The sequence below is a fragment of the Pistacia vera genome, unplaced genomic scaffold, assembly GCF_008641045.1.
Source record: "Pistacia vera cultivar Batoury unplaced genomic scaffold, PisVer_v2 Contig175, whole genome shotgun sequence".
NCBI classification, from domain to species: domain Eukaryota; kingdom Viridiplantae; phylum Streptophyta; class Magnoliopsida; order Sapindales; family Anacardiaceae; genus Pistacia; species Pistacia vera.
Window position 1 is genome coordinate 181,535 of NW_022195844.1, and position 72,089 is coordinate 253,623.

Consider the following 72,089-nt stretch of genomic DNA (forward strand, 5'->3'; position numbering starts at 1 on the left):
TCTGCTGAAGAGAAGCCATGGCTGTAGTTGCTTCTTGCTTTTCTCCTCCCACTCAACAAAGGGTGGCATTCTTTTCCCATCTCTGGATTATCTTCTCCACTTCAAACTCTTATACAATAATATTATTTTGCTTCTTCACTTGAAATTAAACAAATATGGTTTGTCCGTCACCCTTTATATACATTGAATAAACGAGGGGAGTACAGTAACTGTATATACTGTTTTTGTGGAGGAATTTAATGACATATATCACGTACTATATACGCCTAAAAATATATAAATAATAAACTTTTTCATGTACTATATATATACACGTGACACAAACTTTTTTTTCTCTATCAATTTAATGCTTTACGTGACGCAAACTTTTTTTTTTTTCCCTATCAATTTAATGCTTTCCTTTTTCTCTCTCATCTCCCAATTAATTTACTTGCTCCATTGAGAACCACTCGTTATTTCTTATTCATTCTACCTTTCATTGGATGGGATAGCGCCCACTGGACCTGAAATTCTAGTTGTTTCCATAGTCCTGACCCCAATTCCATCAATGTCGAAATTAAAACCTTTCAAACCATAATTTCTCTCTCTCTCTCTCTCTCTCTCTATGTATATAAATTTTTCTATCGTTCATCCAATAGTCTCTCAGCCAGTATTTCATATATTATCTGCTCTATCTAAACCTAATAAATCAAAGGAAAAATTCCCAAACAATATTAAATGCGTTTAACTTGCTGATGCTATTATCACATGCTTGTATAGATCGAGCTAGAGAACATTTTGCGATAGAGAAATAATTGATGGGATTAATGTTTGTATAGGGTTACGTGTTTTATTTAGGTCCAGGTTTTAAGAAAAATTAAAAGTTAGGTGGAGTAAATTCGTGATTATATTTAATCATTAATTACTTAATTTCTTAAAACCTGTAATAACTTCAAAAATTCGGAAAGCCAGGTGGGTTTGCTTGTCTACTTGTACAAGTCATCTCGATCTAGATTCCGCCATGCTAGAGATGTCTCCTGAATTATCTTTTTTTGTTGGTTTTCTGGTTACTTTTTCATAGATTTGGTTAGAAATTGCTATATTTCAAATGCGTTTTAGGTAAAGTTTAGATCGTTTTGATTAGTCATAATCTGCTGCTTACCATATCAAGCCAATAAAACCATTTTGATAAATTATCATATTTATTATGCTCAATAAATTAGGGTTTATCTTTTTGGGAAAGAGATAGCTGGATTTACAAAGTAAAGAATTCATGTGATTAAAGTGAGGAGGTTGAAAATAGATTAAAAAGAAATGGTTCAAATTCAAAGTAGAAATTTTGCATCATTAATTTTTTCTACCTTTTATAGGAATAGAAAGAAAACGAATAAATCAACTTAACTATCTCTATGTGGTCGAACGGTTCGATAGAGACTTTTGAATGTATTACTGAAGAGGTCTTGCGTTTGAGTCTCTCATCAAATGCTAATAGAGGTAACCACTGAAGTTCTTACTCGACCGATAGTTTTAGAATCTCGGAAATTTAGTTGAGGTGTGCATAAGATGGTCCGAACATCTGTGGTCATCAAAGAAACAAAAAATGATTCAACCTAATTTTATGTAGAAGTTTCCATTATTTTCCATAATTCTATATGATTAAGTTAATTATATTATATGCCTTATATCGAAGGGAATTTGAAAGAAAAAATGGGTCATACTCATGCCCCTCAAATTAAATGTGCATAATTTAAAGAAAACTTTTACGGGTATAAGTTGACGATGTTCATTAACATGTGTGCCCTTGTATTTCTGTTCCCTTTCATTTAATCACATTGATTAGATGGTTTCCTCATGAAATCAAATCCAATCAATAAGTTCAACCATATCTCATATCTAAATCATGGCTGTCCACCATCCAACACAACATATTCAACTGGCAATATAATTCAGAACCAATACATATTAAATCTATTTTTTAATTAATAAATCTTTAATCTTTAATCTTTAATCTTTATATCTTTTATAGAGGTGGGCAGGACCAGTCGCCATGAGCAGAATGAGGGCCCAGACTGGTCCTATGGGCCTTGACAATTCCACCCCTCTCTCTCGATCTTTTTTTACATTTGGGGGGAAAACAAAATTTTATAGGGGGTTTTCAGTATTTTTCAGGGGTAGATTAGTAAGTTTCTAAAAATTTAATTTATTTTAAAAAATAATAAATTAATTAATAGTTAATTTTAATTTTTAACATAAATTCACGTTTCATACATTTACGCTTCACAAATAAGCAATTAAATAAATTTTTTTAATTAAATTATTCATTTTCATCGTCAACAATATTTACGTCATTCAAATATGTATTCCTAAAGAGTTCGAGTAGTTCGGGATCTTCAGGGTGTTGTTGTAGTCTTCTTTCTGCATGAGTCTAATCTCGTAAACACATTATCACTTCAATCATCTCATCGGTTAAAGAACATCTTCTGTCTTCAACAATCCGACCACTCGTTGAAAATGTTGACTCGGATGTAATTGTAGAAACCGGCACAGATAAAATGTCACATGCCATTTGGGCTACAATGGGGAATCGACTTTCATGTTGGTGAAATCTGTAATTTGTTTCGCGGTTGACAAAGCTTTTTCCAACATCAAGTAGGTAGAGTTCCAACGGATAGACATGTCTATACATAACTTCAAAGGTTGAACCGGTGGATCCTCTTGCTTACAATATTTGACGTACTCCTGCCATCTTTTATTGCTACCGCCGACGATAAATCCGATAGCTCTACGCACCCTCTCCATCTTCAAATGTATAACATCTAAACCTGCTTTTAACTATCAAATTGATGATGTGGCAAGCACATCTCTGGTGAAAAAAATGCCTTCACTATGCGGATCCAATCTCTTTTCAAATAAAGAGATTGTCGCGGTGTTAGCAGCTGCATTATCAAGCGTTAGTGCTACAACTCTGTCAGTTAATAAATATTCTTGCAAAACTTCAAGAATTGTAAAATAAATAGTTTCAGCACTATGTTTTTCATATAATGGTTTAAAACCTATCATTTTTTGTTGTAAACCCCAATTGTGATCTAAGAAATGTATTGTGACAGTTAAAAAATCGGTTTTTGATATACAAACCCATATGTCTGATGTAAGTGCGATAGATATATTCCTAAAATTTTGAAATTCGTTTTTAAGTTTATTATTTATTTTATTATAAAGTTTTAGTATATCTCTTCTACTTGTAGTTCTACTAACAGGGGTATATGCTGGACAAAATGCAATTTTAACCATATGAATAAAAAAAGGATTTTCAGATAAACAAATAGGAGAGTCCGTAGCAACTATATATCTTGCTATTTCCTCTCGTGCAACATGTGCATTGTATCGCCATGTTGAGAGAGTTGAGGATTGTGGATTAAAATTAAGTTGAGTTTGAATTTGTCCACCTGATCCGCTTGAAGATGCATCGGGCAACTGCATTATTTGAGGTTGCTTCTTCTCCATGTGTCATCACATCGTCAAAGTCCCCTTCTCAGCGCCAATAATGGTTCCACATAAATTACATATCCCACACGATTCTTTCCCCTCCCCATTTGTCTTTGGCCATTTTAATTTGGTGAAGTATCGCCATACATCGGACACGACCCTCTTTGACGGTCGAGGGGGTTGGGTTATGCCCTTGCCCGTTGACTCGCAGCTCGCATGTGTTTGGCTACACCTCATCCCGACCGAATGTGGTTGTGGAATTGCAGCTGCTTCCTCTGGAGGAAATGGTGAAAATGGATTGAAGCCTTCCATTTCTTTGGTGGATGGAACGTAAAACTCATTTGCGGAAGCCATTATAAATTTATGATAAAATAATAAATAATTAAAATGAAAAGAAATTAAATAATAATATGAAATTATGATAATATTGAATAATATGAATAAATTATAAATATAAATATAAATTGAATGAGAAATTGATTGGAGATTTGGAGTAGAGAGATTGAGAGAATGAGAGATTGATTAGTGTGGAAAAAATGAAAGATTTTAGGGTTTATTTTAGTTATTTTTTTTTTTTGGTGGTGGTGGTATGGGGGGGGGGGGGGGGGTAGGTTATAATTTATATTATAACCGTTGGCTGGCATGTGACCGTTGCCAGCCAACGATTAGTAAAACTTTTTTTTTTATAAATTTTATAAAATTTCATTTTAGTCCTCATAATTTATGTTTATTTTAAAATTGGTAGGGGGTATTAGTAATTATGCAGTGGACTACATTGAAAAAATCTAAAAAAATTTGGGCCCAGGCTGGGGCTTTGGAGGAGGGCCCTCCTACTTAGGCCTGGTCCCATTCCTAGGACCGGGTTTTTCCCAAATGCCCACCTCTAATCTTTTATCTTGCGATCTGGTAGCTAGCACATGGACATAATTCCCTTCATAATATATTATAGAGTAAACAACATTTTCCCACCCAAGGTTTGGCGAATCTACAAGTTCCCACCCCTGGTTTCATAAATTGTAGATTCTCATCTTTAAATTAACAATAAACTGTTTAATCTAACAGTTAAAAGGATAAAATGGTCATTTCAAAGATAAAAAATTCAAAATAACCCTTCACTTCTCAAATTCACCCCAGCAGAAAATTTATGGCGCCGTCGACGCCTCCCAACACCACAATTACAATTCCCTCAACCCCCACATCAAAACCCCTAACCTCTCCGCTTGATTGAACCCCCCAATTGCCGGCCGCCGCTCTTAGTTTCAGTAGGCGTTTCATCTACATTCTTGCAGGTGCTGACACCGAAAACCACCCCCAACATCACCAATAGCATCACCAGCTTTCCCGTACTAAAACCCCCAACATCACTGATCGCAATTGACCGCCAATCACTGCCGCCTCTCCCTTAGGTTTTCGTGTTTTGTCGCGCCTTTCCAACCAAATTCTAGCACCTCGCCAAGGTGCAATCGAATGAAAAAGTTAGGGGTTTTGGTCAGGAGGATAAGGGGATGCTGATGGTGGTGTCGGGAAGGTCAATGTTGTCAGCATCAGGCCATATTTTTGGCTTGACCGGGGTCTCCTCTGGGGGTTATTTGAGAGAAATTTGAGATATGGTGATTATTTTGAGAAAAAAGTAACGGTGTTAATTTAAGGGTGGGAATCTGTAATTTATGAAACCACTGCAGATTCGCAAAACCTTGGGTGGGAAAATGTTCGTTTACTCTGTATTATAATATATATGTATATATCATATATGAACAAAATGTAATCTCCTTTTCATGTATAGTGTATGAAATTTAATTACCTATTTCTGTTTCTCACGTAATCCTCTATTAATTCATTATTATTACGTTAATAGTAACTAATTAAGAAAGGTAATTAAATGGTTGAGGTTTTTTTTTTTTTTTTTTTCCTTTCCACCTAATTAATTTCCAGGGGTTTCCTTTCCTATTCTTCTTCCTTCTTCTTCGCTAATCACTGCTTGACAAATTCGATGACGAACAATAGCCCAAAAATTCTATATTTGCGGTACTTTAAAAAATTTAATTAATGTTGATTCGATTTATAATCTATATTTAGGTGTTGAAAAAGAAAGAAAAGAGAAAAATTAGATTTATTAAATTATTTTGTTTCAATAAACACAATTATAGAATTTATTTTTTCAACATTAATATTGTACTCTTATACTTGATTGGAACACATGTGAGTTTATCTTCTAAACCGTGCCATATAAATATGAACATGACACTAAAATTCAATGAGTTATAATTAAAATTTCTGAATTTTTTTTTTTAAATTCTTTTTTTTCTCCCTCATTTGCCCGGCGATAATGTTAACCAAGTTGACATTTTTTTTTTTTTTTTTTTATCGTGAGGACAAATTATAAGCCCCCTTGCCTTTACCCCAAAGTATAATAAACTCCCTGTAGTTTTAAAATTACAAAATGCCCACAAAAGTATAAAATTCATAGGTATACTTTATGGGTATTTTGAGCTATACACGAGATTCATTATCCAAATTTTTCAGTTGACTACTATCTTTGAAGAAAAAATGGGGAAATTTCTAATGAGAACTATTATTTTTAATTAATATTGAGTAAACGTTTTTTTCCCACCCAAGGTTTGCCTTAATGACCTTTTCCACCCAAAAAGTTTTCAAAATACCACTTTCGCACCCAAAGTTTATATTCCGCTAATACCCAAAATACAATTCACTTTCTTAGTCGGCGTTTAGCGAGTTATCAAGAGCTAAGGTAAGAGGGGTTTTGTAGAGTAGAGGCCGGTGGATTGAATAATGATGAACGATTGAATATTTATCGTGGAAATCAGCTAAGAACAAGAACATCTAACTTTGTGGTGGCCAAAAATTGACAAGAAATCAAGTGTCGGAAGGAGAGAGGTTTTGTAGAGAGAAGACCAAAGGTTAAAATGGTGGTGATGGAGAGAATTTTCGTTGTCAAAATCGGCTTTGGATAGTAACAAAATATTAACTTTAGGTAGAAAAGTTGTATTTTAAAACTTTTAGGTGGAAAAATGTCATTAAGCAAACCTTAGGTGAGAAAAAGTTCGTTTACTCTCCTAATATTAAGTACGATGTGATATTGTTAAATAGTCTTGATTTATAAATAGGGAGGATTAAGATAATTCAACACAATGAACACCAAAGGATATTACTAGACACCCTTGAGGTTTAGCACCGAAAAATAGATCCAGAGATTTCAAAATAAAACACTTACACTTTTGTAATTGAATGATGTTTATGAAAAGTATCATATATGTGACAAATATCAGATATTAGATTCTTTATATTGTATGAGAAAAGAAAAAAACAAGGGTATATTAGTAATTTTACTACGGTTTTGTGTGTCTGAATTAACATTTCAAAAAATATCTGTTAATTATAAGTATTTAAGTGTTTTATTTTGAAATCTATGTGTCTCTTTTTTCTTCTACTAAACTTTAGGGGCCTCCCAATTAAGGTGTTGCATGAATCCCGTGGTTCAGTTAAGCTTTACAACTTTACCACTGAGTATTGAACGCAGTTTGCTGCATATCGCCCTACATGAAAAGACATATGATATGACTTAACTCCTTTCTTTTTTTCCCAACGTCTTGTGTACATCAGTCTGCTGCGTCTCAGCATCAAAACAACTACCTCAGTTAAAAGAGTTATCCAGATACTGTTGGTTTACCGAAATCATGATATTTCATATTGTATTTATTTCATATTTTTACTATTAAACTAATATTGTTATTGATTATTAAAGGTGATTGAAAACCGCGAGTGAGGTCGGCAAGTAAAGGCATCAATTTTATAGAAAAGGTTGTGGAGAGTTTAATAGTAGTCTCGGAAGTAATTTTGGACTTCAGAATTGACCAAAAGAGGCCAAAAACCACTGATTTAGACACTACTAACTTGAGCCATTTTTTGCTAATATGAGCTCATTTTCTGCCAATGAAAACATCTGCACACTTTAATGTGTATTGAGTTACAATGAAAATTTGAGAATCTATTAAAATAAAGGAAACGACATTATTTTAAAGGTGATAATCTGGAATAAATGCAACCAAAGATATCAATTTGAATTTTGCTAAACCTTGGGTGAGAATATGTCGTTTGCTCCAATTAAAAATATAGGATGCGTTTGGTTTATTATTTTGGATAGAATTTTGGGGATAGTATTAGATAGTTGGATAGGGTTATGATTTTGAGAATATGATTTTCAGAATATGTGTTTGGTAGAGTATTTTGACCTTGATATTTGTGTTGAATATTTGATTAATATATATTTTTATAAATGATTTATTAATATAATATTTTATTGCATTTTGTTAAAATAAAAACCCAATTGAAACAAAAATCCAATTAAAACAATTCTGTGCCAATTGCCGAAAAAAATAAAAACCCAATTAAAACAAAAACCCATCCATGCGCATTCACAATCCATTCATGCCAAACAAAGAAAAAAACGCAAAACAGCATCCCCTTGTACACAGATCTGATTTGATCCACATCGGGGTGTGGGTTTGCGGCAGATCAGGTCACGGTGATAGTGGGTCTGTGTGTGATCGGGGTGGGTTGGTATGCGACAGATCGGGTGACGGTGACAGTGGGTTTGTGTGTGATCGAGGTGGGTTGGTTTGCGGTAGATCGAGTCACAGTCACGGTGGGGTTGTGTGTGCTCGGGGTGTGGGTTTACGATAGATCGGATAACGGTAGGTGCATTTGCGGTTGATCGGGTCACCGTGGGTGCGTTTGTGACAGATCAGGTCATGGTGAGGTTCTAAGGATCAGATCGGGTCACGGTGGGTTTGTGTGTGACAGATCGGGTCAGGGTGGTTGGGTTTGCAATAGATCGGGTCATGGTGGTGTTGTAAGGATCAGATCGAGTCACGGTGGGTTTGTGTGTGACAGATCGGGTCACGGTGGGTTCATGGTGGGTTTGTGACAGAGGGATTTGCAGGTTCACAGTGGGTTCACATTGGGTTAGGATGTGGGTTTGTGACAGAGGGCATTACGGGTTCATGGCGAGAAGTGAAGCACTGAAGCTGGTACTGGATACTAGAAAGTGAAATGGTGGTAATGCAAACTGGGAAGTGAAGCACTGAACCTGGTAATGGATTATCAGAAACTGAAATGGTGGTGATGGATACTGAGAAAGTGAAGCACTGAAAACGGTAATGCCAACTGAGAAGTGAAGCACAAAGCTGGTGATGGATATGAGAAAGTGAAATGGTGAAGCAGTGAAGATGCAGTGAAAAAAACAAACTGTAATGGTAAAAAAAAAATTTGTCAGGATAGTTGTCAGGATTGAATTATCAGGACATGATTCTGTAAATAATAAAACAAACACTATCTGTAAAATCTGGTCCAAAATATGAATAAAAATACTTAGCAAAACGCGCCCACAATTATTATAAGATAAAGATTTGTTGTCTTTCGTGGGGTCGAAGTGACGTAAATCTAGTTGTCAATGAAGTTTTAGATAAAAATAAATGATAAGATGATATTTGAGTAAATACAATAAACAAACAATAGTACATGTTTTAAGGGTTCATTAATAGTCTACTTAGTCATGTTTTGTCAAATTTCATAATGTTTGATTTCTATTTGATAAATATTTTTTCATTCAATCTTTTCATATTAATTAGTAATTAAAGTCCCAACTGCCTTCCTGCCGGTCTTCAAAAAGAACAAAATGCATTAATCAAATTTTAGGATAAGGCTGAATGACATTCATTTCCTTTCATTTTCCAACCGAAAAGTTTGGCAAATGTTCAGTTTCCTACCTTTATCTTCGAAAAAGATATTGTCCCACCCAACGTTACTCTCCGTCCATCCAAACTGGCATTTGACTTATTTTGACCTTTGAAATGTCAACCTTACCCCTATTAATAATTAATCAATTAACTCAAAACTAATATTAATATTCACGATAATAGAAAATTATGGTTGTGTTATTTTTTTTCAATGGACATGTGCGTTCATTGAGGTGAAGCTTCTTCGAGAAGCTTTGCCACGTTTATCAGAAATTATATTTTAATTATTTAATATTTAAGATTTGAGTGAATTGACCTTACTGTTCTTCTCCTGTTAAAGTTAACGGTTTACATTGGATGACGGGTAGAAAAATGTTCGTTTCAAAAATCAGGAATGAGAAAATTTATACTCTGCCAAACTATGAGTAGGAAAAATCATTAACTTTAATGGGGCGTTTGGTTTAGGAAATGTTGGATTACTGAAAAGTTAGATTACCTTGAAGATTACTGAAAATCTTTAGGAAAACGTGCTTAGTTAATTGGTGGGTATGTTGTATTAATATGTTTGATTAGGAGGAATAAATTGGTGGGTATGTTATTTAAATTATTGAATTGTCCTCTAATTAAATATTATTATTATATTATTGTTTAATATTGATTATTATTTGGATTGTTATAACTCCCTGCATTTAAAAACTTAGCAAAAACAACCCTATAATAAAAGTTTGGAAAATCAACAAAGCACCCCCACCAACCTAGCCACTATCGGCCGCCGGCTACCATCGCAGGTCGCCGATAGCCGGCAACCTAACGGCGCATGGAGGCCATATCCTGCCTTCCGTGCGCCGTTCCGACAGCGGCAGGCGACGACAAGTGGTGGGGGTGATGACTTGGGTGGGCTGCAATTTGTTTTGAATTCAAGGGTAATTTTTTCCAAAAAGTTAATTAATTGGGATGAAATAGGAAAAACCATATTCATGTAAATAAATTAAAAAATAAGGGCATTATTGTCCTAAAATTTTATTAATAAGGGGTAGAATTGTTAAAAAAAAAATTACCCTGGTAATCTTAGAATACCTAAGAAAATAGAAGTAATCAGATTACGTCCAATATTATCAATAGTAACTACTATTGGTATTTGAAGATTACCGAAATCTTATGTTACTTAACAACCAAACGTGGTAATCAAGTAATATAAGATGATATAATTCTAGTAATCCTACATTACCCCCAACCAAACGCCCCCTAAAAGTTAAAATAATAACATAACTTTTTATTTTAATTAGTAGTAACATAATTACAGTGTAGGTAGGAGTGCTTAACGAACCGAGCCGGCTCGGCTCGAGTTCGGCTCGAGTTCGGCTCGTTAATGGCTCGGTTCGTCTGATAATGAGTTGGCTCAACTTTGCTCGTTAGGCTTGCGAGTCGAGCCTGGCTAGAAAAACCAGGGGGTTTTTTGAGGTTTTCTGAAGTAATGGGATTGAATTGAAAGTTATGCAACAAAGTTTTAAAAAATAACAAAATGGCCCTCGTTATTAAAATCCCCAAATCTTCGATTTTCGTCGACAGATGAACACTTGCCGTAAAACTAATCCCAAAGTCACGATTTTCGTCATCGTCGTCATCATCACAACTTCCAATCGAATTTTCGTCATCAGATTCAAATATTGTCTTCTTCGTCGGATTTTCGCCGCATTTCTTTGTTCGCCGCTATTTCTTTGCATTTCTCTGCTCGCTGTGAAACGGATCTGTGACGCCATCGACCGTCAATTTCTCGGGGTAAGGTTGTTTGTTTTGGCTTTGTTCTTCGGTTGTTGTTGCTTGTGAAACCCATCTGTGATTGATTTTTGTGAACGATGTCAATGAAATTTTAAGTTAGTTTTTACTAAATTTTTGTGAATGATGTCAATGAAATTTTAAGTTAGTTTTTACTAAATTCTTTGTCTGTAACAGGGGACTTTTTCCGGTGAAACAATTCAGGGAAGAGCAGTCTGCCGTGTTGTGGTCGTTGACCGTCGTGGTGTTGTTGTGAAACCCATACAAGAATTGTTGAGCCCTTGATCTGGTATCTTGGATTCCTGGTTAATGTTTGTTTACTATCTGTGAAGAGTAGTCTGCCTTGTAAATTGCCAATCTGTTTCACTGTTTGTTTAAATTGCTTTACTAAAAAGGTTGTGTTGTGGACTTGTGGGACAAAATTGAAATTACAAAGGAGTTTGTTAATTTGTTTGTGGACAAAATTGAAATTGCAAAGGAGTTTGTTAATTTGTTTGTGGATTGTGGTTGTGGTTGTGGTTATAGACTTCTACTTGTGGGAATTTGTTTTACAGTAGATAGTAGAAGAGCAATTTATAAATTTGTTTGTGGTTGTGGTTTTGCATTTGGTGGTGGGGACTGGGGGCTTTGTTATATATTAAATTGCAAAAGGGTAAAGGGCAGTGTAATGTAAAATGGCAAAAGGGTAAATGGCAGTGTAATATAATGGATGATAATGTTTAGAATGAAAAAGAAAGTTTTCTGGTGCTCTTGGAAAGTGTCTGAAAGGATAGTTTGAAAAGTATAACAATAAAATATAAAATTATTTGGCATATTAGGGGGAGAAATCTTGGACTAAAAAGTTGGAAAGAGATTTATAAATTTGATGGTTTATAAATCTCTAAAGAATCTTTTCAAAGGTGGGTCTAGTAATCATGTTAGTTTTCCTTAGACTAAACAGAGTTGAGGAATTAAAATTGCTGAATGGTAAAGGGCAGTGAAAAGTAAATTGCAGAAGGGTATAGGGTAGTGAAGACTATATTGCAAAAGGGTAAAGGGGCTTTGTTATATATTAAATTGCAAAAGGGTAAAAGGTAGTGAAGACTAAATTGCGTTTGGTGGTGGGGACTAGGGGCTTTGTGCATTTTGAAGGAATCTTTAATTTGATAGAATAAATAGGCATAAGACATATAATTCTAAATTGTATTAAAGACATTATGATTTATGTAGTATAATAAATAGGCATAAGACATGTAATTCTACAAAGTCATTTAAAGAATAAATGGGTTTGAATGAATAAATAGAGCATTTAATTCTTCAACCAACATCTCTAATTAAAGAATAAATAAATGTTGGGATGTATTGGTGACAAATAATATTGGTGTGCAATGTATAATGTATTGGTTTGATGTGTGTGCCATGTAATAGTTTTACATTATTTCATATTGGTTTTGCATTAAATTGCTGATTTTTTTTTTCCCTTCCATTTATAGGTTTGTAAATGGAGGGTAATTCCTTAAGTACCCCTACAATACAAGATAAAATAACCAATACAACTGGCGGTAACCTTAACTTGAATGCAACCACAATAAATACGGAGCAAAGTATTAGTAGCCCAAATAATGGTGATGAAAATGAAAATCCAATTCAGAAGAAAAAAAGAGCAAAGACATCAGTGGTATGGACGAAGTTCAAGGAGGTGGTACTCCCTAATGGTACCAAAAAGGCAAAGTGTATCCATTGCAAAGTAAAGTTGTGTATTAATGCCATCGAAAGCACCACCCAGTTTAATAGACATGTAAGCCAGTGTTTAAGGAGAAAAAGGTTCCATGAGGCAACAACATATTAGTTTTCCGAGTGCCAGTAATGATGTTGCAACTATTATTTTGTCAACTTTAAGTGGGAAGTTTGACATGTTGAAAATGAGGGAATTGATCGCCCATTGCGTGCTCATGCATGAGCATCCATTTACAGTTGTGGAGGAAGAGGACTTGAACAATATGATGAAGTATGGGATTCCTGGATGGACTCCGGTTTCCCGCCATACTTGTAAAAAAGATTGTATGAAGGTATATGAAAGTGAGAAGGCCAAATTGAAGACTTTGTTGAAGAGTGTGACAAAAATCAATTTGACTACAGACTTATGAAATTCAGGAAATCAAAAGATGGAGTATATGGTGTTGACCGGGCATTGGATAGATAACACTTGGAGGCTGAATAAACGTATCCTCAACTTTGTTCGTCTACCTCCTCCTTGGATTGGTATTGCGATTGCAGACGACATTTTCAACTGCCAAATGGGATGGGGAATTGAAAATAAGGTATATACTATTTCTGTGGTTAATGCTTCAAGTAATGATGTTGCGATTAAGGTTTTGAAGGAAAATTTTGAATTCGGGGAAACTCCTTCATGGAGGTAAACTGTTTCATGTGAGATGTTGTGCACACATCTTGAACCTGATTGTTCAAGATGGACTTTATCAAATTAGGCATATCATTGACGACATCCATGAGAGTGTGTTGTGTATCAACAATTCAGAAAGTAGGCTTAAGGTATTTTCTGAGATTGTTCAACAACTTAAATTGCCGTATTGGAAACTTATTCTCCATTGTAAAACAAGGTGGAATTCTACCTATGAAATGTTGGCAACGACAATTAAGTTCAAAAAGGTTTTTCCAAGATTGAAAGAGAGGGATATCAATTATCATAATAATCCGAGTGACAAGGATTGAGAGAAAGTGAAGAAAGTCTGCGAAATTTTAAAAGTATTAAGTGGTTCAACCAAACTCATTTCAAGAAGTGATTATCCGATGTCTAATTTATTCTTGAAGGAGGTGTGTGTAGTGAAATGTATGTTGGATAGTAAAAGTGAATCTGAAGATGATTTTATTAGAGTAATGGTTAGGAAAATGAAAGAGAAGTTTGATAAATATTGGGGGGAATGTAATGTGTTGATTGTCGCTGTTGTATTGGATCCTCGGTTGAAAATAAAGGTTATTCAGTGGACATTCCTTAAGATGTATTCTGAGGCAAAAGCGCGGGCAAATATGATGACGGTCCGGATGCATTGTATGAGTTATATGGGGAGTATGTTCAAGCTAATCAAGGTGTGACTATCGCCCGTGCTTCTACATCACAAAAGAATGGACATGGAGCCATTGGTGAGGTGGTTGCAGTTGAGGGAGCCGATGCTTGGGATGATTTTAGCAGTTTTATGGGCGTGGTTGAAACTATTGAGCCTAGTAAGTCTGAGTTGGACTGTTATTTGGGAGAGGGATGCCATAAGTGTGTGGGGAATCATGACTCATTCGATGCCTTATAGTGGTGGAAGACAAATTCAACTAAGTATCCTATATTGTCTATGATGGCTTGTGAGACACTAGCCATCCCGATCACTATAGTTGCTTCAAAGTCTGCATTCAGTGTTGGGAGCAGGGTTATTGATAGCTACCGAGCTTCTTTGTCACCAGCTACAGTGGAGATGTTATGTGGATGTGACTGGTGTCGCACTTTGAATGGAGTGAAGAAATGGTGCAGAGTAAGTTCCATTGATTACATGTTTTGTTTAATTCAATATTTAAAATTACTTTATTCTAACTTACAAATTATTTTTAACTTCTTTTCATTTTAGAAAGAGGAGGATCACTTGGAGATTCAGCTTCCTGTTCTGTCAGGTGATGGGAGTCAGCAGATTTGTTGATTCACCCATGAGTTATTGGTTGTGGCAGTAGGATTTTGCAGGTTTATATTTATTAGTTTTGTGTTCAGGTTTGCATTTTCATCTTTATGGTTTATATAAAATGACAATTATACTTAATGTGTTTCACATTAATTTGTTTGTAGGAGGAGTGGGGCTACAATGGACATACAACCAATTATCTTTTGCTGTTATATATATTTTTTGATGGAAGGGGATGTCACTTGATGTATAGTTATGCTAACCCCCCATTTTGTTTTGATGAAAACTTAATTAAGTGAAGTGAACTAAACAAAAAAACTTTAGTTCACTTAACTTAATTTGTGGTACATATAGTATGTTGAATGATAAATTGTTAATAGCAGAAGTATTTCATTTAATGTTTATTTTAAGTAGGTTTAATTGTTGGGTGATGTATGAGGATATGAGAAGAAAAAAATTACAATCTATAGAATTTAGAAGCTGTTCGAGGATGGCAAAAAATGAAAATGAATCATGAAAATTTAACAAAAAACATCAGACATTCAGACTTGTGTGCTACCCAAGAAATTAAAAAAAAATTGATTTTTTTTTTTAAAATTTAAATTTAAAAAAAAAAATTGATTTTTTTTTTTAAAATTTAAATTTAAAAAAAAAAATTGAATTTTTTGGAGTTGGCTTGTGAGCCGGCTCGAAATATTCCTAAATCCTTCACGAGCCAAGCCAAGCCATAAAATCTGCAGCTTGACTCGGCTCGAACTCAGCTCGATTATTAATCCCCTTTCACGAGCCGAGCTTGTTAAGCCGAAAACTTGGCTCGTGAACACCCCTAAGTGTAGGGATGGGCACGGGGCTGGGGTGCCTTATCTTCGAACCTGGCCCAAGGGGACTCCTCGAGCTCGAGCCGTCCTCGGGATAGGGATGTAAGGGAATCCCCAAGCTTCGCCTGCGAGGAAGTGGGGACTCCCATCCCCGACCCGCCTTGCCTCGCCTTCAAATATAAAATATATATATATTTTTTTAAATTAACCTAATCTCACACTATCTTTCAGGGTTTGTCATCTCTTTGGCACCCATACTAATAGTTTGGTTTAATTTTCAACATGATTAGTCAATAGAAAAGAAAGAAAAGCTTATGAATCTCTTCCATTTTTTTCCTTGTTCATCTTTGCTACTTCTGGTAGATTAATTTTTAAAATATCTCAATTAATTTTGATTGTAATAAGAAGATATAAAATGTTGAATATATAAACAAGTAAATATTTTCTAAATTAATATCAAACTTTTCTAAGCTCTATCATTTCAAGATAGGGAAAAAAAAGTTAATTATGGTGAATTAATTAAACCATGGAGGCAAAACAAATATAGTTGTGGAAAATATATATATATAATATTATTAAGGTGGAAAGAATTAAGTAATATTTAGTTTTAATAGAAAGATTTAAAAAATAATTTAGCAAAATAGTTTGACATGACCACCTCTGTCCCCGGCCCATCCCATCCCTGAGGCCGGGGAATGTCATTGGGCCTTGGCTCGGGCCCGTCTCCACCTTGGACAGTTTTGGGGAATCTTTACTCCCTTTCAGGCCAATCCCTAATGGGGTGAGGAAAATGCCTATCCCTATTGCATTGGAAAGGTATGATCCCTCTAGATTTTCATCAAAATTAGTAGTTAGTATGAGTCGATTAAATGTTGTAGATTTTTCGGTGTTTTTTTGTTTTTTTTTTTTTTGTTAATTAATTCTTTTGTTATTATTTGACTAATCTCTCTGTAACTAATTAATTAGTTATTACAGTAAAATATTTCTATAGTGATATACTCTATATAAGAATAATCTTCATGTAGTCATAAAAAATTATGGTCTTAACTTAGGCTAGTTATAAATAAGAATAAATTTCACATTGTAATAAATTATAATTTTTCTAGGTCCCGTCTTGAGGAACTTGCCTCTGTATAATAATAATTATATGTATATTGCAAAAAAATTATGTTATGTTACCTTAAAAGTTTTAGATGAAATAAAATATTTATCTAAAGTTGTTTAGAATAATAATTTATGCTTTAAAGTTGTTACCATATTTTTTATCTTGCGGGTACGTAATAAGTCATCAGCATGGAGACTTTCTTATTGAAACCAAAATATTTCAAGTTCTCAAGCATGTTTAGAGCTTCTTGGCATGAAATTTTTAGTATTTTCATACTATCATTCTCAAGATTATCTTCTTCCTCTTCTTGTTTAATTTAAGTAATGATTTATTCTTTAATTAAAACATACACAATTTGTTGCTCATTTGGATAATTGAGGAAGACATTAATATCCATTTAATTAGTATAGTGAAGTTGTCGAATCTGATCACTCAAATTTACAATGACTTTTTAATATTAATTTCCGTACTATCCTAATACTACTAAAACATGATTTATAAAATAAGAAATCAAAACAATAATTTTTGTACCTCCACCTCTATTAAATTATATCATCCTTATAATAATAAATTTAATTGGTCACAATATTATGATTATATAAAACCAAAAAGGTTCTATTGTAGTTGCATTGACAATAAGGATTATTTATTTCGACTCTAATAATTTATGAAACCTGTAAATTTCACATTGATGGGCAGTTTAAATTTTGCATTATGAGTTATTGGAGGTTAATTCAATTTTAAAATATTAATTCTAAAATGTTGGTGAACTTTATTTTTAAAATTATAGTGCTTTTCAAGAATTTTATATATGGGTTTGTGAATTTTTTTTTTTTGAATTTGATTTTCAAACTACTATTACATATATAATGACCAAAAAAAATAATTTAAAGTTATAAAACAATATTTTGATAAATACTTAATAAAAATAATTTGAAGCAAATAAAAGTAATTATAATTATTATTAATTAATAATTTTTTAGAAAAATTAGGAAATGATCTGTTGATCAGTGGTTGAATTAAGCCAGTTATATTAAATGACTTAATTATTAAATTAATGTTTAATATAAAAACATTTTGTAATTCCTATTATCATAATCAAATTTATTTAAAGGTAACATTATAAAATTAATAATTTAAAAGACAGTGATGCTAACTATTCATTCTAAAGTCAAAAGAGGTGGGCTTAAAATTTTAATTCCAATTCCGAACCACCAACACAACATTCTGAAGACTTTTCAGTAAGCTCTGATTTCAAATGTGCAGATTCTTATCATTATCATATAATTAAATCAAACATTCTCCTGCAAGTAATAGAATCAATCAATCAAAGAGAAAAAACCATAATGAAAAAAAAATCAAACAAAAGAAACATAATGGGAAATTTCACTGACAAAAAGCTCCTAAAAGTCATTCATGAAAATCTTTCTCTATTTATTTGCATTTATCAAATTCATTCATCAATAAAGATTGCCATTTGCCACTCACAATCTTCCCAGATGAAGACAAACAGTGATATTTAATTGGCCATTAATACTTCTCCCAGACGTCAAATTTAAGAATCAGAATACTGGAAACAGTGTGAATGCCATTTTAAAAAGTTTGCTGTTCCTCTCACCAAACCGACCTTTGATTATAAATGTCGACAATTTGTTGGATGCCTATAAATCTTGTCAACAGAAAAATTTAAAGACACATTAATTATGCACAGTATCATTAAAATTTTAAAGCTTTCATCCGACCTTTCCGAATATGCCAAGAGCTAAGGATTAGAACAATTTTCCAAATCAAGCAGCTGGAAGCACTGCTTCTATCACATAAATTCACTTTTAATGTTTACAAAAGCATGCAATAAATAACAAAACATTAGAAGAACACATAGTCATGCTTATAGTTCTATGCAGGGACATTATAAGAACAATTTAAAAGCATGTATCATACCTAAAATAAGTGCCTCCATGATGCCGGGCGATCTCTAGATATTAGAAGAACTCGAGATGCTAGGTAATCGAAAGAAGGGGCATACAAATCATCTGGGCCAATAATTTCTCTGACTTTTTGGTTACCGTTGAACTCATTTGTGAAGGATTGCAATCCATCATCCACCAGTGCATCAAAAACAAACAGTCCAAGCCCAGAAACACCCATGACCAGATTCGAATTTCCCCAAACTTGTGTTATTGCTGAGTGACTTGGGTGAGCACTCGATTCTGGCAGGGAATAAGTGCTAAATAGCCTTTGTTTCCGCAATGAGAATTGCTGCACCTGTGAAGAGGACTGCTTTTTTCCTGCTGACCTTATGTTACTGCAACCAAGAAAGACTGAATCCCCACGAGAATAAACTGACTGCACATTGATACCAAATTTCGGAATCTTAAGGCCAACACCGGTGGGATGGCGGAAGTCCAAGATGTTAATGGAATCATGAGTGCAGAAAACACCATCATTTCCTTCAGCTTCCGCAGACGTTACTCTGTATTCCAAAAAATAATTATTTTAGAAGCAACAAAGCATATTACATTATAGCTTCTCGATATGTTCATCCAATTTTTACATTAACTACTACATTCATTTACTTAGCGATGGCAGTATTATCTCCTACAAGTGGCATGATAAGTAGGAGGGAAAAAAATAAAAAATTGAGGTGAGACAAGAAAGCATAATCAGAAGATAAATAATAGAAACCCATCAATCATGCATAAAAGAATATGCGGGAAAGAGCATCTGAGAGAGCAGTAAGCGAACAAACAAATCCAGAAATATAACATGAAAATTGATACAACTAGTGAAAGCACGGAGTAAAGTCTCACCTTTGTCGAACCCCTCCACCCAATTCAGCATCAGTATTGTTAACATGAAGAGCTGAGATTTTTCGGCCAGAAGAAACAGATAGTAATGGTTCAGGATTTAGAGAGTTAACATCCCACAAGGATATTGATTCAGATTCAGCTATAACCACTTTCTCTCTGTTTCTCCATTGCAAAGGGCTAGAATAATCCATTGTTAACACAGGCTTTTGAACCTCCCATTTCATTATTTGCTCACCGTCTCGGATGTCATTGATTTTGACAACCCTCTGAGAGCTGGCAGTTGAGACAATAAGAGGCCCACATGGTTTATACCACCATTGCTGACTTTCTGGTGGCAAAACACTGGACAAAGCATTTCTACTATACACATTGTTATTAGGTAAAGGAGCAAGAACTGTTCTTGAAGTGGTTGTTCCTCCATCTTCAACATGGAAAGCTCGGACATCTTTGGTGTAAAAATCCCATGAACAAAATCCTGAATCTAGAGTATTACCAGCAGATGCAGCCACAACATATCTTCCTGAGCAGCCATCTGCACTAGCTGCACGAATTATCCAACAATCTCTCCAGATTGAAAGTGAAACTCCTGCTGGGGGCTTGTACACAGCCTTATCCTGAAACAGTGATGGATCATCATTAAAGACATCCAAGGTGCTATTCCATTAGTTAGTTTACATCCATGAAAACATTATTTACATAAAAACTTATGGATTTCTGCCTGTCTAACTGTGGTACAAACATGCTTTGGCTTGAAGAGTTAAGAGTCCAGAAAACTGGGAAAATTAATTAAAATACCATTTCAAGTTTGGAATAAACTGAATAACCATGAAGTTTCAAACTCTTTACTAAATAACCACTCGCTTAAGCAATGTAAGCTTGTCGCTTAAACGATATAGGCTTATCTCTTAAGCGATGTGTGTTAAATCGTTTAAGCGATAAAGTTTATAGCTATTTAATTTATTCCAAACTTGAGATGGTGTTTTAATAGTCAGCCCGCAGAAAACTATTATGATATACATTCAGATATATTATAAGGAAGCATTAGTAAAATCTGCAAATTCTTTAGGAAAGTAGCATGCAACAGTTCTGATTAAAGTGAACATTCCATTTACCAGAAATGTTAGCAACTTGATAATATTAACAAAGAGACTCATATGAACATCCTTAAACACAGACAAGATTATGTACCTCACAGTTAGCTATATCATAGAAGGAGCACGAGCCATCATTATGGGCAAGAAGAACTGACTCTCCTTCTGAGACAAACCATCCTCCCGTTGAAGTCTTTAGGCCTATTTCATTCAGCTGATAAATGCAACTATCTTCAGTCTCCTCCCCAGTTATATTTCCTGGTACATTCTCCTGATCTTCAAACTCATCAAACCTTTCATCAGTTGTAAGAATGAGGTCTGCATTACCTTTACCATTGAACATGTTTGACAAACCTTGTTCTCCTGAATTTGCAGCCTCATCTGTTTCAAGAACTTCACAACACTCTAAGTCCAAACCACCCTGTCCATCAGTTGAGGTAACTGCAATTTGATCCTTATCCAATGAAGCCAAAAATTCTAAAGCTATTGGGTTGTCCTCAACAGGACTCAACAACGTCTCCACCTTTAAGTTGTTACTGGATCCAACAGTGTTGGGTTCAAGACTTTGAGAGCTCCCTGATGATGATTTCAGCGGGATTCGATTTCTGAGCAACTTATGATGGGGGAACAACCTAGCCTCCAATTCCTCACTCTTCAATTCATTACCCAAACTGTTCACACTTTCCATTCTTTTACATTTACTCTTCTCAGCAATGTTGCTACCTGCATTATCATTTCCCACATTTTTCACCCCAGCAATTTTACCCTCAGAATCACCTGCGGCACTACCCATTGCCTTCTCAATCCCCGTTATCTTTTCCTGAATATCAGAAAGAATCACCTTTGTGGCATCCGGGTTATTCATATCCAACATTTCTTTAGTCCTCTTGATATCTGAAGCAATTCTCTTCACCTTTCCTTCTAAGAAGGTAAGCTTCTCATGAAGCTTACTAGGATATTTGATTCCAACCTGAGCACTTGAACCTTCTTCATTGACACCCTTCTCTTTAAAAGTCTCCAAAACCTTGGAATCACTAAAAGATTTCTGATCAGATTCCTTTAAACCCAAATCAACACAAGCATCAATCTTTTCAACCTTATCATCACGTTTCAAGCTAACATCTTTACCACAAATCTCAACTTTGGAACCTAAATATGAACGACCCTTTTCATCATACCTCTCAGTGTTTCCATTAACACTAATAACTCCATTTGATTTCTCCAAAGTTGAGGTAAAAGTAACATCTTTTTTACAACTACTACCTAAAACCCTAACCCCACTTGAATTCATCTCTTTTTCACACTTTTTCTCCATCTTAAAACCAATCCCATTATTTTCTTTGAAATCACTAAAACGCCTTTTCTCATGACTACCCAATTCAGTCCTTTTCACATTCAAATCCCTAGACCCTTTTTTCTCAACAGAAACCCTAGAAACCTTATCCTTCTTCATATCACTAAAAACCCTAATAAATTCAGATGGACTCTGGCTCCTACCTCTTGGGGCCGATGAAGTGGACCACCGAACGCGTGAATCGCTGTTTTCTCCAGCCGATTTCTCAACACGTGGCACTGAGCGCATCGTGGGTTTCTGGGGCCGAAGAGCAGGCCTAGGGTTTTCTTTTCCTGAGGAAGATTTCTTGAGAGCTGAATTAGAGTTCTTGTTGGAGATTGAATTTGGGGTTAGGGGTTTGGTTCCACCGCCGCGGTCCCTTTGCCGGTGAGAAGGTAAAGAAGACATGGGTATTTTGGTAAATTAGTTGATAGATGGCAAGAAAATAATTTAAGAATATGAAATGATTTTGTATGCGTTTTGAGTTTAAAATGTAAAGGGGTGGGAGAATGGGCGGGAAAATGGATGTCATTTTGAGTTTCAAACTTTTTGCGAGGGTTATTTTATTGACTTCTTGGATTGGGCTTTACTCATTTCAAATTACATTGGGCCTTTTTCTTAGACGATCCTTAGTTGGGCTTAGTGGTGGGCCATAATTGGGCTTTGGATGGGCCTGTCCAGTGGATAATAAATCTAAACATTACCCAATCAAATTATTTGAGAAGACTGTAGGGTCCGTTTGGTTAATTATTTTGATAGTTTTTAGAATAATATTTTAAAAAAAGTTAAATTCGACGGGTCCGGGTATTACGATGTAGGATTTGAAAATTAAAAAAAATATCTCTTATGTTTATTTATTTACTAAACACCCCTATAATAAAATATTAAAAGTTAACAAAAATACCCCCAATCCACCCATTAAATACTGACAGTCGACCACCACTGCCGGAGGGTGGCCGGAGTGTTTTTACAATTTATAAAAAAAATATTTGAGGGTGTTTAGTTAAATTAACAAATTTAGGAGATTTAAAAAAAATTGAAAAATATAGAATAATATTTTGGGAATAAAGACATTTACTGTTTAACTTTTTTGGAAATACTAATAATAGTATTTTCAAAAGTGAAACAAACTTAGCCGTAATGATAAAAGTTTACTTCTTTTATATAAAAATAATGTGATACTTATAACTAAGTCATACACCTGTTTTATATATCTAGTTGTATGTATGATTTAATGGTAAGTATACCATTATTCTTTATATAATCTTGCTAACACAATTTTTTTTTTTTTTTTAATGATCAGGGGTGTCTAAACCATTTACTACAACTCAACTAATCTTTCAGGATCCTGAAACTAAAGTGGGATAAAAACTTCAGTTGCTAATGACTACCTCTATTAACAACTGAAGATAACTACTCATCTATGTTTTAATTGTGTCGATCTATCTTAAATCTGATGCTTTCTTGTTAATCTTGAACGAGGATGTCTCATCATTCATTTATTTAATATTATTGAAAATTCACCCCAATTGATTTAAGAGTGGAAAAATATAATAAAAAAAAAAAAAAAAAAAAAAAAGGGCTTTCGCGTATTGTACACATACCATGTAATTGAGCAGTAACAAAGGCTGCTGGGCGGTATCAAAATAAGCATTAGAATTTAGAAGATTCTACGGAGAGAAAGAAGAAGCAGAAACATGACAAAAGTAGATCAGTTTTCTTCATGTGATTGGTTCCTGTCTCTCCTTTCACTTCTTTACCACCCCACCACACACACTCTGGAACAACAACAACATTTTGCAAAACCAAATTTTATTTTCTAGTGTTCGCATAGTGTACCCAAAACCCTTAAACCGACATGGCTTCTCTAACATCTGTCTTTCATTCTCCAACCTTAATTTCTTGCGCTTCATCATCTCTTCTTCTTCTTCTCCTCTCCTTCCCACCAAATGTATTCTGCCCACCAACTCTCTCTTTTCAATCTTCAAACGGCGTGGTTTACTTCTTATGATAAACAGTTTGAAAATGGAAGAAGAAGTCTTGTTTTGAGGTCAGCCCTTGTGAAGTCTTCTGTTGTGATCCTCCTCCTCCTGAATCTGAAGACTTCAACACTGAACTCATTTGCTTTTGAGCTCAAGTTGCTGGTAACCTTCTGTTTGGCTTAGTTTTTTTTTTTAATTACTAACCGGATGAACCTATCATTTCCTCAACTGCGTACTTCTTCTTTTATTCATTCTCGATTAAGAAACAGAAATGATGTGTTTTGTTTTTACTGTAATATTTTTATTAGGTACTGCTAAATTTGTAGGTCGCTTTAATTTAGGGATATAATTGGGTTTCAAAATTAGCCGCTCAATTCCATAACAGAAACAATAACTTGTGTAACTCTTTGTCTCATTACTTGGGGTCAGCTTATTGTGCAATTTATGGTTTTAATGGTTTGAATTGTTAATTTAGATGAAAACACCCCAAGTTGTTAATGAGGCAGAATTGTTTAGTTTTTGGTTGAACTGTTTACAAGATTTTTAGGCCATGACTCTGAGGTGGAGGAGGCTTAAGAGTTGATGTTGGGAGCTGATGATTTTTTTTTTTTTTTTTTTTTTGATTACCTCTGAATCTTTGAAAGTGTAGAGAAAAGTTTGAATAGTAACCTCTGAATCTTTTATGTTTCTGACTCAAATCTCCATCATTAAATTTTTAGTGTGACATGGTTACAAGTAATTTGATTGCCTATCAATAAGTAGATATTTTTATTATGTTGTTATTGGTAGCCTATTGACACGTAAAGGTTGATCAAATACAGAGTGCTGTGTCTGGCTAAATAGAGTCTTGCTGCAACACAGATGATCTGCAAAAGGCTGATGCTGCTGCCGGAGCTTGAAGCTGCTGAAGACCTTTAGATCTCTCAACCGAACTTGATAAACGGCAAGGGCTTGGGATATTGCTGTACAGCAGCGCATTTTCATCTCGTACTCTAGGTGGGAGTCGCCCTGGACCTCCCACCAGGAGGTTGCTTCCATTACTCTAGCCAGGTCTGCCATTTATATGAATATGATTTTTCATTATCTATTTTGGCATATTGGTCTGTTTGATAATTAGTACCTTATTTGAAGGCTGGAAAGGCTACTTTACCTGAGTGTTGGGCCCAAAAAAAAAATTTATTAATACGTAACTATAAGCACTTCCTGTAGACATGGCACTTGGGTAATATGGCAAATAACCAGCCACAAGACTCCTAGGATGTTATCAATGCCAATTCTGATGCTCTGAAACCATTTAATTTGAAGATTCGGCAGTTAATTTAAGAAAAAAACAAGCCTCTGGTAACAAGTTGATCACTTAGATGCTCCATAACCATCTGCTTTAAGCAGCCATGTGCGCAAATTACTTTCTGTCTAAAATCATGAATTTTCTAAGATCTAAATGAACATTGTTGTGTTTTCAGGTCTTTCACACGAATTGATGTCTTAAGTAAAGATTTTGATAATGTAGTTGAACTTGAATTGGGTGCTCCATGGCCTCTGCCTCTGTTGAAGGAACAGCCACATTAGCCCCCAAATTTGAACTTATAGGTTGGTGCTTCTTGGACTCATTTCTTGTTTTCAGATTATTTTGCATCTATTGCATAGTATTCTCTGTTGTGAGAGAGATAGCTCTTCTGATAACCTTTCCTTTTGGGAGAATAGAGTCTCAAAGATTAAAATAATATATGAGAAAACAACTGTGAGACAACCGAAACCTATCACAACTGCCACCCTTGAGAATCCCTCGTCTTCCAGATGCATTAAGGCCTCCATCTAATCCAGAAGTGGTGACTTTGAAGTTACCTACCTTGACAATGCTACCCGCATAACCAGAGGGACAGAGGCGAGCTTAGAGTTTTGTGATCTCTTGATGTTTTTTGCATGTGCAGAGTCCATTCCATTCCATCCCTCGAAAACCCAGCTTCTATGCCCCATTGTAGTTCTCCTCTTTTTCTTCCTAGTCTCCATTATTGTTTTATTTTAGTTTTACTTCTGATCGACATTACACAAAGTAGTACAGGAACTAAATGTAAAGCAGTTTTTTCCAGAAACAAGTAAACCATTACGTAATTGTATACTCTTAACATTATACATGTACTCTTCATCACTTCATGTGCTATATTGTATTGTCAGCCTAATGTCGAGGATTGCTTGATTAATTTCACACAAACACAGCATCAACACATTTCAGCTCTTAATTTGAAAGGGTGTTGTGCAATCATCTTGTTCATTTAATTAAATGAAGCTGAAGTTATCCTTATCCTATACGTTTCTGTCTGCTACGATCATGCCAGATTCACATTTTTCTTCTTTCTTGTGATGAAGTTTCATTTATTTCGTTTTTATCAAGTGGGAAAGAAATTAAGGCCAAGCTGCAGTGTTATAATGGAATGGGCCGGAAGCATGCGTTCTTGGCCCTTAACAGATTGGACCGGTCTTGAATCTGTCGAGAAGATTCAATTTTTTAATTTTGTATATGTAACTAACTAACAATATTCTTTATAATATTTTTACTTTTTTTTTTTTTACATAAAATGATGTTAAATGTATTTTAAGTGTAATCAAATTAAATTTCAAATTTAAATTGTCCTTATTCTTCATCAAATAAAAAAAGACAAACAACATTTTAACAGATTTTGATATCAATTTCAGTTAACATAAATTCTTAAAGGGTCAGCATATTATAATACAAATTTTTTAGCAAATTTATAAAAAAATTTGGCCATTCATTCATTACATTTAAGTTCAATTGTACATAAGTTGATGAGTGACATAATGATCAATAATTAGTGTTATAATTTTATAACTTCACTCAAGTTTACTATTATCTTGGATTAAATCTAATAATTTTTTATAAATTTGTGTAAAATAACTATTATTTAAATTAAAAAAAAAAAGTGGTGGGAAAGAGAATAAGTATTTGTAAGCTTACGTCTGGCGTGCTCCTCTTGTAGTAAAAAAGAGAAATATTTTAAGATCCTTAAATTTGAGTCAATCGAAGTAAAAGTACAAGATGATCTAATATAATCTTTCAAGTTTGAGTCCCTACGATTACTAATAGGGGTGATCATTGAAGTTGTATCAACCTGATTTCCCAGATCCTAGGGGATAACTGGTCCAAACACTCATAGTCATAAAAAAAAAAAAAAGAAAATATTGTAATAAATTATAATAATTGAATTATGGAAAATTCTTTTTATTGTTGTAGTTGTGCATTTATAGTAAAATGAAGTTGATATTTTGTTTTAAAAGTGAGACTGAGTAAAATCTAATTGGTAATAAAATACAGTCAAAAGACACGTAGGTGGTGTATTTAAAAATTAAAATAGAGGTTGTTGAGTCACGAGATAAACCAAATATCACATTACCCCTCAAAAGCGTCCCACGCCAGAGAGACGTTAGCATTGTAACGGCTATATTTCATTTAAACTTCAAAACAATTATTTTCATCTCTTTCCATTTCAAGAACACCATTACAGCTATCTCTCACTTTCCCTCTCAAGTCTGAACTCTGCTTTTTCGAAAGGTTCTCTTCAATCTCTAAACTCGTTGAAATTTTAATTCAATCTTGAATCATCTACTCTTTGGTATATACCCAATCAATCTTGAAGTTTTCCTCAAAACCCTTGAAACAATTCTGGCTCTCACCAAAAATGGCTCCAACACCGTCATCTTCCAAGCAAACCAAACCCAATTCAAAACCCCGCAGTCAAAACACCGCCTTAACTCACTCAGCGAGAACCCGGCACACCCATCTCCAAACCCTAACTCTATAGCCAAAGAAGCCCACCACAAGAACACCCTATAGAAGTTATTGAAATACGAAACTTTCCCATTACAAACACCAAAGAAAAGAAAAACCCTTTCATTCTTGCAAATCACCCAGTAACAACCGTGAGATTGAAGGCTATATTGTACAGAGATTTACTCTTGATGGGGTTTCCTTATCCGAAGAAGAGGATCTTGATTGCTTTTACAAGAAGTTTGTGGAGTCAAGAATCAAAGGAGTGAAAATGGGGAAAATGTACAATAATGATGTACGGACCAACTGGTTCTGGCAAGAGTCACACATGTTTGGGTGTGCTAAGCAAGCAGGGATTGTTACAGGGCTTTGAGGGACATTTGGGGGATGAAAAGGAAGGCAGTAGTGATGAGAATGGAGAGATTGGGTTGGAACATTTGTTCAAGTAACTGTTTGGAGATTTATAATGAGAGATTTATGATCTTCTGTCAAGTAATGGTGGGGGTGGATTGGGGATTGGGTGGCCTAAAGGCAGTGGATCTAAGGTAATTTTGTGATAATTTTAATTATGAAATTTTTCTTGAAATAAATGTTGTTCTGTACGAATGTGTTGTTTTTGTTGAGTGTTTCTATGATTTCTGCTTTCAGTGATATTGAATTATCTCATTTTGTGAAATACTTCAAATATTAACATACTTTATAATTTTCTGAAATTGCTGTTGGATGATTATTAATTTCCTTAGAGAAGACGATCCTTGTTATTTTTAGGATAATATGACACTGTTGTTTGAGTTATATGAAACAGAAACTTTCTTTGTTTATTGGAGATACTGTTTGGAATTTAAGTTTGAGTATTAAGTTAAATAAGCTTTTGAATTGATTGATTTTTTTTTTTTTTTTTTTTTCTGAGTTATTGATGAAATTGCATTACGTTAAAGTTCAGATGGCAGAGTTGGTCCGTGCAGACTCTTCTTATAATTTGAATTAAGTCTAGGATTGTTATCAATTTGTGTCAAAAGTACAAAAAAATTCTGGCTTTTTTGGGTTCCACCCAAGGCCTAAAGTTCAACCATAATTGGTTTAGAAGATTCAATAAGTTCTTCATCCCTTGGTGTCTTTTAAATTTTATTGCAAACTAATATGGAGCAAGATGCTGTCTAATCAGGGTCTACCCATAATTCAGGTCAAAATTGTATCAACATGTATTTTGGAACTTTAAACCCACTTAATCTTTATTCAATGCGGTGCCGTTGGCCGCATACTAGCTTTTAATTATATTACTGATACAGTTCATCTGCATATTTGATTTCATATCTTTTATTTGTTGATATAAATGATACCAACTCTTTCCTTACAGGCCACTAATTATAAGCATTATTTTTTGTTTTGGACAATAAATTTTAGGTAAGGCTTGAAGTAATGGGGAAAAAGGCAAAGAATGCAACCTTCATATCTGGAACTGAAGCCGGAAAGATTTCCAAGGAGATTCAGAAAGTGGAGAAAAGAAGAATTGTAAAAAGCACCCAATGTAATGAGAGAAGTTCACGAAGCCACTGCATGGTATAATGCTTGCTGAACTTGTCTACAATATTGCCACAATTATACTTGTTGAAATTTATTCAGGTCTTACAAAGTTTTTTGATGTTTGAGAATAACTTGACACACATATATATATATATCCACAGATAATTCTTGATGTCCCAACAGTGGGAGGACGGCTGATGCTTGTTGACATGGCTGGTTCTGAAAACATTGATCAAGCTGGTCAAACTGGATTTGAGGCGAAAATGCAGGTACTCTATCAAGACTATCTGTGAATTGCATCTTCCTGGCCTTTTTCAATTTTTGTACTTAAAAAAAATCATCTCACAGTAATTTACTGCCAACTCTAGATTGCCTGAGTTTTTTTGTTTTTAAACTTTTTCTATCAATTAACATTGATCTATGCTTCCCTGGAAATGGCAGACAGCAAAGATCAACCAAGGAAATATAGCACTAAAGAGAGTGGTTGAATCCATTGCAAATGGTGATTCTCATGTTCCTTTCAGAGATAGCAAATTAACAATGCTTCTACAGGTGGGTTCCACTAATAATTCTGCAACTTTTCACAAGGTTTTTCTGCCATTTTTGTTTGATGAGTTTTTCCCTTTTTCTTCAGGATTCTTTTGAGGACGATAAATCAAAAATCTTAATGATTCTGTGTGCAAGCCCGGATCCAAAGGAAATACACAAGACTGTCTGTACCCTTGAGTATGGTGCAAAGGCAAAATGTATCATTCGTGGGCCTCATACACCAATCAAGGATAAATTTGGCACTGAAGATTCTTCATCTGCAGTCATTTTGGGATCCAGGATTGCTGCCATGGACCAGTTTATCTATAAGCTGCAACTAGAGAATAAGCTCAGAGAGAAAGAGCGCAATGAAGCACATGAAAAGCTCTTAAAGAAAGAAGAAGAAGTTGCTCGGTTGAGAGAAAAACTCCAAGTTGTGGAAGGGAAGGAACCTGAAGTAAGTGAACAAGAGATCAACCTGAAGGTAACAGAACGAACTCAGGATCTCAAACGTGAGCTGGAGAAGAAATTGGAGGAGTGTCAGAGAATGGCTGAGGAGTTTGTTGAAATGGAGAGGAGAAGAATGGAAGAAAGGATACTGCAACAGCAGCAGGAAGTTGAAATGCTGAGAAGGAGGTTAGAGGAGATTGAGTTTGAGCTTCGCCATTCAAGGGATCAAGAGGTTCGTGGTTCAAGGGACTTAGATGGAAGCAGCTTTGCCAGAAGGCTAATGGGCATTTATGCAGACGAGGACCCAGGGATGGTAAAATCAATGGACCTAGACATGGGTGATGAGCCATCTACTCGTGAAGTGAAATATGTATATGGGAATTTTAATCAAGTTGATAGTACCAATATCCAAGGCTTTAACAATTATCCTCATTCAAAAACTGCTGCTGAGGTTTTAGATCCCAATGTTTTTACATCTAAATATGGTGACAAAGTAGTGTTTTTGAGCACTGTATATGAGGAGGAAGAAATAGAAGAGGAGGAGGAACATAAAGAGAATGTGGAGGATGAAGAAGTGGAGAAGGTTATAATAGAGGAAAAGAAGGTGTGTTCGAGCAGGATGGTTGACGAAAGTAGCCCTGGTATTAGTATTACTGCTGGCTCCTTGGCATCTTCTCCTCAAAAACTTTATTTGACATCTGGTGAGCCTGATAATTCGAAGGATGCAGTGTCCTCCAGAAGAGTAAGAATTCAAAATATTTTTACCCTTTGTGGAAACAACAGGGAGCTCTGTCAACAGACAAGAACTCCAGTGCTTGCAAAATGGAGTACTGAAAACATTGATCCTCTTGCATCTCCAATTGGGGAGTTTTCCTCGGTAAGACTTTGGACTGAAACTCACTATACATATTCACAATTTTACTATTACATCTTCACAATTTTGTTTATGCTTTGTATATGAAGTTCTAATGGGGTTCACTTGCAATTTATGCAGGATCCTACTACAGCTCTAGTCCTGAAAGAGAAAGAAACATCAGCAGTGGCTACCAAACTTCCATTCGGAAACCTGTCAAATGGCCAGCTTGCTCCACTGCCATTAAGTCCAATTCAGAACACAGTGCCTCTCACACCAAAGCAAAGTGATTGTCAATCTCCCAAGGTAGCTCCACATCTAAGTCCAACACCATTCATTACTCTTAGAAAAAATAAGGTTTGATGCTGAGTGATGAATATGCGTATTTCTATTCAGCTGATGTGTTGAATGAAGTGCAGTTTTATATATTGACATTTGTACTTGGTGCTAAAATGTTGTTTTGTTGGTATAATGGGAACAACAAGCTTGTATACCAATTATATAGATAGCTTGCTTTTGATGGTATATCAATGTCAACTTTTTTATGTTTACTCAGTTTCAGTTGGTTACTTGGTTATTTATATTGATAATTTTTAGTTTTGAATGCAACTTATTACCTAGGTTAACGGATTTAACCCAAAAAAAAAAAAAAAAAAAAAATTCTAGTGGAATGTGGTCGTATAATCTGGGATGGGAACTGTACGCAGTAATATTGGAGGTGTAATTTACTATTTGATGGTAAATTAGAATGTGCTTAATGGTAGCAAACATGTAGGGTACAATTTTTAGAAATTGTCATGTAGGGTACATGTAAGATGTGCTTAATAGTAGCAAACGTGTAGGGTACATGATCAAAAAAATTTTATTGCTGATTCAGCCTTCTGGTTCTGTAGAAATTGTGACATTGAGATTGAGCTAGAATCAGGATTTTGAAAGAGTGTTGTCTAAGATATATTCTCCACTACTCTTTAATATATATCTCTTTCTATTATCATTCTTCTACGTTATTTTTTGGCTTCATTCAACTTTGTTCCTTTCATCTTTTTAATTAACTATGTAATGCTTCAATCTGGACTAATATGGGTTTATGCGGTTTTGGGGAACTGATTACTGAATAACAAAGGATTATATATATATATGCATGCCACATATACATGCCACATTTAAAATCCCAAATACAACAGAAAATAGAAATTTTTGCCTTTTGGGCGGTAGGAAAGGAAGAAATTTGACACCTTTGTAAGCATTTTTTTTCCAGTGTTTATTACAATTTTTTTTTGGGTAAGATTTTACTTAATAACAATTGCCCTCAAGCATCTGTATCTTTGAAATAATAATTTATCTTCTACTGTAATAAGTTTTCAATTAAGGTTTCGATCATTGATTATTTTAAATTAATAATGATAAGTTAATTTAAACAAAGAAAAACGGACTATAAATGATTAATTTGTTATTTCAAATACTTGAGAGAGAAAAATGTTTTCCGTGGAACCTGCAATTCATCAACTTTATTCTTTTTTTTAAATAATTTTGATAGTGAAGATGTAAATGCTTTTTTAAAGGTAATCTTTCTAGTTTGGAACAACTTGTGATTTATTGATAACTAGTACCTTTTTAATTGATTGCATGCGTTTTCAGAAGGGAAAACTCTTTGGTAATGTCCTGGTATCAGGTCTCAAAGTTCTGTGTTTCGCTATTTTAAAATTATAAATATTCATTGAACACTTCAAATTTGTTGAATTACTTTTTGATTTTTGTGATATTTCTTATGTTTTTTTAACAAATTTATAATTTGACTTATGATAATAATTAACAACATATGTGAAATGATCAAGTGAATTATCTTATCATTTGACGACACAAAAAACTTAGGCCACTTACAGTTAATTGTGTAAACTACTTCTAGATAGTTTGACGGTTTGTTCGAGACTTTTAGATGTATTGTTTAAGAGGTCTTGAATTTAAATCTCACAATTACTAATAAGAGGTAGTTATTAGATGTTTATTTGACCGTTAATTTAAGGACTTCAAAGACTCGTTAAGATATGTGTAAACTGATTCGGATATAAAAAAAAAAAAGAAATTGTAAATATAATGTCATTCTTTTAAAGGCATCAATGAAGAATATATAAAACCATAGGCACTTGTTTGTGAAGAGTCATTCTTTTCATTTCGTTTATCATACCCTTGCTCAAGAGTCGAATTATTTATTAATTACTTGGTGTTAATATTATGTGCGTTTTTCAAATTAGAAAAAAAAATTGTCTTTAGAGAGGAAAAATTTGAGATGTAAAGAAAGTTTTTGGGATAATATATAATTTCCAATAATCGAAGTGAAAAAATATAACAAAAGCTTCCAAATTATTTTTAAAAAATGTGATAGGTAAACTTAAGGTAGTTTAAACTCATTAAATCAATGAAATAAGTAAACATTCTTGGCTGTCAGGCAAACTCTTTGGGTTAAAGATATTGTTGTCATTCATACCAATAAACTCATAAGATTGTAAAAATAACTTAAAATTATTTTTAAATAAAAATGTTAAAAATTAAATCCCCGTCCATTTAGAGATGGCAATGGGTCCGACATTTTCGGGTACCCGACCCAGCCCGGCATGAAAGGGGCGGGCTTTACCCGAGGTTGGCGGGCTTGGGCCTGGGCTTGATTTTAAGGCCCGACCTCGGGTACGGGCTGGGCATGGCTATATCTTTAGGCCTGGCCTGTCCCGAAAATTTTAGTATTAATTTTTCTAATTTACCCTTATACTATATATTTAATTACCCTTATATATATATATATATATATTTTTTTTTTTTTTTTTCTCAAACCTTAACCTCAATTTTCATCCCATATTGAAGGTTTAACATGTTAAAATTGCCTTTAAATGAGTTAGATAGGTTTGGTTCAACTTATTAAAGTGGATTTCACCATAACATATTATGCACAGCTGAAAATTTAGTATAATAAAATATTATGGAGTTTTAATTGCTCACTTATTGCTTAAATTATTTGCGGAAATAGCTTCAATTAATATTTAAAAACCATTTCTAAAATTAAAAATATAAAAAAAATTTAAAATTTATTAATAATTAAAAATAAACATTATTAAAAAAGGCAGGCTTGTATCGGGCCTACGGTTATAAAAAACCCGTCGGGCCGGGTTTGGGCTTTGCCTATCATACCCGTAGCGGGCTCGGGCCAGGCTTAGGCCTGTGTCATGAGGTCGGGCTTGGGCCTGGGCCAAGGGGTACCTGGTCCCGGCCCGGCTCATTGTCATCACTACGTCCATTGACGTGAACAATAAGAGTCACTTTCAAAATCTTCGGGTCCCAAATTGACATGAAACCTAAAGGACAAATATGTAATTATCCCATTCGAACTTGATTAGTCGCACCTTAGGTTAGCCACCGTGTATAAAAAAATTGTTTCGGTTGACTCTGGTCAATATTGCCATTTAATTTGAAAACAGTGAAATACAATAACGCAGGAATACAAGTGTGCACCTTGTAGCCTTGGCCATCAGCCGTCCGATGCTTTCTTTGACTTCATCTGCAACTGATCCAATGGTTGACATGAAATGAGAAACATGACAGCCAATAAACAAATGTGAAAACGAACCTTCCTCCTCCTCTCTTAGAACCTCCGTTGGAAAAAGTTGCGATTGACAATAGAGTATCCAATCTATATATACGTTGCCATTCTCACTCTTTCCCGTATTCAAAATTTTCCACTTCACCGTCAAAATCTCCAGAGTTTTCAAGATCTATAGCTTTCCTAAACCGCTTGATTGCTTGCTCAGTTTAGATGGCCACGCCTAATGAAATATCTGCGCTTGAGTTCATCGGGCAACAACTGTTTGGTGAAAAATCTCCCATTGCGAGATTTTAATTCGAATTTGCCTATATAAACCAAACCCCTTATGCTTCTTTACTCAAACATTGACAATAATGTATTTCCCCATTGATTTAAGGCTTTTTTTCCCACCTCTGCAAAATATTTTCATTTTCTTCCTATTAATGAAACCCCAAGCTGAAAACATTATTCGATATCCTTTTTAATTTATCTTGTTATTAATTCTTACTCTTCTTTTACTACTAGCTTTCCTCTTCACACCCATCACACTCCCTCTTCGTACAAGTCGTCCAATCTTCTTACGTCCGGGAAAACTTTCTCTTCTCCTAGCTTTGTCAATCCTGGCGTCATTTGTTTTACCACCCTTACATTTCTTACTAGCCTATTTGTTTCTCATTATCATATCTCCCTGCTATGCATTAATATAGAGCCTAATTGAACGCTTCTTTAACTTCATTCTTCACACTCTACCACCACTTCCTACCATCTTCATCAATTGGGTCAATCAAAACAAAGAAAACCCAGAATCAGCTATTGCTATAGTTGAAGAGATTGAAGGACTTGAAGTAGGAGGTAACCTAATCCAGCATAATCTGGAGCAAATTGAGATTCATAGATAGGCAATTAGTGTCTTTGTAGAGACAGGGTGATGGTTAAATTGTCATGTTGCTATACTGAGAATCTAATTCGTGACTTAGCAACTGGTACACTTTTTTACAAAGGTTGGAACTGCCAGTTATTTTGAATTACCGTTCTTGTTCTTGTTGTAGTAATTCAATAAGTTATTAAAGTTGTTGTTTGTCAGTTAGTTTGATTTTGAGTGATGTATTTTCTGATTCTTTTACTTTATTAATGTATCCAAGAAAAGAATTGTTTTTACCTGTTTATCATCTAACTCGATTGAATCAATTTATGGTTATCGGAAGCTATCTTTGGGTGTGTTTAGTTTGTTATTCTGGATAGGATTTTGAGAATAATATTAGGTAGTTGAATAGGGTGAGTATTACGAGATAAAATTTAAAAATGAACAAAAAAAACCCCTAAGTTTGCTAATTTAAATAAACACTCCAATGTATAAAATTTTTGTAAAATGACAAAAACACCCCCACCCACCCACAGTACCAGATTCTGGCCACCACCATTGGAATCTGGTCGATAAATGGCGTTATGACGCAGACCGGTCGAATCTGGCCAGTTGTGCATCGATATGACCTTTTCCGACCAGATCCGTGGTTGATCTGGCCGGAAAATGCCAAATCTACGGCTAGATTTGGCCGTTGACGGTCGCAAAAGGCCAGATCAATGAATTATTGGCCAGTTCCGGTCGTTTCTACTCCGTTGTGACAGATTCCAGTAATTACCGTCGGTGGTCGAAATCTGGCAACTATGGGTAGGTGAGGGTGTTTTTGTTAATTTTTAAACTTTTTTTCAAAGGTGTTTAATTAAATTAATAAACTTAAGGGGTCTAAAAGTAATTAAAAAATAAAATAATATTTTCTAAATAATTAAACAAACAAGTATTTTGGAAATAGGATGGGGAATAGAGTATGAAATAATAAAACAAACCGAATTTTTGTTGTTTTGATTTCGATATATTATATCTCGATAAAAAAAAAAAAAAAAAACAAAAATCTATATATGTTCTCCGGAAGATCGCACCCTCCAAATCAGAAGAAAATCTAAAAAATAAAAAATTGAACACAGGCATTGAAAAAAAAAAAGGGTACAAATGCACTATTTTAATAATATAATAAGAAAAGAAGCAAATATTTTCTCGGGAAGTAAGTTGAAAGGTTACACAGTTACATACGGGGCAGTTTATTAAAACAACCTCTCAAGTTTGAATTTAATTAAAAAGCTATCAAGTTTTAAAGTTTTAACTAAATAGTTATATTATTGATTAAGGGTAATTAAACTTGATTAGTCCGGAGAGCAGTCGTTCTTGGCCCTTAACAGATTGGACCGGTCTTGAATCTGTCGAGAAGATTCTAATTTTTTTAATTGTATATGTAATCAACTAACAAATTCTATTATAAATATTTTTACTTTTTTTTTTTTTACATAAAAATGATGTTAAATGTATTTAAAGTGTAATCAAATTAATTTCAAATTAAATTGTCCTATTCTTCATCAATAAAAAAAAGACAAACAACATTTTAACAGATTTTGATATCAATTTCAGTTAAATAAATTCTTAAAGGGTCGAATATTATAATCAAATTTTTTAGCAAATTTATAAAATAAAATTTGGCATTCATTCATTACATTTAAGTTCAATTGTACATAAGTTGATGAGGTGACATTAATGATCAATAATTAGTGTTATAATTTATAACTTCACTCAAGTTTACTAATACTTGGATAATATCTAATAATTGTATTATAAATTTGTGTTAAAATAACTTATATTAAATTAAAAAAAAAAAAAGTGGGTGGAAAGAGAAATAAGATATTTGTAGCTTACGTCTGGCGTGTCCTCTAGTAAAAAAGTAAGAGAAATATTTAATAAGATCTCTTAAATTTGAGTCAATCTGAAGTAAAAGTACAAGATGATCTATATAATCTTTCAAGTTTGAGTCCCTACGATTACTAATAGGGGTGATCATTGAAGTTTGTATCAACTCTGATAGTTCCAGATCCTAGGGTAACTGGTCCAAACAATCATAGTCATAAAAAAAAAAAAAGAAAAGATATTTGTAAATAAATTTAATAATTGAATTATGGAAAATTCTTTTTTATTGTTGTAGTTGTGCAGTATAAGTAAAATGAAAGTTGATATTTTGTTTTAAAAGTGAGGACTGAGTAAAATCTAATGGTAATAAAATACAGTCAAAAGAAGACACGTAGGTGGTGTATTAAAAATTAAAATGAGGTTGTTGAGTCACGAGATAAACCAAATATCACATTACCCCTCAAAAGCGTCCCACGCCAGAGAGACGTTAGACATTGTAACGGATATATTATTTAAACTTCAAAACAATTATTTTCATCTCTTTCCATTTCAAGAACACCATTACAGCTATCTCTCACTTTCTCCTCTCAAGTCTGAACTCTGCTTTTTCGAAAGGTTCTCTTTCAATCTCTTAAACTCAGTTGAAATTTTAATTCAATCTTGAATCATCTTACTCTTGGTAATACCCAATCAATCTTGAAGTTCCTAAAAACCTTGAAACAATTCTGGCTCTCACCAAAAATGGCTCCAACACCGTCATCTTCCAAAGCAAACCAAACCCCATTCAAAACCCGCAGTCAAAACACCGCCTTAACTTCACCACGAGAACCACGGCACACCCATCTCCAAACCTAACTCTATAGCCAAAGAAGCCCCACCACAAGAACACCCTATAGAAGTTATTGGAAGATACGAAACTTTCCCATTAACAACACCAAAAAAAGAAAAAACCGTTTCATTCTTGCAAATCAACCCAGATAAACAAACCGTGAGATTGAAGGCTGATATTGGGTACAGAGATTACTCTTGATGGGGTTTCCTTATCGAAGAAGAGGATTGATTGCTTTTACAAGAAGTTTGTGGAGTCAAGAATCAAAGGAGTGAAAATGGGGGATAAATGTACAATAATGATGTACGGACCAACTGGTTCTGGCAGAGTCACACAATGTTTGGGTGTGCTAAGCAAGCAGGGATTGTGTACAGGGCTTTGAGGGACATTTGGGGGATGAAAAGGAAGCAGTAGTGATGAGAATGGAGAGAGATTTGGGTTTGGAACATTTGTTCAAGTAACTGTTTTGGAGATTTATAATGAGGAGATTTATGATCTTCTGTCAAGTAATGGTGGGGGTGGATTGGGGATTGGGTGGCCTAAAGGCAGTGGATCTAAGGTAATTTTGTGATAATTTTTAATTATGAAATTTTTCTTGAATATAATGTGTTTCGTACGAATGTGTTGTTTGTTGTTAGTGTTTCATGATTTCTTGCTTTCAGAGTGATATTGAATTTATCTATTTTGTGAAATACTTCAAATATTAACATACATTTAATAATTTTCGGAAATTGTGTTGGATGATTATTAATCTCCTAGAGAAGACGATCCTTGTTATTTTTAGGAGATATATGACACTGTTGTTTGAGTTATATGAAACAGAAACTTTCTTTGTTTATGGAGATATCGTTTGGAATTTAAGTTTAAGTTAAATAGCTTGAATTGATTTGGATCATTTTTTACTCAGTTATTGATGAATGCATTATAAAGTTCAGATGGCAGAGTTGGTCCGTGCAGACTCTTCTATAATTTGAATTAAGTCTAGGATTGTTATCAATTGTGGTCAAAGTACAAAAAAATTCTGGCTTTTTGGGTTCCACCCAAGGCCTAAAGTTCAACCATAATTGGTTTAGAAGATTCAATAGTCTTCATCCCTTGGTGTCTTTTAAATTTTATTGCAAACTAATATGGAGCAAGATGCTGTCTAGTCAGGGTCTACCCATAAGTCAGGTCAAAATTGTATCAACTGTATTTTGGAACTCTAAACCCACTTAATCTTTATTCATGCGGTGGTTGGCCGCATACTAGCTTAATTATATTACTGATACAGTCATCTGCATATTTGATTTCATATCTTTTATTTGTTGATATAAATGATACCAACTCTTTCCTTTCAGGCCAATAATTATAAGCATTATTGTTTTGTACAATAATTTAGGTAAGGCTTGAAGTAATGGGGAAAAAGGCAAAGAATGCAACTTCATATCTGGAACTGAAGCCGGAAAGATTTCCAAGGAGATTCAGAAAGTGGAGAAAGAAGAAATTGTAAAAAGCACCCAAGTAATGAGAGAAGTTCACGAAGCCACTGCATGGTATAATGCTTGCTGAACTTGTCTACAATATTGCCACAATTAACTTGTTGAAATTTATTCAGGTCTTACAAAGTTTTTTGAGTTTGAGAATAACTTGACACATATATATATCCACAGATAATTCTTGATGTCCCAACAGTAGGAGGACGGCTGATGCTTGTTGACATGGCTGGTTCTGAAAACATTGATCAAGCTGGTCAAACTGGATTTGAGGCGAAATGCAGGTACTCTATCAAGACTATCTGTTAATTGCATCTTCCTGGCCTTTTCGTTTTGTACTTAAAAAAAATCATCCACAGTAATTCACTGCCAACTCTGGATTGCCTGAGTGTTTGGTTTTTAAACTTTTTCTATCAATTAACATTGATCTATGCTTCCCTGGAAATCGCAGACAGCAAAGATCAACCAAGGAAATATAGCATAAGAGAGTGGTTGAATCCATTGCAAATGGTGATTCTCATGTTCCTTTCAGAGATAGCAAATTAACAATGCTTACAGGTGGGTTCCAATAAATTCTGCAATTTTCACAAGGTTTTTCTGCCATTTTTGTTTGATGAGTTTTTCCCTTTTTCTTCAGGATTCTTTTGAGGACGATAATCAAAAATTTAATGATTCTGTGTGCAAGCCCGGATCCAAAGGAAATACACAAGACTATCTGTACCCTTGAGTATGGTGCAAAGGCAAAATGTATCATTCGTGGGCCTCATACACCAATCAAGGATAAATTTGGCACTGAAGATTCTTCATCTGCAGTCATTTTGGGACCAGGATTGCTGCCATGGACCAGTTTATCTATAAGTGCAACTAGAGAACAAGCTGAGAGAGAAAGAGGCAATGAAGCACATGAAAAGCTCTAAAGAAAGAAGAAGAAGTTGCTCGGTTGAGAGAAAAACTCCAAGTTGTGGAAGGGAAGGAACTGAAGTAAGTGAACAAGAGATCACCTGAAGGTGACAGAACGGACTCAGGATCTCAAACGTGAGCTGGAGAAGAAATTGGAGGAGTGCAGAGAATGGCTGAGAGGTTTGTTGAAATGGAGGGAGAGAATGGAAGAAAGGATACTGCAACAGCAGCAGGAAGTTGAAATGCTGAGAAGGAGGTTAGAGGAGATTGAGTTTGAGCTTCGCCATTCAAGGGATCAAGAGGTTCGTGGTTCAAGGGACTTAGATGGAAGCAGCTTTGCCAGAAGGCTAATGGGATTTATCGACGAGGACCAGGGTGGTAAAATCAATGGACCTAGACATGGTGATGAGCCATCTACTCGTGAAGTGAAATATGTATATGGGAATTTTAATCAAGTTGATAGTACCAATATCCAAGGCTTTAACAATTATCCTCATTCAAAAAAGCTGCTGAGGTTTTAGATCCCAATGTTTTTACATCTAATATGGTGACAAAGTAGTGTGTTTGAGCACTGTATATGAGGAGGAAGAAGTAGAAGAGGAGGAGGAACATAAAGAGAGATGTGGGGATGAAGAAGTGGAGAAGGTTATAAGAGGAAAGGAAGGGTGTTCGAGCAGGATGGTTGACGAAAGTAGCCCTGGTATTAGTATTACTGCTGGCTCCTTGGATCTTCTCCTCAAAAACTTATTGACATCTGGTGAGCTGATAATTCGAAGGATGCAGTGGCCTCCAGAAGAGTAAGAATTCAAAATATTTACCCTTTGTGGAAACAACAGGGAGCTCTGTCAACAGACAGGAACTCCAGTCTTGCAAAATGGAGTACTGAAAACATTGATCCTCTTGCATCTCCAAATGGGAGTTTCTCCGGTAAGACTTTGGACTGAGACTCACTATTACATCTTCACCAATTTGTTTATGCTTTGTATATGAAGTTCTAATGGAGTTCACTTGCAATTTATGCAGGATCCTACCAGCTCTAGTCCTGAAAGAGAAAGAAACATCAGCAGTGGCTACCAAACTCCATTCGGAAACCTGTCAAATGGCCAGCTGCTCCATGCCATTAAGTCCAATTCAGAACACAGTGCCTCTCACACCAAAGCAAAGTGATTGTCAATCTCCCAAGGTAGCTCCACATCTAAGTCCAACACCATTCATTACTCTTAGAAAAAATAAGGTTTGATGCTGAGTGATGAATGCGTATTTCTATTCAGCGATGTGTTGAATGAAGTGCAGTTTTATATATTGACATTTGTACTGTGGCTAAAATGTTGTTTTGTTGGTATAATGGGAACAACAAGCTTGTATACCATTATATACATATATAGCTTGCTTTTGATGGTCGATGAATGTCAACTTTTTTATGTTTACTCTAAGTTTCAGTGGTTACATGGTTATTTAATAGATGACAATCTCTAGTTTTGAATGCACTTATTACCTAGGTTAACGGATTTAACCAAAAAAAAAAAAAAAAAAAAAAAATTCTAGTGGATAGTGGTCGATAATCTGGGATGGGAACGTACGCAGTAATATTGGAGGTGTAATTTACTATTTGATGGTAAATTAGAATGTGCTTAATGGTAGCAAACATGTAGGGTACAATTTTTAGAAATTGTCATGTAGGGTACATGTAAGATGTGCTTAATAGTAGCAAACGTGTAGGGTACATGATCAAAAAAATTTTATTGCTGATTCAGCCTTCTGGTTCTGTAGAAATTGTGACATTGAGATGTGCTTAATGGTAGCAAACGTGTAGGGTACATGATCAAAAAAAATTATTGCTGATTCAGCCTTCTGGTTCTGTAGAAATTGTGACATTGAGATTGAGCTAGAATCAGGATTTTGAAAGAGTGTGTCTAAGATAATTCTCCACTACTCTTTAAATATATCTCTTTTATTATCATTCTTCTACGTTATTTTTTGGCTTCATTCAACTTTGTTCTTTCATCTTTTAATTAACTATGTAATGCTTCAATCTGGACTAATATGGGTTTATGCGGTTTTGGGGAACTGATTACTGAAAACAAAGGATTATATATATATATGCATGCCACATATACATGCCACATTTAAAATCCCAAATAAACAGAAAATAGAAATTTTTGCCTTTTGGGCGGTAGGAAAGGAAGAAATTTGACACCTTTGTAAGCATTTTTTTTCCAGTGTTTATTCAATTTTTTTTTGGGTAAGATTTTACTTATAAACAATTGCCCTCAAGCATCTGTATCTTTGAAATAATAATTTATCTTCTACTGTAATAAGTTTCAATTAAGGTTTCGATCATGATTATTTAAATAATAATGATAAGTTAATTTAAACAAAGAAAAAAGGACTATAAATGATTAATTTGTTATTCAAATATTGAGAGAGAAAAATGTTTTCCGTGGAACCTGCAATTCATCAACTTTATTCTTTTTTTTTAATAATTTTGTAGTGAAGATGAAATGCTTTTTTAAAGGTAATCTTTCTAGTTTGGAACAACTTGTGATTATATGAAACTAGTACCTTTTTAATTGATTGCATGCGTTTTCAGAAGGGAAAACTCTTTGGTAATGTCCGGTATCAGGTCCTCAAGTTCTGTGTTTCGCTATTTAAAATTATAATATTCATTGAACACTTCAAATTTGTTGAATCTTTTTGATTTTTGTGATATTTCTTATGTTTTTTTAACAAATTTATAATTTGACTTATGATAATAATTAACAACATATGTGAAATGATCAAGTGAATTATCTTATCATTTGACGACACAAAAAACTTAGGCCACTTACAGTTAATTGTGTAAACTACTTCTAGATAGTTTGACGGTTGTTCGAGACTTTTAGATGTATGTTTAAGAGGTTGAATTTAAATCTCACAATTCAATAAGAGGTAGTTTTAGATGTTATTTGACCGTTAATTTAAGGACTTCAAAGACTCGTTAAGATATGTGTAAACTGATTGGAATAAAAAAAAAAAAGAAATTGTAAATATAAGTCATTCTTTAAAGCATCAATGAAGAATATATAAAACCATAGGCACTTGTTTGTGAAGAGTCTCTTTTCATTTCGTTTATCATACCCTTGCTCAAGAGTCGAATTATTTATTAATTACTTGGTGTTAATATATGTGCGTTTTCAAATTAGAAAAAAAAATTGTCTTTAGAGAGGAAAAATTTGAGATGTAAAGAAAGTTTTTGGGATAATATTAATTTCCATAATCGAAGTGAAAAAATATAAAAAAAGCTTCCAAATATTTTAAAAATTGGATAGGTAAACTTAAGGTAGTTTAAACTATTAAATCAATGAAATAAGTAAACATTCTTGGTGTCAGGAAACTCTTGGGTTAAAATATTGTTGTCATTCATACCAATAAACTCATAAGATTGTAAAAATAACTTAAAATTATTTTTATAAAAATGTTAAAAATTAATCCCGTCCATTTAGAGATGGCAATGGGTCCGACATTTTCGGGTACCGACCCAGCCCGGCATGAAAGGGGCGGGTTTACCCGAGGTTGGCGGGCTTGGGCCTGGGCTTGATTTTAAGGCCCGACCTCGGGTACGGGCTGGCATGGCATATCTTTAGGCCGGCCTGTCCCGAAAATTTAGTATTAATTTTTCTAATTTACCCTTAACTATATATTTAATTACCCTATATATATATATAATATATATTTTTTTTTTTTTTTCTCAAACCTTAACCTAATTTTCATCCCATATTGAAGGTTTAACATGTTAAAATTGCCTTTAAATGAGTTAGTAGGTTTGGTTCAACTTATTAAAGTGGATTTCACCATAAATATTATGCACAGCTGAAAATTTAGTATAATAAAATATTATGGAGTTTTAATTGTCACTTATTGCTTAAATTATTTGCGGAAATAGCTTCAATTAATATTAAAAACCATTTCTAAAATTAAAAATATAAAAAAAATTTAAAATTTATTAATAATTAAAAATAAACATTATTAAAAAAGGCAGGCTTGTATCGGGCCTACGGTTATAAAAACCCGTCGGGCCGGGTTTGGGGTTGCCTATCATACCCGTAGCGGGCTCGGGCCAGGCTTAGGCCTGTGTCATGAGGTCGGGCTTGGGCCTGGGCCAAGGGGTACCTGGTCCGGCCCGGCTCATTGTCATAGTCTTGTTTTGAGGTCAGCCCTTGATGAAATCTCTGTTGTTGATCCTCCTCCTCCTGAATCTGAAGACGTCAACACTGAACTCATTGCTTCCTTGAAGCTCAAGTTGCTGGTAACCTTCTGTTTGGCTTAGTATTTTTTTTTAATTACTAACCGGATGAACCTATCATTTCCTCAACTGCGTACTTCTTCTTTTATTCATTCTCGATTAAGAAACAGAAATGATGTGTTTTTGGTTTTTACTGATAATATTTTTAATTGGGTACTGCTAAAGTTGTAGGTCGCTTTATATTTAGGGATATAATTAGGTTTCAAAATTAGCTGCTCAATTCCATAACAGAAACAATAACTTGAGTAACTCTTTGTCTCATTACTTGTGGTCATGCTTATTGTGCAATTGATGGTTTTAATTGTTTAATTTAGATGAAAACACCCCAAGTTAGTTAATGAGGCAGAATTGTTTATGTTTGGTTGAACTGTTTACAAGATTTTTAGGCCATGACTCTGAGGTGGAGGAGGCTTAAGAGTTGAATGTTGGGAGCTGATGATTTTTTTTTTTTTTTTTTTTTTGATTAACCTCTGAATCTTTGAAAGTGTAGAGAAAAGTTTGAATGAGTAACCTCTGAATCTTTTATGTTTCTGACTCAATTTGAATGAGTAACCTCTGAATCTTTTATGTTTCTGACTCAAATCTCCATCAGTTAAATTTTAAGTGTGGACATGGTTACAAGTAAATTTGATTGCCTATCAAGAAGTAGATTTTTAATTTATGTTGTATATTGGTAGCCTATTGACACGTAAAGGTTGATCAAATACAGAGTGCTGTGTCTGGGCTAAATAGAGGTCTTGCTGCAAGCACAGATGATCTGCAAAAGGCTGATGCTGCTGCCAAGGAGCTTGAAGCTGCTGGAAGACCTTTAGATCTCTCAACCGAACTTGATAAACTGCAAGGGCATTGGAGATTGCTGTACAGCAGCGCATTTTCATCTCGTACTCTAGGTGGGAGTCGCCCTGGACCTCCCACCAGGAGGTTGCTTCCCATTACTCTAGGCCAGGTCTGCCATTTTATGATAATATGATTTTTCATTATCTATTTTGGCATATTGGTCTGTTTGATAATTAGTAGCAGTGTTTGAAGGTGGAAAGGCAGTGACTTTACCTGAGTGTTGGGCCCAAAAAAAAAAAGTATTATATACGTAACTATAAAAGCACTTCACCTGTAGACATGGCACTTGGGTAATATGGCAAATAACCAGCCACAAGACTCCTAGGATGTTATCAATGCCAATTCTGATGCTCTGAAACCATTTAATTTGAAGATTCGGCAGTTAATTTAAGAGAAAATACAAGCCATCTGGTAACAAGTTGATCAACTTAGATGCTCCATAACCATCTGCTTTAAGCAAGCCATGTGCGCAAATTACTTTCTGTCTATAAAGTCATGAATTTTCTAAGATCTAAATGAACATTGTTGTGTTTTCAGGTCTTTCAACGAATTGATGTCTTAAGTAAAGATTTTGATAATGTAGTTGAACTTGAATTGGGTGCTCCATGGCCTCTGCCTCCTGTTGAAGTAACAGCCACATTAGCCCACAAATTTGAACTTATAGGTTGGTGCTTCTTGGATCTCATTTCTAATTTTCTAGATTATTTTGCATCTATTGCATAGTATTCTCTGTTGTGAGAGAGATAGCTCTTCTGATAAACCTTTCCTTTTGGTGAGAATAGGATCTGCAAAGATTAAAATAATATATGAGAAAACAACTGTGAAGACAACCGGAAACCTATCACAACTGCCACCCTTGGAGATCCCTCGTCTTCCAGATGCATTAAGGCCTCCATCTAATCCAGGAAGTGGTGACTTTGAAGTTACCTACCTTGACAATGCTACCCGCATAACCAGAGGAGACAGAGGCGAGCTTAGAGTTTTTGTGATCTCTTGATGTTTTTTGCATGTGCAGAGTCTATTCCATTCCATCCCTCGAAAACTCCAGCTTCTATGCCCCATTGTATGTTCTCCTCTTTTTCTTCCTAGTCTCCATTATTGTTTTATTTTAGTTTTACTTCTGATCGACATATACACGAAGTAGTACAAGGAATCTAAATGTAAAGCAGTTTTTTCCAGAAACAAGTAAACCATTACGTAATTGTATACTCTTAACATTATACATGTACTCTTTCATCACTTCATGTGCTATATTGTATTGTCAGCCTAATGTCTAGGGATTGCTTGATTAATTTCACAACAAACAGGCAGCATCTAACACATTTCAGCTCTTGAATTATGAAAGGGTGTTTTGCAATCATCTTGTTCATTTAAATTAAATGGAAGCTGAAGTTGAACCTATTATCCTTATCCTATAACCTTTCTGTCTGCTACGATCATGCCAGATTCACATTTTTCTTCTTTCTTGTGATGAAGTTTCATTTATTAGTCGTTTTAATAACAAGTGGGAAAGAAATTAAAGGCCAAGCTGCAGTGTTATAATGGAATGGGCCGGAGAGCAGTCGTTCTTGGCCCTTAACAGATTGGACCGGTCTTGAATCTGTCGAGAAGATTCTAATTTTTTTAGATTTACTTGTAGTTGTACATATTTCTATTATAATATATATATATATTACCTAAAAATGATGTAAATGTATTTTAAAGTGTAATCACATAAATTTCAAATTAAATTGTCCGTATTTTCATGTAAAAAAAAAAAAAAAAATGACAAACAACATTTTAACAGATTTTGATATCAATTTCAGTTAATATAAATTCTTAAAGGGTCAGCATATTATATTACAAATTTTTTTAGCAAATTTATAAAATAAAATTTGCTAATTCATTCATTACATTTAAGTTCAATTGTACATAAGTTGATGAGTTGACATTAATGATCAATAATTAGTGTTATAATTTTGTAACTTCACTCAGGTTTACTAAATTATACTTGGATTAATATCTAATAGTTTGTATTATAAATTTGTGTTAAAAGTAACTTATTATTAAAATTTAAAAAAAAAAAAAAAAGTGGTGGGAAAGAGAAATAAGATATTTGTAAGCTGGCGTCTAGCGTGTTCTTTTTTTTATAGTAAAAGAGCATAAGGAGGATCTAACATGATTTCTCAAATTTGAGTTATTTTGAAGTAAAAGAGCAAGAGGATCTAATATGATCTTCCAAGTTTGAGTCCCCATAGTTGCTAATAAGGGTGACCATTGAAGTTTGTATCAACTCCGATAGTTCCTAGATCCCAAAGGGTAAGCTGGTCCAAACACCTATAATCATATTAAAAAAAAGAGAGATATTTGTAAATAAATTATAATAATTGAATTATGGAAAATTCTCTTTATTGTTGTAGTAGTGCAGTTATAAGTAAAATGAAAGTTGATATTTTGTTTTTAAAAGTGAGGACTGAGTAAAATCTAATTGGTAATAAAATACAGTCAAAAGAAGACACGTAGGTGGTGTATTTAAAAATTAAAATAGAGGTTGTTGAGTCACGAGATAAACCAAATATCACATTACCCCTCAAAAGCGTCCCACGCCAGAGAGACGTTAGACATTGTAACGGCTATATTTCATTTAAACTTCAAAACAATTATTTTCATCTCTTTCCATTTCAAGAACACCATTACAGCTATCTCTCTCTTTCTCCTCTCAAGTCTGAACTCTGCTTTTTCGAAAGGTTCTCTTTCAATCTCTTAAACTCAGTTGAAATTTTAATTCAATCTTGAATCATCTTACTCTTTGGTATATACCCAATCAATCTTGAAGTTTTCCTTCAAAAACCCTTGAAACAAATTCTGGCTCTCACCAAAAATGGCTCCAACACCGTCATCTTCCAAAGCAAACCAAACCCAATTCAAAACCCCGCAATCAAAACACCGCCTTAACTTCACTTCAGCGAGAACCACAGCGCACCCATCTCCAAACCCTAACTCTATAGCCAAAGAAGCCCCACCACAAGAACACCCTATAGAAGTTATTGGAAGAATACGAAACTTTCCCATTAACAACACCAAAGAAAAAGAAAAACCCGTTTCATTCTTGCAAATCAACCCAGATAAACAAACCGTGAGATTGAAGGCTGATATTGGGTACAGAGATTTTACTCTTGATGGGGTTTCTTTATCCGAAGAAGAGGATCTTGATTGCTTTTACAAGAAGTTTGTGGAGTCAAGAATCAAAGGAGTGAAAATGGGGGATAAATGTACAATAATGATGTACGGACCAACTGGTTCTGGCAAGAGTCACACAATGTTTGGGTGTGCTAAGCAAGCAGGGATTGTGTACAGGGCTTTGAGGGATATTTTGGGGGATGAAAAGGAAGGCAGTAGTGATGAGAATGGAGAGAGATTTGGGTTTGGGACATTTGTTCAAGTAACTGTTTTGGAGATTTATAATGAGGAGATTTATGATCTTCTGTCAAGTAATGGTGGGGGTGGATTGGGGATTGGGTGGCCTAAAGGCAGTGGATCTAAGGTAATTTTGTGATAATTTTTTTTCTTCAAATACTTGATTATGAAATTTTTCTTGAATATAAATGTGTTTCTGTACGAATGTGTTGTTTTTGTTGATAGTGTTTCTATGATTTCTTGTTTTCAGAGTGATATTGCATTTATCTCATTTTTGTGAAATACTTCAAATATTAACAATACATTTAATAATTTTCGGAAATTGCTGTTGGATGATTATTAATTTCCTTAGAGAAGACGATCCTTGTTATTTTTAGGATAATATGACACTGTTGTTTGAGTTATATGAAACAGAAACTTTCTTTGTTTATTGGAGATACTGTTTGGAATTTAAGTTTGAGTATTAAGTTAAATAAGCTTTTGAATTGATTGATTTTTTTTTTTTTTTTTTTTTCTGAGTTATTGATGAAATTGCATTACATTAAAGTTCAGATGGCAGAGTTGGTCCGTGCAGACTCTTCTTATAATTTGAATTAAGTCTAGGATTGTTATCAATTTGTGTCAAAAGTACAAAAAAATTCTGGCTTTTTTGGGTTCCACCCAAGGCCTAAAGTTCAACCATAATTGGTTTAGAAGATTCAATAAGTTCTTCATCCCTTGGTGTCTTTTAAATTTTATTGCAAACTAATATGGAGCAAGATGCTGTCTAATCAGGGTCTACCCATAATTCAGGTCAAAATTGTATCAACATGTATTTTGGAACTTTAAACCCACTTAATCTTTATTCAATGCGGTGCCGTTGGCCGCATACTAGCTTTTAATTATATTACTGATACAGTTCATCTGCATATTTGATTTCATATCTTTTATTTGTTGATATAAATGATACCAACTCTTTCCTTACAGGCCACTAATTATAAGCATTATTTTTTGTTTTGGACAATAAATTTTAGGTAAGGCTTGAAGTAATGGGGAAAAAGGCAAAGAATGCAACCTTCATATCTGGAACTGAAGCCGGAAAGATTTCCAAGGAGATTCAGAAAGTGGAGAAAAGAAGAATTGTAAAAAGCACTCAATGTAATGAGAGAAGTTCACGAAGCCACTGCATGGTATAATGCTTGCTGAACTTGTCTACAATATTGCCACAATTATACTTGTTGAAATTTATTCAGGTCTTACAAAGTTTTTTGATGTTTGAGAATAACTTGACACATATATATATCCACAGATAATTCTTGATGTCCCAACAGTAGGAGGACGGCTGATGCTTGTTGACATGGCTGGTTCTGAAAACATTGATCAAGCTGGTCAAACTGGATTTGAGGCGAAAATGCAGGTACTCTATCAAGACTATCTGTTAATTGCATCTTCCTGGCCTTTTTCGATTTTTGTACTTAAAAAAAATCATCTCACAGTAATTCACTGCCAACTCTGGATTGCCTGAGTTTTTTGGTTTTTAAACTTTTTCTATCAATTAACATTGATCTATGCTTCCCTGGAAATCGCAGACAGCAAAGATCAACCAAGGAAATATAGCATTAAAGAGAGTGGTTGAATCCATTGCAAATGGTGATTCTCATGTTCCTTTCAGAGATAGCAAATTAACAATGCTTCTACAGGTGGGTTCCACTAATAATTCTGCAACTTTTCACAAGGTTTTTCTGCCATTTTTGTTTGATGAGTTTTTCCCTTTTTCTTCAGGATTCTTTTGAGGACGATAAATCAAAAATCTTAATGATTCTGTGTGCAAGCCCGGATCCAAAGGAAATACACAAGACTGTCTGTACCCTTGAGTATGGTGCAAAGGCAAAATGTATCATTCGTGGGCCTCATACACCAATCAAGGATAAATTTGGCACTGAAGATTCTTCATCTGCAGTCATTTTGGGATCCAGGATTGCTGCCATGGACCAGTTTATCTATAAGCTGCAACTAGAGAATAAGCTCAGAGAGAAAGAGCGCAATGAAGCACATGAAAAGCTCTTAAAGAAAGAAGAAGAAGTTGCTCGGTTGAGAGAAAAACTCCAAGTTGTGGAAGGGAAGGAACCTGAAGTAAGTGAACAAGAGATCAACCTGAAGGTAACAGAACGAACTCAGGATCTCAAACGTGAGCTGGAGAAGAAATTGGAGGAGTGTCAGAGAATGGCTGAGGAGTTTGTTGAAATGGAGAGGAGAAGAATGGAAGAAAGGATACTGCAACAGCAGCAGGAAGTTGAAATGCTGAGAAGGAGGTTAGAGGAGATTGAGTTTGAGCTTCGCCATTCAAGGGATCAAGAGGTTCGTGGTTCAAGGGACTTAGATGGAAGCAGCTTTGCCAGAAGGCTAATGGGCATTTATGCAGACGAGGACCCAGGGATGGTAAAATCAATGGACCTAGACATGGGTGATGAGCCATCTACTCGTGAAGTGAAATATGTATATGGGAATTTTAATCAAGTTGATAGTACCAATATCCAAGGCTTTAACAATTATCCTCATTCAAAAACTGCTGCTGAGGTTTTAGATCCCAATGTTTTTACATCTAAATATGGTGACAAAGTAGTGTTTTTGAGCACTGTATATGAGGAGGAAGAAATAGAAGAGGAGGAGGAACATAAAGAGAATGTGGAGGATGAAGAAGTGGAGAAGGTTATAATAGAGGAAAAGAAGGTGTGTTCGAGCAGGATGGTTGACGAAAGTAGCCCTGGTATTAGTATTACTGCTGGCTCCTTGGCATCTTCTCCTCAAAAACTTTATTTGACATCTGGTGAGCCTGATAATTCGAAGGATGCAGTGTCCTCCAGAAGAGTAAGAATTCAAAATATTTTTACCCTTTGTGGAAACAACAGGGAGCTCTGTCAACAGACAAGAACTCCAGTGCTTGCAAAATGGAGTACTGAAAACATTGATCCTCTTGCATCTCCAATTGGGGAGTTTTCCTCGGTAAGACTTTGGACTGAAACTCACTATACATATTCACAATTTTACTATTACATCTTCACAATTTTGTTTATGCTTTGTATATGAAGTTCTAATGGGGTTCACTTGCAATTTATGCAGGATCCTACTACAGCTCTAGTCCTGAAAGAGAAAGAAACATCAACACTGGCTACCAAACTTCCATTCGGAAACCTGTCAAATGGCCAGCTTGCTCCACTGCCATTAAGTCCAATTCAGAACACACTGCCTCTCACACCAAAGCAAAGTGATTGTCAATCTCCCAAGGTAGGTCCACATCTAAGTCCAACACCATTCATTACTCTTAGAAAAAATAAGGTTTGATGCTGAGTGATGAATATGCACATTTCTATTCAGCTGATGTGTTGAATGAAGTGCAGTTTTATATATTGACATTTGTACTTGGTGCTAAAATGTTGTTTTGTTGATATAATGGGAACAACAAGCTTGTATACCAATTATATAGATAGCTTGCTTTTGATGGTATATCAATGTCAACTTTTTTATGTTTACTCAGTTTCAGTTGGTTACTTGGTTATTTATATTGATAATTTTTAGTTTTGAATGCAACTTATTACCTAGCTTGAAGGATTACCAAAAAAAAAAAAAGAAGTTTCCAGTGGAATGTTGTCGGATAATCTGGGATGGGAACTGTATGCAGAATTATTCTTTATAAAATATAGAGGGGGTAATTTGCTAAGTTGATGGTAAATTAGGATGTGCTTAATGGTTGCAAACATCTAGGGTACAATTTAGTTACATGATAAAAACTTCTTATTGCTGATTCAGCCTTCTGGTTCTGTAGAACTTGCCACATGAGATTGAGCTAGAATCAGGAATGTCAAATACTCAAATGATCTAGTGAATTATCTTATTATTTGACAACACAAAAAATTAGGCCGCTTACAATTAGTTTCGTAAATATAATTCCATTATTTTGAAGGCATCAATGAAGTATATATGAAACCATAGGCACTTGTCTGTGAAGAGTAATTCTTTTCATTTCGTTTATCATAATCTTGTTCAAAAGAGTATGATATGTTCGTTTTTCAAATTAGGAAAAACAAAATGTGTTACAACCTGGCTTTTAGAGATGGACTTGGGATCGAGTGAAGGGGCGAGTTGGTGGTTGAGTGGGTTTGGGTTTCTTCTTTGGTCGTTAAAGGGATCCAATCCCTGCTGTACACAGCTTTTTTGGAGATAAATTAATTCTATATATGCCTTGCATTCATTCATTCTCCTTTTTATAGACTCTAATACAACTGACTCAACTACTAGCACTTTGCCCACTAAACGGACGTGGGTTACTTGTTAAAGACTAGGAATTAAACTGACTCAACTACACCCACTTTGTCTACAACATGGACGTGGGTTATTTGCTAAAGACTAGGACTTGAACATGGAAAATGCAAAAGACTCATGCATAAAGTAAGGCATTACCACACAACCAACACCATCCTAACAAATTGGTTCGTAACAAAATGTCTTAAGAATCTTTAACACAAAGCAAATCTTTTACAACAGACTAGACATTGCTCAACCGCTTCTCCATGTGTATCTGGGGCAGCAGCATTGCTGAGGAAAAGAAACTTCATCCATTAGCTAGTACCGCATGGATGCAATTAGTACCATGGCCTGTTCAAGTATGGATGCGACTACAATCAACAAAATATTTACATTAATATTCCCAGGAGCTAAACATCATATTCAACATTTCATAAAATCCTTTTACAAGTGACAAATAAAACTCCATCCAATCCAGTAGGCATATAAAAAAGATGGGCAAAGAAGAGAGCAAACATGAGATAAAAGAAATGTGTAAGATGATCCCATGACCATTTCAAGAAAGGAAATGAAAATGCAACATAAATCTTGAGAAGGAAAAAGTGATTACATCATATATCTTAGGTCTTACTTTTGACTTTTAAAAACAGTAATACCTCCACCAAATAAGCTTTCATGATGCACGAAATGGCGAAAGTAGATGTATGAAGTTTCTGCAAACCAGAAATCTCATCTCAAAAAGTGATGGATTCTACAGGGGGGGAAAAAATCTATCAACCAAATATAGTTATGGACAGACAGCAAAATCCCACCAGTATAAGAGATCTTGATAGTCTGGGCTCTGATCCTCTGAACAATAGTTTGGTTGTCCTGCTTCATTAACTTTGCATGCAGTTAACAAAACAAGGACATTCCTCTTTTATCTATTCTTGTGATCCCAGAAATGCCAAACAATTCATATTTTCGTATTTGAATATAGGCCTATCCATACTTCGGTTAAAATAGTCTTTTGAGATTTATTTACCATCACATAGTCAAATGACATCTCTAAAATGACTCTCAATATTATACCATACAAGATCACTCAATTTAGTACATAGTACAATAAAAAAACAATACTAGGTTGAGCTAAATCTTTGTGAAAATAATTTTAATATATTTTTTTATCCAAAATCATGTGACAACATTCCAATAGAAGCTTATTGGTAATTGTAATTTTCCCTAATACATTAAAAATGAACCAGCAACATTCAAATGTAATATGATGGTAAAATGTGATCCCCGTTTTGGTATTACTGTCAAGCATAGAATCTCTTTTAAATTACACAAGGGTTAAAACGGGAACCATGTTTCGACATTATTGTCACGGATAGAATCTCTTACAGATTTATACATAATGCTTATGCCGTGCATTCAAATGATACAACTTAAATAATAATATATGTGCGCGCTCTATAACTATTTTGCATTGTGATTTACAATCAGAATGGCAAATTTTACAGCTGAAATGACCCTCAATATTATTTCAAATGCATGATCGTATCAATATAATTCCACTCAATAGCACATCATATCAAGAAAAAACACCATTCGACTCAATCATCTCTAATCTAATCCCAGTCCAATCCATCCCAAAATATTATCTAGTCTTATTGACATTCCCCTCAAAGGTGTCTAACCCTTACAGCAAGGTTACTACAGTAGAGTTTACATTCAGAACCGGAAAATGGCCATCAATATAAATAACTGAAGCAGCTGAAACTTAAGATAAAAAAAAAAAAATGAGTTGCTTCAAGGAAATTGATATACCATCAAAAGAAACATTATTATCTACGTAATGCATATACCATCAAAAGAAACATTATTACCTACGTACTGCATATACAGCTGCAATACAACTTGCACTTGCTCCCGCAATGAACAAAAAAAGCATTTAAGTACAGAGTAAAAATTTGTATATACTGAAAATTCCATCCACTTCATTCACACAGACCTTTTATCTTCTCAGAGTAATAAGGGCTGTACAACGAAGATGTGGAGTTACCTTGGGGAATAGACAATCACCTTGAATTGGGATGAGAAGCAGTTTGTTTTTCGGGGAAGACAGGGCAATGCAAGATTTAGCACAGACATTCATCCCATGTCTACGCCTACCCACATATATTATAATTTGATATTCACAATAAGTTTCACTCACTAACCACATTATTTATTAAAGAAAACATTTTCAGTAAAAAGCCGTTTTTGTGAAAAAAAAAAAAAAAAAAATTTCAAGTCAACAGTCAGGAGAAGGGTATAAGATCCAGGAAGATACGAGAGTTACTAGTTGCAGATGTTATCTTCTATGTCTATCCGCTAGGCACTTAGAGTAGAAGTTAGTAAAAAGTTATGTATGTTGAACAACATCAACAAGTTGATTACTTGAATCGCTACTGATGGAGAGAACATTCAAACCTGAAACCACTACCCAGAATGCTTAAATATCCATTGATTTCCAGTTGACAAGGCAGCACCAATCACATTTAAATTGCTCATAGAAAAGAGTGTGAACTGAATTTTTGCCAACGCTTGACCAGTTATTTTGCATTAAGGATTGACATTTAACACAAAGGAATTACCAAAATTGTTAGATCGACCTGAGCATGTTCTATGGAATCTGACAATGTTATTATAGTCTAAGATGAGAGTTCTGAACGAGCATAATATTGTAGAAACAAAAAATTCTTACTTCTAGTAAAAATATATCCTGGAAAAAGAGCAGGATGGAAAGAATATCATCTATGAATCTGACCTTCGGTATTAACAAATTGATCAATCTCAAGCATTCTGAAAATTAAGATCCAAGTCCAGCCATCATGAGAAAACATATCCATTCGAAACTATAGCACAATGGAAAGTCGATTAATTAGGTGCATTTAAAGTCAAGTGTTTAAAGCATTCAAAGTTCAATCTCAGAGCTTTCTGGAAAATGAAAACAACATCAACAGCACATATTCATTCCAAACCGTGGCATAATTGAAACACCATGCCATACAGGCACTCTGGACTGCTCAACATCAACTAGTTTAAGCATTCAAAGTAGGTGACTGTAGCGACTTACACATTGAAAAAAAAAATGCATTAATGCGCACATGATACTACCAAATCCAGAAGTTTTAATATGGTAGAATAAGTGACGCATGACCTATAGCAGAATATTCAACAAAAAGATAAGATTGCAAGAACCTGTCTTATCAGGATCTTCACATTTGTTGGATGACTCATTATAGCAGTTGCTTTATAAGCCTTCTTCAGCTCATCTTGATTTGCATTTTCAAGACACCGAGAATCCCACAATACTAGGTGTTGCGACTCTTTCTTGGTCCATGATAGAATAACATCGAGGCCAGCAAAATAAATTCCGCTAATCCACAAAGACAACTACAAAGTAAGGAACTGGTGAATAAACACATATGCCCAACTGGAATTGTATATTACCATGCATATTGATCCTCGGAAAACTTGTATAGAAATTTGATGTTGAATTTACGGGTATTGGTAGCACAACAAAAGCCTTTTGTTTTGTCATTTCTGATTTCGTGAAAGAAAATTATAAGGTAAAATCACAGATTATTTTGCGCAAAAGAGCATATTAAAAATGCAATAATCAAGCCCCAAAAGAATTATTGAATAAACAAGCTTCATAAATTAATGACTCGAGTAAAGCTGGGAGATTAATGGTTTGTAAGTAGCTTGGTACACTTTTAGCTTCTTTGTCTTCCAATTTCCCAAAATATAAATATCGAACGAGAACCTAAATTAAAAGCTTCAAATCAATACAAAAACCTGTATTTTAGTCTCAAAACTCGAGTATGGAACCTATATTAAGATTGTTTGTGGATATTTGTTCTTTTACTTGCTTTCTTCTTTGGGAAACAGAGTATGGAACTGTTCAACCTTTCGACTTTCTTCACGAAAAAGTATATTTTATTTATACTTATTTTCTTAGTTCGTTGTGTGGGGCAAGAGCTGGTTGTACTTATGCACTTGTTTTATGGGTCCGTAATTAGTTTTAGTGATCCATTAGTTTTATGGATCCATCATACATTGGTCCCTGACCTGATGGATTGGTGGGTGGTTTCGCGGAAACTTCAGCAAAAGTTAAGTTTAGTTTTCCAAGACTCTCCCTAAACACATCTTATATATAAACTCCCTTTGGCTCTCTTTTACTCACAGTCACACTCCCCTCTTTTACTTTGCAGGTTTGTTAAGAGATAGTGACCGGGGTTTGTTCTGTCAGATCTTGATCAGAACTTTGTTTGAAGTTTGTCAGAGCTTGACCAGAAGAATTTGATGATGTGTGAAAGATGATTTTGTTTTGTCAGATCTTGACCAGAAGAATTTGATGATTTTGTTTTGTCAGATATTGACAAGAACTTCGTTTGAAGTTTGCCAGAAGAATTCCCGGGACCACCAACCCCCAACAAAGGGTGAGTGGTTTTGGATACCTTATATTTTTTTGGGTTTGGGAAATCAGAATCACAACCGTACAGTACAAGTTCCCAAAAAAAAAGAATCAAAATCAGAACCGTACAATATAGGTTCTTAAATTCAAGGAATCGAAATCTAAAATGTAGGTTTCGATTCCTTTCTTGGGTACCCTGTAAAAAATCAAGTACCCCTCTATTAGTTTAAAAAATGATAAAAATACCTTAAAAGTTTACAAATACACCCCTAACAAATTTTGATTACTCATTTATTTGTGTCCAATGTGACTCATGAATCCTTTAGTCTCTAGGCAACACTTGAATTCAATCAATTCATTACAATTCACATAAAATTCCTCAATCAAAACCAAAACACAAACAATTAATTAAACAATCATACTATAAATATATAATTTAATATTATAATTAATTAAATTTCTAATCATTTAATTAAATATTGTTCTAATGTTTATAATAGAATATTATAATTAATTAAGTAATCATACTATAAATCTATAATGTAATGTTATAATTAATTAAATTTTTAATCATTCAATTAAGTAATGCACTAATGTAGTAAATTACTAATGTTTATAATATAATTTATAAATTTATAATCAATCAAGTAATCATTTAACTATATAATGTTATAATTAATTAAGTGATTATAATATAATTTAATGTTTTAATTAATTAAATAATTATTTAATTAAGTAATCATTTGTTTCAAACGTAATGTTATAATTAATTAAGTAATCATACGATAAATTTATAATGTGATGCTATAATTAATTAATTTTCTAATCATTTAATTAAGTATGAAAATTACTAATTTTTATAATACAATGTCATAATTAATTAAGTAATCATTTAATTATGTAATGTTATAATTAATTACGTGACCAAACTATAATGTAATGTTATAATGAATTAAGTAATCATACTATAAATATTTAATGTAATATTATAATTAATTAAATTTGTTATCATTTAATTAAATATTGTACTAATGTTTATAATGAAATGTTATAATTAATTAAATAACCATTTGTTTATAACGTAATGCTATAATTAATTAAATAATCATACTATAAATTTATAATGTAATGTTATAATTAATTAAATTTTTAATCATTTAATTAAGTATTGTGCTAATGTAGTAAATTACTAATGTTTATAATATAATGTCATAATTAATTAAGTAATCATTTAATTATATGATCATAATAATAATATAATGTTATAATGAATTAAATAATCATACTATAAATCTTTAATATAATATTATAATTAATTAAATTTCTAATCATTTAATTAAGTATTGTACTAATGTTTATAATAAAATGTTATAATTAATAATTATACTATAAATCTATGATGTAATATTATAATTAATTAAATTTTTAATTATTTAATTAAGTAATGTACTAAATTACTAATGTAATGTTATAAACTTATAATTAATTAAGTAATCATTTAACTATAATATAATGATATACTTAGAACTTGATAATTAAAGTAAATAACTAAATATTATATTATTATTCAATCAAATATACTATTTTATTAAAAAATAATTCTTTTAATAACATTAAAACACTTTTAATTGGTCATAATTTTAATTATACACTTAATTAATCAACTTTAATACTAATATATTATAATATATTAAATTTTTTTATATGGTGTAGTTTATATGTAATAAGTATAATTGTATATTTATTTAATTAGGTTATTGTAAAAATTTAACTTTTTCCATTTAAAATTTTTTTATTTGTAAAATTACAATAGACCCCTCATTCTTCATAGATATTTAATTTCAGCCTAGGTTCCAAAACAGGGTACCCGCAGCAGGTTCCAAGCTGGGTACTAGCTGCAGGTTCTTTTTTCATGGTTCCGGTTCCTTCAGATGTAGGAACTAGAATCATAACCGCACAGTATTGATTCCAAAAAAATGGAACTGGAACCTACTCGCACAATGTCGGTTCAGTTCCAATTCTACCCGCTAAATATTATATTATTATTCAATCAAATATACTATTTTATTCAAAAATAATTCTTTTAATAACATTAAAACACTTTTAATTGGTCTTAATTCCAATTATACACTTAATTAATCAAAACTTTAATATTAATATATTAAAGTTTTTTATATGGTGTAGTTTATATGGAATAAGTATAATTGTATATTTATTTAATTAGGTTATTGTAAAATTTTAACTTTTTCCATTTAAAATTTTTTTATTTGTAAAATTACAATAGATCCCCCATTCTTCACAGATATTTATTTCAGCCCAGGTTCCAAAACAGGGTACCCGCTGCAGGTTTTTTTTTCTAGGTTCCGGTTTCGGTGCATAGTAATCGGTTCCAAAAAAATAGAATCAGAACCTACCAACATAGTGACGGTTCTAGTTCCAGTTCTACCCCCCCACCAAAAAAAAGTTTGTTTTGTTATAGCTTCATTTTTTGTCAGATATTGACCAAAAGAATTTGAGGGATTGATCATATTGATGTTTTAACATCGCAAACCCAATCTCCCCCTCTCCTCTCTCTCTTTTTTCCTTTAACAAATTTATAACCATGCATTTCTCCATTGATTTGAGGCTTTTTCTGCCACCGTTGGTAAATATTTTTATTTTCTTTTTGTTAATGAAACCCCAAGCTGAAAACATTATTCGATATCCATTTTTGTTTATCCTATTATTGATTCTTGCTCTTCTTTTACTTCTAGCTTTTCTCTTTACACCTATCACACTCTCTCTTAGTACAAATTGTCCCATCCTTTTGCGTCTTGGAAAATTTTCTCTTCTTTAAGCTCTTTCAATCCTAGCGTCATTCGTTTTACCACCGTCACATTTCTTCGTAGCCTATATTCATTATCACATCTCCATCGTTATTTGTCAATTTGATTTTGTAGTGACTACTTGTAATAGTTCAGTGAGTTATTAATGAATACGAGAAAGGAATTGTTTTTACATGTTTATCATCCAAGTCGATCTGATCCCGTTCGATTTTGATATATTTTATCTTGGTAAAAAAGAAAAAATCTATATTCACCGTTGGATTGCAACTGTCCAAATAAAATAAAAAATTGGAACATGTATAAATATCACAGTTCCATCCTCTGTTTCCAAAACTATAAAGCAAGTAAAAGAACAAATCTCACATTCTGTTTCAGCTTGCTCTCTCTCTCTGCCGGTGATACCCGTTTACTCTTACTGAACAAATTTCAAGCAGGATGACTAATGGAAGTAGCTTTCTAGTATCAGCTCTTCAGCTGGTTCCTTGACAATTTGCTTAGAAACTTGATATATCGGAGGATGTTAACAAATGTTTCTCTCATTTTCAGGATTCCATCACATAAATCTTTTATCCAGAATTTTTCAAACATTACTGTATACAGTATGATCACATTTGCAATCAACTACGGAGCTACCTGTCCACATACAGATAAATTCACAAGTACTTCAATTTATTGTTTCCTTTGGCACTAATATAATTGAAGTTATTGGATAATGTACTACATTAACTTTAGATTTGGCAAGAAAGGGCAAAATAGAGATGTAAAAACCCTAGGTCCGGGCCGGGTTTGCCTGGTCCAGGTTTGGGTTTATTCTAAAAGTAAAAATGCAAGTCCGGACCCGGGTTAGTAAAACCTGGGCCGGGCTTTAAGCCCAGGCTAGGTTATTTAAGAAGGTGGGGTTTTGGAAATTTTGTTTAATCGGTAGAGGCTGTAGCCTGTAGGTAATTTTACATGATGAAAAGGTATTGGATCTAACGTTTAGGGGGTTTCATAATTTGTGGGGAGCTTCTGTAATTTTATATGGAAGGTTTTCTGTAATTTTACGTATTTTCATATAATATCTTCATGGAATTAGTATAAATGTTAAGGATTAACACTCAAGATGTTTTAATAGTATGATGTATTATTTTATTACCTGATTAAAATGAAATTAATTATAATAAAAAATATGTTTAATTTATGCTAAAATAAATTGTCTAGATAAAATAATTGTTATTATAGTTTTCTTTAAAATTCAAAATGTTTTTAGATAAAATACAAGTTATCATCGATAAGGGAATTAATATCATATCTCAGAGTATATCATTAATAGGCTTATATCATTAAGTTTTTTTTAAAAGTGGTAAAAGAGCTCTTTTTCTTTAAAAAAAAAAAATGTTTATAAAGTATTATACGATTGAACCTTTGAAATTAGTAAATTACATATAATTAATTAAAAGAAATAAAGATAAAACCGGATTTCCCAAGGTCAATCTGAAAAAGGAAAAAAAATACATTTTAAGGACATTAAAAAAGAGAGGTGTGTAAGAAGCCTACAAAAAAAAAAAAAAAAAAAAAATGGGGTTAGCTGGATTTTAGAATACAATGACGTGTTAAACATACAAAGTCTGTTTAACACGGTTTGATTTATGATGTGAATTTTAAAGCGATATTTTAAAACTCGGCTGGTTTAACCTGTTCAACCAGGATCCGAAAGCTTTACCGGGCTGGGTTTATATTTTTCCTATTCACCAAAAATCTTAGAATTTAGGATGATGATCGACGAACAATTGAAGGCCGGGATGTTGGAGCTTTTAAAGAGAGTGTTGGTGAGTGCAATGGTGGCGACGTAGTTGATTTTCGATGAGTAAATTGAGCGAAAATCGAAAAAAATGTTGGTGGCAACAACCGGTTTTTGCCGATGATTGGCGAGGGTAACGGGGGTGGGGTGAGGTGGGTTTTGGTTGGGAGGAAGAGAGAAGTCTTTTCAGGGTGATGGGGGAAGGTTGTCAACGTCGGCGTTGGTGAGATCTGGCGTGGAATGTCGATGCTGGCGTTAGTGAGATCTAGCCGAAATCGAATCGATATTGGCCAGATTTTGGGTAGATTTCAGGGGAATGGTCTCAAGGGACGATTGCAGTTGCATTTGGGGTGTCGTCACTGGCTAATTGGTATTTGGGGTATGTTAGCTAAATTTCAAACCTATAGGGACTTACATGTAATTTTAATGATGTATTTGCTGAATTTTAAAAGTTTTTATCAGCCGGTTTGACCGTCGATCAAATTTGTTAAACCTGTCAACCCGAGACCTGGTAACTTTGCCGAGTTTTGCCCCGGGTTGAGTTTTAAAACATTGTTTTAAAGTATTTGGTGCGGGGTTTCTAACACTACAAGAAAAATGTCTTTTGGCGTCTAGCAAAATTAGACGCAGAAAGTAAAATTTAGACGCTAAAGCATATTTCGCATCTAAATTCCATAGTCGCCATGTAGTTGCGTAATTGCTGTCGTAGAAAGTATGCGCGTCTAAATTTTTGGTTAGACACGGAAAGTTTTTTTTTAGCGACTAGCAAATTAGTCGCTAATTGCTGGTTAAAATAGTCCACCCGCTTAGACGCTAATTGTTCAAGGGTAATTTGGTAAAATGGTATCGCGACTAATCAATTAGTTGCAAAATGTATCTTTTAGTGTCTAAATAATTTGTCGTGAATGCCACAAAAATTTGACGCTCAAGGTGTAAGGGTAATTTCGTAAAAGGTTTTTGCAACTATTTTATTAGTCGACGAATGTATCTTTTGGTGACCAAAATTTGGTGGTTAATTGTAATACTTTTAGATGCTGAATATAGAATCCAAAAGGTTTTCGCGACTATTTTATTAGTGGTCGAATGTATATTTTGGTGACCAAAATTTAGTGGTTAATTATAGTCATTTTAGACGCTGAATGTGAAATCCAAAAGGTTTTCACGACTCTTTTATTAGTGGACGAATATATCTTTTGGTGACCAAAATTTAGTGGTTAATTCTAATCATTTTAGACGCTGAATATGAAATCCAAAAAGTTTTCGCGACTATTTTATTAGTGGACGAATGTATCTTTTGGTAACCAAAATTTAGTGGTTAATTCTAATCATTTTAGACATTGAATGTGAAATCCAAAAGGTTTTCGTGACTATTTTATTAGTGGACGAATGTATCTTTTGGTGACTAAAATTTGGTGGTTAATTCTAATCACTGTAGACGCTGAATGTGGAATGCAATTATGCTAAATTACTTTTTGCTACTAAAAAATTAGTTGCAAAATGTGTTTTTTTTTTTGAGAAAATAATTAGTCACAAAAGCATTTCGTATTGACCTCTAGTTTATGCATTCAACATCAGCAAAATAATTGACACAATATAAAACAATACACTGGGAACTTCATCAATTGAAAAAATGAAACATAAGTGTAATGCTCAAGTGTGGTTTTGTAAGAGCAAGAATGCATATATGAGTGAAGCATTAGCAAAATCAGTAATGATATTCTTGTGGTTTGTTAGAGCAAGGACACATATATTGAAACATTAAAAAAATAAGTTCAATAATGATATTCGGTTGGCTCACATGACACAGCATACAACAGAAATGATGACTCCGTTTGGTTCGTTATTTTACACTTTTGAGAATAGTTTTCTGAAAAAAGTTGGGTTGAGTTGAATTGAGTTGTATTTAATAGTTTTTTGAAAAAAGTGTTTGCATTTAAAAATGTTGTTTATTTATTAGAATTATCTAATGCTGTGCACCTGCGCCTAGTGTTGTGTATTACCTTTATGAACTCCCACGTCACTAACGCCATCAGTAAGTTAGCTAAACGCAGGGGTATTTTTGGTAATTCAGGTGAAATATCTATTCAAATCACTTGTTCAGTTTGATTAATTATTTGAATTAAATAAATTAATGAATAATTGTTTTATGTATTTTTTTAAAAAGGATTTTAAGATAATATTTTGATACATTTTATTTCAAATTTATACTATTTGATTATTGAACTTTTCAATTCACATTTAGATAATATTAATTAGTTGTTTGGTAATTTTTTAAGGGCTTAATTAAAAACAATTTCTCCATAATAAGTTCGACTACTAATATATCATTTAAAAACACGACATTAATACATATCTAAATTAATTATACGAAGCTACTAATAATCATCCCTCAAAATTCTTTGTACCCCAATATTCAGTTACCAATACGAGCTGGACTCATGTTCTGCCCACAGAGCAGTAGTTATGTTATCCCTCACCCTTCCCATGTCGTCTGTATTATGCTAAGTCAGTTGATTCGAACCCGTCCCATTTCCTTCCTCACAAACTCCATTCCCATTAAACCTTTGAAAGATAGGGTCGTTCGTATCGAACCTTTTGATAAAATTATGAATTACACAACATGTCATAACAATGTTAGCTTGCTTCTGTAACGGGTAATTATTCATGCTATGAAGAATGCAGAACCTTTTTTTAAAAACACCAAAGGTCCTCTCCACAACATTCCGAAGCGATGCATGTCTGTAATTAAACAACTCCATAGGTCTAGAAAGGTTACGACGCGCATCGGGAACATGATAAGGAACTTGTCTATGTGGGGTGAGGAACCCACCTCTGTTCGCATAACTCGCATCTACTAAGTAATATTTGCCTATAATGAATAATTGAATGTTATTTGAAGAATCATAAAAAAAATGTTTATAGTTTAGCTACAGTACATAAACAAGTTAGTTATACTTGAAGGAGGATGCGAGAAACCCGAATCAGGATCATCTAGAACTGAATTTAGAATTCTTACGTCATGGGCAGATCCTTCCCAGCCAGTGACGACATATGTGAACAACATATTGAAGTCGCGGACGGCCATCACATTCTGCGACAATGCCCCTTTACGATTTCGATACGTATCAGCTACCTCAACTGGCGTCGACCCATGTATATGTGTACCGTCAATCGCTCCAAGACAATCCTATTGACAAAATTGCATTTTAGTAATATGTGAAGACGAACAATAATTATGAAACAATGAACTTAACTATCAACTAATTAAAAATAATTAAGTACCTTAAAGAATGGGTAGAAGTTTGGGTTGGTCGATATCTCCAATGGAACATCAATGAAATCAGGTGGCTTGATAAAGACTGACGTCAACTCCAATATCGCATCACAAACTACATGAACATATCTACAGATTGTCTCACCGGAATGTTGGTAATCCTCCCCACAATCACGATTTTACGCATTTTTCCCAACTGCTGTCAAAAATATCATTACTTGTTCTTCAATACTCATGTGTCTGGTTATTCGTAGTTTGCCTCGTTGTGCCAATATATAACATAAGGTTTGAAAACATCTTTTGCTCATGCAACACTTATTGTATTTTCTTCTAGGATGACCATTTAGTAGTTCCACCATATAATCGTGACCATTTAATGAAGATGTATTTATAGGTTGGCGTGGTTGCATGCTAAACTCCATTTCATATGTAATAGCCCCACACAATGCGACTGCAGCATATATATATATAACTGTACTTCCTCACTCTCATTATCTTGATTATGGTTTGTATGGCTAGACGATGCCATCTAAACCTGTCCATTGTAATAATTGCTTCCATTAGTTCGTACTTTTTTAATACTAACCAAAATATAAATAACATTCAATTTTAAATATATGAATCATTGCACAACAACAGATGGTGTATCGATTCTTAGAACAAAGCAAGTTAAGTCTGTAATACGAAGAAAGTATATATAAAATATCTCAGATGTCAACAGAATCAATAAAGACTAACAAGCGAAAACAAGTTCAACAAGGAAGTCCTAAACCGTTATCTACGTACGACGGATATCATTATAAACCCAAAATTCCCTGTTCGCATGTGACATGTTCACCATAAGCTGACGCCACTCTGGGTTGGCAATTAAATACTTCAAAGCATCCAAATATACTTGCGGTGGAAGTTGCATACTTTCCAAAATTGCCTGACAATTTTCCAGGGAATATCGATCCATCCTAGCACTTGTGTTCTCTTGGGTCCCATCACCGCCACTGCGAGTTGATGCCGCAGATCCCATAGTCTTATTGGAAATAGCTTCTACCAACTGAGTCATCACACCCAAAAATGGGTTTCCCTCCCCGTCTCTCCTTCTCCTCCTATTTACGGATCTGCTATCTCCAGACCTATTAGATCGTTTTTCTCCAGTTGATCTATCTGGATCAGGATCGAAGTCATCTTGATTCATGTCTGCCTCAATAGGATCAGAAAAACACATGGTGGATGCCGCAGGTTCAGATGCAGATGTGAAAGCAAATCTGTCAGTTGCATTTTGCTTTCGGAATATGACCTCATATAAGTCTCTATCAACAAGTCCTTTATGTAGGAATTGCTGGGCACCAGGGTTTTGCTGTTATTGAAAAACAAACATACATTAATTTATATTTTCCCAAAACAAAAAGTGCATTCCGACTACTGCGTTATAAGAATTGGAAAAAAGAAAATGTTGTTTACCTTTATATATTCTTCCCATATCTCTTTAGGACATGTTGGAGTTTGGGACTCGTGATCCCAACCAAACCCCGTATGTTCTATTAGCATACACCAAGACCTGTATGTTGATCGCAAGCGTTGGTACTTAGAAGCCAACTGTTGCACTTCCAGTTTCCTCTGCGCTACATTTTGTAATTGTTCACTAATCCTCCTATGGTCAGAAGCTCTTATTGTAGTACCATGGGTTGTTTTCACCCGCTCAGCCAACAGTTCTAAAAACCTATGGGTGAGTTCAGCAGTCCACTGAACGAACTCACTCATCTAATAATAGTAGGGTGAGAACAACAATCATGATTGAAATATTGTAACAATTAGGATACATATCAATATGAACATATGCAACATATAACATTATAAACAAAACATACAGAAAATATTACCTCATTTGACCCAACACTGCTTTCAACGGAAAGTACGGGGGGCACGACGGTCAAGGTAGACCAACAAGGTCTTCTGTGTACCCCAATTCTGAATAAACGTCGAACTGTCTTCTGGCGTCGAAAGTAATGATCAATTCTGCGATGGTGGGCTGAGTGACACGTACATTTGTTCATGGCATTGTCAGTAGCTATTGCGAAAAACTTGCAGTTATCAACCTACAAAATGATTAATACATAAGTTAGACAAATCATCACCTCTTTAAACCATTGATTAGTTTGCTGAAATGAATAAGAAAATAGTGCATGATGGGGGGTGAATAGAGCTTCATCAAGCAATGGAAAATCTAGACCAGTTCCTTGTCCCACATTTATGATCTAATTGCAAGGCCACCTCATATCAAAAAAATGCAGCATGAATGATCTAAAAATGTTTTGAGACAGATAGTAATATTTCATAGTAAACATCAATAAATTGCAGCATGAAGGATTTCATCCATAGAAAACTTGAAGAAAGCATCATTAACAGAGATCAGTTACTCCTCCAAAGATATCCATGCAAACTAACCATGTTGTAGGTATATAGCTGACAAGAGCATGCTAACTTAAAAAGTAACGAGTTCAAATTAGGCAGCAAAAATAGTACCCAGTATTAAATAACAATTTCAGTGAGTAAACAAAGCAAAGTACAAAATTCAAACCAACTACTGATAATGTAAATTGAGTTTTTCCTCAGTCTATATATCTACTTCGCCATAGCTAATTAATAATCTCTTAAATGCAGCTTTCATTGACTCAACCAACATGGTCCAAATGCATTTTATGCAGTAATTCTATGCATCATAAACAATAAAAACTGTCTCAATTTCACCAATATAAAAAATTACAAAAATAATCTAAATATATTCCATAGGCTTACACACACATAGCAAAGTCCGACCCCTACCCCCACTGCATCCTAATTAATTTTCACCCTAGCTATAAAGTAATTAGTTCAAACAAAAAATACTCTCCATTGCCTCAGTTAATTAATTCTTCAATGGCAGAAATTCAAAGAATTGGTAAGGTGTCAAGTTCGCGTCAAATGGGAGATATGAACTGGTCAACTTATAAAGACTATTACTGATTGGAAAGAGAGACAGAGATGAGAAACTGCGGTGAAAAAACAAAGAGATCACTAACCTGAGAAGAAGAACTGAAAGATTTTCAATTAGGTCCAAATGCCGAATCTGAGGTGTTGACGACGAAATGGGAGATATGAGCTGAGTTGTATCTGGATCTGAAAGGAACTGGAAACGTAGCAACGATTCTTGACGGCAGGATGGAGAAAGTGTTCTATGGGTTTGGGCTGAGTCTGAAACTTTGTTGTATGATCTGAAATTTTCAGTGAAGAAGGAGAAGAAGAAAAATGGGTGCTTTGTGCTTGGTTGATGGACTGAGAGAGGGGAAGGGATTCACGGCTCTGCTTTGGTAGAGAATAGTGGAGTAAATGAAGAGAATAAGGAAATGAAAAGCTCAGTAGCAGTTGGGCGAGAAGGAGGAAAAGTTATTTCAGTGTGTTTTGTGCTTGGTTGATGGACTGAGCGAGAGGAAGTCACGGGTGTGTGCAGTAAATAAAAAGAAGAAGATGCATTAAAGATGTCAGTTGTTGTTGGGAGAAATAATAGCGAAAAATTCACAACCGGTCAAAAAAATACTGAGTAATATTGGGAATCTTTTGATGGATATGTGAACCAAGCGCAACTTTTACTGTTACCTTTATTGAGAAAAGCATTGATAGTTTTTTAAAGATTGAACCAAACGGAGCCGATATTTTTATGCACTGATAAAGGTGACCTGCAACTTGAATAATTTCCAATGCTATATATAGCATTTCCTCTATCACAACACTTTTAAAAGATATCCAAAAATAACAACATTTTAGTTTATACACTGCATTATATATAACAATATAATAATTTATACTCAGTCAATCATGCAACTAGCACTAAACTTGCTATAACTTTAACTATTCTAATTAAACAAAAACATTTCAGTTAATGCTGATAAGATTAGCTAATAACAATAGTAATAATAAAAAGCAAAAATCTATGCTAATTAGTAGTTGCATAATGTTTCACCCTTGTCTTCAATATCTTTTTGAGCTGGTTATTGCAAGATTCACAGCATAGTCTCACCTTCAGATCAATTATACGCTGAACAACAGATTATAAAATCATAGTAAGTCATAAAAATGTCATCTAATCAAGGAAGGCTCAGTAAACATGACTAAGACTCACAACTCTGAAACACCATAATTACATCCAGACTCATCAAATGCCTCACATGACAACATGCTGCCAATGCGTTGAAGGTAAAGAGAATGCAACAGAAGAGTCCAATACAACTGAAGTAGAAGCTAAAGCTCCCAAGAAGAGGAAAAAAAGGCACCAAATTGAGGTACTCTCTCATCACAATGTAAAAATAACACCTTTTGCCACCTCAACAAAGTATAATTTTTGTGCACCTTATCTTAAGAGCTAGAATACATATACTTTCTATAGAAGGAAATTCACTGATCAAGTGAACCACATAAAAGCAATTAAGCAGAGGCCATATTAGTTAAAGGCTTATAATGCACATAAGTTTAGCATATACAATTCAAATTCGCTACCTCTTGCGTTTTCTCACTCAGCATATCATTCTCATCTTGCGGCAGTATTCGATTCTTCCATTTTGTTTCAGTTCCCTTTTTCTCATATCTATCCTCTAGCATCTTAGCCAAAGGAAAATGTAGTTCTAACTTTGTTTCAGTTCCCTTTATCCAATGTTAATCAGTTAGCAAAGTTTGCAATACAGCAAATTTATGCTAATTTATAATTGACTGAGGACAAAACTCTAGCTAATTTATGCTATCTTGATTCTACTCATACAACAAATTTAACCCATAAGATACAAGTACTGACAACTTCCCAACAAAAGTTCTTGAATTCACCACACAAACAATGAGAAAGAATGAAAAAGCCAACCTGAATAAACTATTCCAATACGGGTTGTGGAAGATTCCTATATGCAACAAGGAAGAAAAAAAATGAGATTTTGAAGGGATAATATATAAAGATATGAGCTTTATGAGTTAGAAACTATTTAAACAAAAAACCCATGAACATACAAGCACCTCGGGAAGAAGATTTAGATGGCTGGCATCACCACCGACAGGCTGAAGAGAAAAAATGAAGAAAGATTGAAACTTTAATATCTTATCTTGTTTGAAAGACAAGGGGTGAAAAAGGAAAGTTGAAAAAACTTAAAAAAGCTGAAAGATCTTCAAGAAATTGGTTTCTAGTTGCAAAAAGGAAACAAACCCAGAAAAATGTTAATTGAGGAAGAAGAAACAAGGTATGAAATTGAGATAAGAAAATAAATTAATTGATGAAGAAGAAGAGAACATACAAGAAGAAGCTTTGAAAGAGGCAGAGAATCTATCAGTATAAAGAATAATAGGAGCTATAACCGTAACACATAACATCAGCAACACCAAATTCCTGGTCTTTATTTTGGTTTCAGAAGCAAAGAAGCACTTTTTGGATCTTTCTTCTTGAAGAAATCAGCCTTTGTTGGTTTTAATAGAAATGGAATTTCATCAACAACAACATTATTGTATAATACACACTCCAATCTTTAAGATTCATCACCTTTTTTTAATCTCTAAAAACTCTCTGCCTTCTTTTTCTGGGTTCAGAAGTAAAGCAGTAAGGTTTTGTAATGTTTTATATGTGGTGTGGAAAAATGGAGAAGAAGATGCGAAAGGAGTGGAGAAGTGGAGAGTGTTTGCGTTTTAGGATAAAATTAGTTTGGGGATTTTGTATGAGTGGGTTTACTATCTTTTTAATTTTTTTTTAATTGTAAGTTTCAAAAAATTTTGTGCAAAATTGCTTACTTTTTCTTTTTATTTTATGTTACCCTAAACCCGGGTTTGGGGTTTTGTTTTTCTTTAATGGTAAGGATTTAGGGACTTTTCAATTTGTTTACTTTTAAAATTTTAAGGAAAAATTGTTTACTTTTAATTTTTGTTTTTTAAAAATTGGAAATTTAGTTTTTTGTATTTTTGTGGACCACAATCGAAGGGTTTCCCAGGTAAATGAAAAATTGGTTTAGTTCTTGGTTAGGTTCAGTTTCTACATTTTTCTAAACATCGCTACATTTGGGTGTTCAGGATACGCCTTGCCAAAACTCACCAAAGTTAACAATCTTCATCGAAATAGGCACGAAATAAGCACCAGAGTCAGTGAGCGAGTCGTTGTCTACTGAACGAGAGTGGTAGAAGCTAGAACTGTTGTTCCAGTGCCAGAAGGATGTCAACTATGAGGGTTTGTACAAATGAGTGAAATAGCGGTTAAGCAAAAGTTTTAGGAAAAAATGGTAATGTCAGATGAAAAGAAGACAAAAATAAAATCAAATACTATTCGTTTATTAGTAACAATAAACGAATTTAAAGCACTCATTACAATTATAATAACCATTGTAATGTCAGATGAAAGAGAAGACAAAAATAAAATCACCCATTACGAAGTTAAAGCCACCTGTTTAGGAACGTCACTAACAACAGATGCTTAAACAAATTAAAGCAAATGTTGTGAAGAAATGGATTGAAAATCAAATAATAAAATTGAAATACCATAT

General features: G+C 34.0%; 4 protein-coding genes and 2 pseudogenes across 5 annotated transcripts in view; 4 read left to right on the forward strand and 2 right to left on the reverse strand.

Moving 5' to 3' along the window:
- The window catches only part of LOC116126104 (long-chain-alcohol oxidase FAO1), a 5,144-nt gene extending 4,939 nt beyond the window's left edge, over positions 1 to 205 (reverse strand). The window contains exon 1 of the mRNA XM_031411806.1: positions 1 to 205. This exon is cut by the window's left edge and continues 139 nt beyond it. Coding sequence (XP_031267666.1) covers positions 1 to 80 — 80 coding nt within the window. The 5' untranslated portion in view covers positions 81 to 205.
- Positions 206 to 18,477: 18,272 nt separating this feature from the next.
- On the reverse strand, positions 18,478 to 22,279 carry LOC116126130 (KIN14B-interacting protein At4g14310-like). Its single transcript, XM_031411834.1, has 3 exons — positions 20,578 to 22,279; positions 19,390 to 20,003; positions 18,478 to 19,052 (listed from the first exon to the last, which is right to left on the reverse strand). The coding sequence occupies exons 1-3, from the start codon at positions 22,219 to 22,221 to the stop codon at positions 18,521 to 18,523; spliced, it is 2,790 nt and encodes a 929-aa protein (XP_031267694.1). The 5' UTR covers positions 22,222 to 22,279; the 3' UTR covers positions 18,478 to 18,520.
- Positions 22,280 to 23,507: 1,228 nt separating this feature from the next.
- Positions 23,508 to 46,844, forward strand: LOC116126136 (plastid-lipid-associated protein 6, chloroplastic). 2 transcript variants are annotated; one of them, XM_031411840.1, is made up of 5 exons: positions 23,508 to 23,863; positions 44,626 to 44,722; positions 45,429 to 45,665; positions 46,094 to 46,220; positions 46,339 to 46,844. In XM_031411840.1, the coding sequence occupies exons 1-5, from the start codon at positions 23,763 to 23,765 to the stop codon at positions 46,551 to 46,553; spliced, it is 777 nt and encodes a 258-aa protein (XP_031267700.1). In that variant the 5' UTR covers positions 23,508 to 23,762; the 3' UTR covers positions 46,554 to 46,844. The 2 variants fall into 2 exon arrangements, with proteins under 2 accessions (XP_031267700.1, XP_031267699.1); XM_031411839.1 differs by having other exon boundaries at positions 23,508 to 23,849; positions 44,612 to 44,722.
- LOC116126135 lies at positions 27,491 to 31,436 on the forward strand (annotated as a pseudogene).
- Positions 37,978 to 41,604, forward strand: LOC116126110 (annotated as a pseudogene).
- Positions 46,845 to 48,264: 1,420 nt separating the features above from the next.
- On the forward strand, positions 48,265 to 52,768 carry LOC116126113 (kinesin-like protein KIN-10A). Its single transcript, XM_031411821.1, has 7 exons — positions 48,265 to 49,079; positions 49,966 to 50,121; positions 50,241 to 50,348; positions 50,521 to 50,631; positions 50,714 to 51,934; positions 52,052 to 52,216; positions 52,739 to 52,768. The coding sequence occupies exons 1-7, from the start codon at positions 48,417 to 48,419 to the stop codon at positions 52,766 to 52,768; spliced, it is 2,454 nt and encodes an 817-aa protein (XP_031267681.1). The 5' UTR covers positions 48,265 to 48,416.
- The last annotated feature ends 19,321 nt before the right edge of the window (positions 52,769 to 72,089 follow it).

Coding starts and splice junctions, on each gene's coding strand:
- LOC116126136 (XM_031411840.1), top strand. CDS start 23,763: ATGTATTCTGCCCACCAACTCTCTCTTTTCAATCTTCAAACGGCGTGG. Junction 23,864..44,625: donor AGAAGAAGTCTTGTTTTGAG/GTCAGCCCTTGT, acceptor TCTTGTTTTGAG/GTCAGCCCTTGATGAAATCT. Junction 46,221..46,338: donor CCACAAATTTGAACTTATAG/GTTGGTGCTTCT, acceptor TGGTGAGAATAG/GATCTGCAAAGATTAAAATA.
- LOC116126130 (XM_031411834.1), bottom strand. CDS start 22,221: ATGTCTTCTTTACCTTCTCACCGGCAAAGGGACCGCGGCGGTGGAACC. Junction 20,004..20,577: donor ATGATATAGCTAACTGTGAG/GTACATAATCTT, acceptor TCACTGTTTCAG/GATAAGGCTGTGTACAAGCC. Junction 19,053..19,389: donor GGTGGAGGGGTTCGACAAAG/GTGAGACTTTAC, acceptor TTTGGAATACAG/AGTAACGTCTGCGGAAGCTG.
- LOC116126113 (XM_031411821.1), top strand. CDS start 48,417: ATGGCTCCAACACCGTCATCTTCCAAAGCAAACCAAACCCAATTCAAA. Junction 49,080..49,965: donor CTAAAGGCAGTGGATCTAAG/GTAATTTTGTGA, acceptor AATAAATTTTAG/GTAAGGCTTGAAGTAATGGG. Junction 50,632..50,713: donor AATTAACAATGCTTCTACAG/GTGGGTTCCACT, acceptor CTTTTTCTTCAG/GATTCTTTTGAGGACGATAA.